We start from the raw sequence: 72,089 nt of genomic DNA, 5'->3' as shown, positions 1-72,089 counted from the left end.
AGGTTGGCCTTCTCAGTCCTAAGGGCTTCCTTGTCACCTGATCTAAATGCTGCATTGTGAGTTCTTAGCAGTGCACGGACCTCTGCAGTCAGCCATGGCTTCTGGTTGGCCTGCGTGATAATAGATTTAGAGACAGTGACATCATCTGACATCATCTATGCATTTGCTGATGTAGCTAGATGCTACATACTCCTCTAGATTGAAATAGATTTCATAGGTAGCACTATGAAAACTATATCAAATTATATCTATATCTATATCAAATTATATAACTATATCAAATTAAAAAGACCCATTGGTGTTATTGTTAAACATAATGCATGATGGACTTGTTGCTGTCAAATAGATTTCTTCAATGCACGGTTAGACCAGAGTCTGTGACCATAAAGGTCACAGTCCAAGGACGTTGGTACCATTCATTATTTTAGAGTTAATGTTGAGACTTGTTTAAATGCAGATGCCTCCATTTTTATGTTTGCAAAGTGAAACGTGTATTTGGACTCTTTTTCACGCACCCACAAATGTCTTAAATGTTTATGCACAACACTTCCATTTTCAGGATATGAATAAAACCTGGAAATGTTTGAAATGTCCCATCTCAGAGTTGTTGATCTTGAAATTCAGAGTCATTGAGATTGAAATTATATTGCTACATATGTATGCCACATACTGTATATTTACAGTATGCCAGATATACAATACATGCTTTTCAAGAAGGCATTAAATGGAGCATGTTGTGTGCTACTGATACTTTTTTAAATCTTCTGTGATGTTCCATGTTATATTATTTGAGTTTAGGGAAAAGGCTAGTTTCTTTCTTTTTTACTTATTTATTTCAGCAGGACAGGAGTGGAATTATGTAACGTATAACATTGCTTATTTTGTAATCAGTTAATCTCACACATACCATTTTTATAAACTGCTCTGTTAAAGTACATGTGACTAAACACCTGCAATGGTCAAGACAGCATGAAATAAAACTTAAAACAGCAAAACTGAACTGAGCTAATACCACTAGAGTATAATATTTCAATGCCAAATTCTCCCAATAAGAGTCATGAGCTTCTTACTGCAAATAGCATGTTTTTATTTTAAAAATGATCAAGTTTTAGAATTAATAATCCAGAAAGCTGTTAACTTTTAGAGTTACATCTATATGTAAAAATATCCTAGAATGCTCAAGTGTAGTTTTGGCTATGGTAAAGCTGCAATTGCTGAAAAAAGGAGGGGGACTTGTAATATTCTGCAAGGCTAGCAAACTTTTATTCACTAGATCCCTGATCCCTGATATGAAACAAACCAAACAGACAATATGAAACCCTATCAACAGCATAACTAAGCCACCAGGTACTACAAAAAGATGCATTGACTAAACCAACTACTTTATTTTCAAAGACGAAATAAAAACAAAACATACCCCAACTGTGTCACTGTTTACAAAGATCTTTGGAAAACTAAAAATTGAACCACAAGATTCTGTTTTCAGATTTCCTTAGGCAGAAAAGGCCTGGCTATACTGGGGACTAAAGAGGTTGAGAGATTGATGTCTGAGAACCATATAATCACTTATTTTATCAAATTATTGCTCACATGACCATAAGAAAGAAGTCCAAAGTCTATTACACATAACATTTGCATGATCATCTTGACTGATGCAATTGTAACGTAAAAAGGTGTTTCGCGCAAAAGCATGTGAAGGATAGGCTCTGGCTTCCCCCTGACCCTTTATAAGACAAAGTTGATAGAAAATTGATGGATGGATTTATTTAACCACCTAATTGCGTAAAACTCATATTGCAGAAGGTATCTATTACAAATAATTTTTACTCTAAATTCACAAATATAAAAAATATATCCCTGACAGCCACGGTAATCAGGTAGCAAAAAACTCTATAATGATGTTCTATTTCAAGAGAATGCACTGTTCCACTAGGCAATATATACATATATAAAAAGACTAATTCTTCTTTCAACAAGCAATTAGTTCTTGAGCTGGCATACATAGAAGGAAAGAGCAGGAATTAACGATACTTTGTTTGATCAAAAATCATATTGATTTTGTTTTTTTCAGTCCTGTCGCATTGCAAGGTTTTTTTCTGAGCTATAATTTTAGTGAGTTAAAGATGTCAAGCAAGTCTACAGTGCATTCTGAAAAGGAATATTCCGTCAAAATCCATATTGATTCTACTTATAGTAATAAAGCAATATGTGGGTGTTGAGCTATACAGTCAAACTGGTTTGAAAAATTACACTAAGCTATGTAGTATCAGTTACAGTGGCTCAAACAGAAACATCTGGATGGGACACTTCCCAAACAAAACAAATCCAGCTGCGAACAAAAGGCTTTATAAGATGGAGAAGAAAACTTTAAAAACAAACTGCCGTTTCTGCTAGCTTCCAATTTAAATGGCATGCTATTTACACTTTTTAATTAAAGACAACACAGCTTATTTTTAAATAATATATAGAAAAGAAACATCTGGAAAACAACTCTCTATATACAAGCTGTGTCTATGTTGTTGTATTTATTAAATAAATACTGAATGCCTAATAAACCCTAGCAGTTTAGCTGTAACTGAAGGCTCATATTTTTAAAGAATGTATTGTTCCTAATTGTATTAGGCAGCTTTAAGCTCTGTGTTCTGTATTGTTTGTGATCAAATCTTTCATACACGGTACATCACAAAGAAAAAACAAAAAGCTGCATATTAGCATTTCACAGTATAAAATCTAATTACTTCACAGCAGGAATGAGATAGAAAAGTATACTCAATTAAAATCAAAATTTATGCATTAGAAAAAATTCCAGGCACAGTACAATTGCATGTCTCTATAATCCTTTCGTATACAATGGTTGGTAAAGACAGACTTTGCCTGACATTTTATGACTCAATTTGTTGAATGGAAAACTAATGAATTCTGTGTGGAAGACTTCAGAAGTCTGCAATTTAATTTTGGGTTTTATACAGGAAAATGTATAGTGCAGCATGGAGGCCTCATTGCTCAAAGTTCCTCGGCTCCGTCTTAGTCTGGGTCATCTCACATGTTTTCCCTGCTTTCATCAGGCTTTCCCAGGTATTTTAGTTTATTCCTGCATCCGGAAGACATGTGATAGGTTAATTTGCCTCTCCTTTCAATGAGAAATAGAATTGGGCAATATGGCTCTGTTGCCTTTCTTCACATCCTTCTGATTTAGAGTATGGGTTTTAGATACTGTACAGTACAATGAATTTTCATTGAAAGCCTAATTTCTAAAATTAAAAAATAACTTTTCTTTTAGGAAAGGGAACATAACATTCATGGACTTCCTAATTTTAAATCAGAGAATTGTTTTACACTTGCTTTAAGCCAATGGATTTCCCCATAAGTTCTTGCAGTTTCATTACATGATAAAGATAACAATGTTTGCAGTATACTGTATCTATATCTAGTGTGTGTCTGAGCATTTCTATTTTTTATCCTAAAGAATTTAAAGCACATTGTTTTGCTTTTAGCTAATCTATCAACCAGGGTGGCAAATAGTATTCTATATTTATTCACTATGCATATAGAGACAGTAGTGTTCATGTAGTTCATGTAGTACTAGCAGCTGAAACTACAACCGCTTCTGTCAATCAATACAAGCTGGCAAAGAACCATATTTCTTCTCACCAAGAGGCTTAAAACAAAGGATCTTTTACTAATTATCATAAAACCTTACAGGTCAAAAGGTTTTTAAATTATTTTTGACACAATTTCTTTGCATTGTCAACAAGGCCAGGAGTTTATAGCTTGACAGACTGAATGAGATGCCCTCTGTGAGCACTTGCTACTTGTGGAGATGTTTTGAAAATACTGGATTTCCTAGAAAGCTAAGCCCATGCTACAAAAACAGAGTGCAGTTACAATAGCATAGAATATAAAACAGCAATTTTCCTTTTGTATACCCAACCTCCAAAATTACTTAACACCTGGAAACTAAAATTGTACTCCTCAATATATCCCCCCGATTGTGATCATGGAACATATGCACATATGCTATGTGTCAAATAAAATTATATATTGTAACGCTTCAGGGTTCACGTGAGCGCCCTCGCCACTGCCGCCTCAGGACGGCCCCCAACCGGACTGCCCCCCACCGTCGGGGACTCAAACCCGGGCCTCCGGCATCATTCAACAGGGACCCGGCCTCTTGAGCCAAAGGGAAATCTCCCCTCAGCCCGGCGGCTGCGGTCCCTGCTATTCACAGGGAAGGGCGGTGATGACACCGCACTGGTAAGCCGGCTCTCACAAGCAATGGAGGCCGTATGCGTTACAATATTACATAATATAGAATATAGAATAATTATATATAAGGAAATTATTTTTATCAACAGTGTTACACTGATGGAAAAAAATGCACTTTTTAAAAGTGTAAGGATTGTGAAATGATTCCTAATTTGCATTACCTCAAGTTACATTAAAACCACAACCATTTGGTTAGGAACTCCTATCAGGGTCTATTATTATTATTATTATTTTGTCTGTATTCATGTAACATTTCAGGCATCAGCGTTTTCACTTCAAGTGACATCTGAAGGCTATCCTTCTCCATTTGGGCACTAATAAAGAATAACTAGAGCCTTGATCAAAGCCCCCTTCCTCTATCCTTTCAGTATAATGAAAGTAAATCTTCAATTGAAGTCATTTAAAATTCCTTCGTTGTGAAGCACTTTTACCAGCACAATCAAAAACTGCTTTATATGTGCAATTAAATCTTTGGAAGGGAGAAAGAGCAAAAATCCATATGGGATAAAAAAACAATCCCCTAAGAAATCAGCTGTTTGCATTCCATCTGTGTGGTTATCGTTACCACACTAGAAGCCTCCTAATTAATTGCATTCTACTTTACTGTGTTTCAACAGATGTAAATAAATGCAATATACAGCTTTTTAGCTTTTATTATATCCTTTGCTGTGAGCTGGGTCAAAAGTAGAAAGAAAAATGATTGCTTCAGGGTGCGTTAGATAAGTGTTTGATCTCTGCATAAATCACCTTTTTCATGTACACAAACTGTATCACTGCATAAGTGGTATTCCTACCTGTAATAGAAAAAGATCTCACAGTTCAGCTTTTAATTGTGGTAAACCATCTGTTAAATTCTGAGACAGGTAGACCGGCAAAGCAAAAAATATCAATTTAACATGTATTGCTTATTCTAATACAAATTTGATTATTCTAATACTAATTATTATTTTTATTTTTACATCCACCCATTCTCTAATTGCTTTATCCAGTAGAGAGTAGCTGGGACGCCTATCCCAGCAAACAAAGGGCGCAAGGAAGGATACACCTTGGAAGGGATGCACACACACAAACACCCACCCACACACCAGGGTCAGTTTTACCTAAGCCTTAACTTACCAGATATCTTTGGACTGTGGGAGGAAACCAGAGCACCCAGCCAAAACCCATGCAAACACATGAGGAGAAAATACAAACTCCACGCAGATAACATTCCAGGAATTGAACCCAGGTCCCCAGTGCTGGGAGACATCAATGCTAACCACTACATGACCATGCTGTCCTGTTCTTGTTATATCTTCATAAAATATAGTATACATGACAGTCAAAATTATGAAGTTATGAAGTCAAAATAACCGTCAGTGGAAATGTAGTTAAATTCTTTCAAAAGTGATCATTACAAAGCTTTAACCTTTTCATAATTAAAAAAAATGGTAGTACTTTTGTTTAGGGTCTGCTAATGACACTTTTTACATGCTGAGCAAATTTTAATTGAATTATACATTAACAATAGTAATCACATTAAATATGTGAGAACATTCTTTCCTTTTAAAGAAGAAATTAGTCACTAGAGGCCAGTTATTAAAATACAACTCAATACGTATCCTCTGCTGGAAGTTTTTCAGGGTGAGAAATACTGTAAATTAATGTAGAAACTGCAATTGTCAGTCTCTGATAAAGTGTTAAGCAAATATTAATATCCAGTTTCACAAAGAAAATGTGAAAGTTTATTTCAATTTTACTTCATTAATGCCCTTGGTGCTTTGCCTGTTTGCAAATTCTTGTTCTATTATGAAGTGATGATTCTGTAGGTCAAGGCTTTCCTAACTCTGTCCTCATGAGATTTTGGTTTTCACTCCAGCTGGGTTTTCACTTATTTTTTATTGAACTAATAACTTGCTTAAATTCACATCTTTAATGGTTTCAAGCTCTGAAACAGATGTAACATTTCAAATTAACTCCAAGTTAGTTCAAAATCTGAATATTTTCATAAGCTGAAAAAAAACATCTAATTGGCCTAATGAAGTAAATTATTAGCCTAGTAAAAGCTTTGATTAAGTGATTCAGAGCTTAGCGGACATGAGTGTAATAAAGACCGGGGTTGGGAGCTGTGTGTTCCTATGCGTTCTTGTCGAGTGAAAGGGCAGGACAGCCTTAGAGAAACCAGCCTTGTTCCTGGAAAGCTTCACAAATACTGTCCTGCAGGCTTCACAAATAGCTTTGAATGTTCAGAGCCGAAAGCTAAGTTCAGTAAAAGTTTATTTCTTTCATTAACTAATTTCACCAATTCACTCAGTATTAAGCTTGAATGAAAACCAGAAGGTATACAGACTCAAAGAGCAGCACTGCAGACTTCTTCAAGTTGCACATAGTGACTCAACATGTTGCCCTTGCAAACCAGTCCACTGCAGGACTTCCATCCAATCAGCACTTAACTGTTTTCCAATTATCCAGGTAACTATCACCTTCTTAGATTCTAAGAAGGGGTGAACTATAAGGGCTAAAGACTGAGTAGATTAGTCTTGGGTTTTTAATGGCCTCATAAGGTCTCATGGACTTATTTTTAGATGTAGGAAGTGTGCTGGTTTGACATATTCATGTGTACTGTATGTTTCATTAATGTGTATTGCTAATGTTCAGTCTATAAAAACAATGTTTCTACCACTTTGATGTAAATGCAGCCAGGATTGTGCAGTTGCACAACGTAATTTTAGAGAATTATACCATGGTCTTCAGTTGGTCAATTTTGAAAATAATAAATTTTTACATAAAACCATCTTGCTTTGACAATTGATTCTAAAAATGTCACACCTAATATAATGACAAATATTTCAAGAATTAGTATAAATGCTTTTGTATGTGAATAAAGTCATTTGTCCAACTGTCTAATAAACAACGTAGTACAGTGTTTTGTACAATACTTTGTACTATTGCATTTCCACATTTTAGGATTTAATATAATAGTTAAGATCTATTTTACATAGTGCATGCAGGAAGCTGGACACATGTCTTTGGTTATATTTATAAGTACACTTCTCCCCTGAAAGAAAAAAAAAACAACACTTTGTAATTTAAACAAGAGAACATGTAAACTTCTAACTCCCTAATTATTATTGAATTGGCATTACCACAGGCTGACTTAAACAATAAACCTTGACTTAGAAAAAACAACATGTCATGAAGTGGAATTATCCCTAAGCCTTTTTAAACAGATTTGATTTTATGACCTATAAATCACTTTATACTATTTAAGTGGAGGGGAAAAAACACTCAGCATCCTGCACTGAACAAGTGAGGTGAGACATACCTCTGTGATCTAAAAGTGTAAAACAAAATATATAAATTAAATTATCTATAAATTGGCATTGCTTAAAGTGGGTAGTAGCTTTTAAAAGGGAATCCTCCTATGTTTTCAAGGAATTTGCAAAAATCTCACAAGCTGGGATGTTTTCAATACCAGTGCCCAGTAAGCTTCCCTCAAGTGCCTGGCCCTCAAGGTATCCTTCTTTCAAGTGGGTATGGGAGAGAGCCAATCCATGATTATTAATTTCTGCTTTGTCTTTCAGCCTACAGTCAGCAGTGTTTTAATGTGGGGTATTGTACAGTAATGAGCTTTCTATTTGAAGAAAGCACACAAATAACTGCGAAGAAGAAAAATAAAAATGGTTGTTGGCGTTTTAAATTCCGAAAAAATAATGCTGCAGTGGGCAGCAAATTCATTCGTATGAGAAGAGCATGAAGAACTTGATTCCCAAGACTGACTTCAAACAAATAAAGAAAAGCTCATGGTTTGTAAAGCATACAGGCCAGGCTGAAATTACAGAGATGTCTGATTTAAAACATGCCGCAGTTCTTTATTTTAAATGAAAAAAATGGGCTGTCATTGTGCTTTTAACATTAACTGGTTTTGAATGCTTTTGATTGCATCTCAAATACCAGTCACAGTTCATTTCCATTCTGCCATTCTCTTTGTCAAAAACTGCTATCTTTCAAGTAGTGAAATACAGTAGGCAATTTTCTGCTCTTTGATATTTTATGTGCTAGTGCTTGACCAATTTATTTTGGCAGTATTTGGTTGTGGAAAACATAATTACACGTAACACTGCACAATAAAAATGACTTCTCCAATATTTAGTTCTGGAACAAGCTCATGTGTATGATTTTCCAGTCATATATTGTATCTTTTTGCTAAACCCACACCAAATGTAAAATACTGAAGGAAAAATAATTGTTATTGCAGGGTCTTCATACAACCACTTACATTATCTTATAATGTCTTTTATCACAGGAGCACAACATTTTAATTTTCCGTAATTGTGCAAACAATAGTCAAACATCAGTTTAGATATCTTTCACTCCACATGATTGAGGTTCTTAATCAAACTTTTTTAAAGAAAGTCTTTGATAAGGTATTTCAGCAAGCAATTATTCAATAATGTTCTGTTTTTCTCTCAGGCATTCTTCACACAATCTTCCACAACTAATGTTCATAAGTTTAAAACACTAAAAATGAATGTTATTTTGCACACTAATGTATTTGGAAACGAAACTACATTATCTTTGTCAAATAGCCTTAGACACCATATTATCATTTCTGTAAGCTAACATGTACAGGTTAATTGTTAGTATTTTGTTTTCCGTGCAACAGAATTGGATTTTCATTTATGTGAAAGTAACTGTAACGTTTTCAGAACTGTATTCTCAAAAGACAGATAACTTTTCACATTTTTGTTAATTGTGACTTTTCCACTGTGCTTTCTTTGGAGACTGTGGGCCACATAAAAAATAAATAAAAAGGAGCCACTGCAAACAAATTTGACACATTAAGAAAAAATACATGACCTTTCAATTATTGAAACAGATAAAACAGTGCAGGACCTAATACAATTTGTAACTCAATGTATAATTCTTTGTTGTTTGGCAGACTTATACTAGATATCCCGTGTATGATTTACGTAAGGGGCTGAACAATGGTTAACATTACTGTATCTCAGTACTTGCAAGGCCTGAGGTTCAATTCTGAACTTGTGGTGGATTCTGCGTGGTGTTTTCCTCGTGTTCATGTGGGTTTCCTCCGGGTGCTCCAGTTCCTCCCACAGTCCAAAGACATACTGGTAAGTTAATTGGCTTCTGGGAAAGTTGGCCCTGATGTGAGTGTGTGCACGTGCCCTATGATGGACTGGTGTCCCATCAGGGTCTATCCTTTCTAGCCCCAGTTGCTTGCTGAGACTCTGGCTCCCATGTATTGAATAAAGTGGTTAAAAAATGGGTGGATGGATTTATTTAAGATGGTGAAGAGCAATGTAGCTACAAATTGTGGATGAGGACCTTTTTTGTAGTACAGGTTGTATTTTTACTTTGGTAATCTCTATCACACATTAATATATTTAGAAAAAAATTAAGGTTTGCATGTTTTGCAAAGCCTTGCTAAACTTTTTTTAATACATCCTGAATTGAAAACCTAAAGCAAAACAGTAGTTCACATGTCAGAACAATTGCAGATAACAACATGCAGATATTAAATACCAGTTATTCAAACAAAATAGATATTCTTTAATGTATGAATAGAGCTAGTGCATTTCATAGTTAAACTAGTGCATTTCTTATAAAATTTGATTTTTATAAGTTAAGTGCTTTTGCTGGCTTTTAACCAAGTTTACAAACTGCAGCAAATTGGATATTATACAGACAACATAATTACCAAACTGTAGATGGGGTGTCAAGATATTACAAATGTTAAAACTTTTGAGTGAAAAAAAAAGAAATATATTTTATATTTAGCAATAAAGTTATTTGAATGATTTTGCAAAATTCAATATTTTTGTCCTGTGTCAAATTGTTCTTTCCCTGCTACAAAGGAAAGAAGGTTTAGAATTTAATCAATCAACAAATGTTAATTGTAAGTAAATAAAGAAATTGAGCTATCAGAAACTGTAGAATGATATCTCCTTATGCATAAGTTTCTCTAAGTAATTCAGCAGCTTTAGAATGTCACGTTGACTTTCCAAACATACTGAGCACATTCTGTTTGTGAGGTTATGTGCTATCAGTGCATTAATTATGTTTTAAAAGCTGTAGCACATAAATCACTCAAAACACCCAGACATACTGTAGGTTTTGTAGTTTATAATAACTCTATTATTTTGGAGGTTTGAGTCATTGTTAATTTGAATCACTTACAACACCCTTTTGACCTTTGCTTAATTTATTAATGCAGAGTAAATACTTTGAAGAAAAGCTGCATATCTGAAAAAGTGGTTATGAATCATTGTGTCTTGTGAATCATTTTGTTTCTGTATTAGCTGAGGTAACCCAAATAGTAAGAGTTTTTTTTCCATTTTCATAAATGCTGAGAGCAGAAGTATTATTTCCTGTAGTATTATTTCCTATCACACCAATGTTTTCTCACCATTTATGTACTTTAGACATCAGACTTTGATCAATACCAAATCGTGTTCTCACTTCCTAACATTCCACTACTGTACATGAAATCTAGTGTGCACGCGTGTGTCATGCATGGTTATATTTCCACATTTTGAAACCTACCAATGGGAAAGAAAATGTGGATCTGCAATGTTCTTATGTTCATTATGTAAGAAAATGAATAACCAAAAGCATTTAACTGGAAATAATTTCTCAGTAAAAGCTCAAATACAAGTGCAAATGTCTGTAATTTAAGCAGACAACCATATGCATTATAAGCAAATAAAAAAAACACCTTAAGAATCATATAATTGATAAAATATTTGCTACCATACATGGAGACAATGTATAATTTATTAACAATTTAATTCATTTTTTAAAACAATATTTGTTTTATTAGGAGTGCGATAGAAACATTTAAATGTTTTTTTTTCTTTCTAATCTACAACATACCATAGTGAATGAACGTAGTTAATTCAAATGTATACACTGCCTAATCAATAATGGGTGAGATTCCCGAAAACTATGAATCTTAGAGATTAACAAGCAACTTTACGATGTACGTACATAACGCACGTGCTACTTTTTTGAGTGTTTCCCAAAGCCCCTGAAGTCTCTTAGCAAAAAGCATCACAAGTCGATTGACAATACTTTCATTATATGGTGTCGTTTTTGGTCCTTCAGTGCGATGAAAAAAAGTTGTGAAAAGGAATATGAAGTAAATATGACATCATAATTTAATAACCAATTAAGTGAAACCAAGATTGACTGCGTGGACGGTGTATGGGTCCTGCACAGCGTCTTTGATTTAAAGCAGGAATTTTTTGGCACACTGCAATTGTTAAGAATCACCGCCGCATGCCCTCGAACCAGGGTCTCCAGCGTCATGTCACGATCTGGTTCTTTCCGGGCCCTATGCGGACGACACGATCCAGAATTGTGAAGACACAAGGGGAAAAATAGCCATGCAGGAAAGGGTCAGGATACAGGGGGGCATGTCCAAGGTGAGCTGGTGTCCTGGGGAACTGAGTCCGGGCGAACAAACAAAGCCAAAATCCAAACGGGAGTGAAGAGTCCAAAGCCAGGAGATCCATCCAGGGATTAAAACCATGAGCCGGGTCGGGACCGGTGGGGCAGGGGATCAGGAACAGAAAGTTAAAACCATAACGGAGCCAGACGCAGCAGGACCCCGGGCTCTCACGATGCGGAAATCAATGAGGAACCAGGAGTAAGGTCCACGTCTGGATTTTAAGGGGGAGCGGGATTAGGGACCAGGTGCAGACAATGGGGCTGAACAAGGAAGGGCTGGAGCGCCCTTAAGAGGAGGGGTTAGCGATTGTGACACGTCACACAACAGGGAAAGCTAAAGGAGACCACCGTCGGCCTGGGCGGCCAAGCTCCCTGTTATGCGCAGGGGCATATTCGTTACAATATAACAAATTAACAAAAGATGGCTCAAGAGATAGCCAGTTTAAGAAGCACTTAGTGATTAACGAGTGGGTCAGGGAGCACGTAGATTACGAAGGATTTAACGTGTTACTTTAGCTACGATGGTTTTTGGGAAACACTCGTAAATTAACGATCGATCTTGAGATCGAGTTTACGATGTTCTTAGCACTACGATGCTTTCAGGAAACTCACCCAATATCTGTAGGATTTCAGCTGCAGATAGTGACAATCCAGTTCCTATTTCTCCATTAAGCATTTCTACAGTTTGATATTTTGAAACTATATTTTGAAATTATGCTTACTTATCTACCTAATTCCAGGATTACCATTACCTTTTAAGCACTCTTAAATGAAAAATTAATCCATCTACTCTCCTTTAATGTCATGTCACGAATTGTCTTGACTAATTGTCTGTCACATTACTTGGTAACGTCACAATTGTCTGGTTACATGCAACTCTCCTTTATTTCCTGTCAGTGTTGTCAGTGACATAGATTTAGCAGGATCCAGATTACTACTGTGGATTTAGTGTTATAATTAATTAAATAAACATAACCCATGTACTCTGACTTTATGTATTATAAAAATTATAAAATTGATTGCAAACAACGTGAGCAGTATTATTTTTTACAAATGCTGTAAAATGTTTTATACAGTCATGAATCTTGAGATGTTCCAGTAATCTAAGACATAACCACCTACTCAAACCATACAACTCAATCCATATGAGGAAAAATTATAGCCATGAACACAGAAATGATATATATGCCACAGTTATGTGTACTATGTGTATAATTATCTTCATGTTTGCTATGTTGGAATTGAGAGTAATGGTGGGGGGGGGGCTTTATCAGTAAACAACTTATAACTTAGAATCCACATTTAATGGCTGGCTTGGAAGCTTTTCTGGCACTGTCATTATCCATGTAATTTACATTAAATATGATATATAAGGTTTATGGCGGTTTTAACTTCAGATCAATGTGTTCTAAACCCTTTTGTCTTAAACTTAAAAAGAATACTTTTCTGGCATTGAATTGGTTAATAACAGCATGCTCTCAATTGTTTTTTTATACTCAAAATATATTTCTCTCATGCTTTTAACTTCCCTGGCTATTTTTAAAAGTGTCTGGATTGATCAAAATGCCGCAACAGACTGATCTGTTTTTTACGCCCAACCCTCAGCCAAGCCTGATTGCTACACACTGGAAAGGACTACTGGATTTGATTCAGTGTCTTGAAAGCATCCATCAGACCAATATCAATATCATAAGAATAATAAATGCAGAGCCTCACAATCACTGGCACAGGTGGTGAAAAACACATACAGCAATTCACACTTAAGTGTGTTAAAACTTTTCTCATATATTTTTTAACAATTTTTAAATTGCTACAACCCAATACAGAATAAAACCGTGTTTTGTTGGACATGCTGCCATGTCTTATTGACTTCAGATCAAATGTTTCTGAAGTCGGTAAGGGTTTTTGATCCACAACACATTCATCCAACTTACTTTATATGCACTATCAGATATGCACAAGTTTGATGTATAAATTAGAAATGGGGAAACACCGAAAATGTGCAAGAGAAATGGAAACTGAATTGGAATGCAGTAAATTGATTTCCAAATTTAACAAGGAGAAAAGCTAAAAAATAAATGCTCCAGGGGTGCCGCATAAATGACTGACCCTGCGCTCTGACCTCAAGCTTCTAGGGGCGGTGTGGTGGTTCTGTGGCTAAGAATCTGTACTTGTGGCCAGAAGATTGCCGGTTCGTATCCCACGGCCGGCAGAGGAATCCTATTTTGTTGGTCCCCTGAGCAAGGCCCTTAACCCCAACTGCTCCAGGGGTGCTGTCTAAATGGCTGACCCTGTGTTCTGACCCCAAGCTTCTCTCCCTGTCTGTGTGTCTCATGGAGATCAAGTTGGGGTATGCAAAAAGGCAAATTTCTAATACAAGAAATTGTATATGGCCAATAAAGTGATCTTAAATAAGCTTGCCACTTGACACAATTCTTTCCAAGATAAGTGGATTCCTGATATTGGTCGGATCAACCTTTTCCATTGTGATCAGACTGTGAGTATTTTGATGAATTCCTTCAATAAATAATAATAATAATGTACTACAGTACTGTAAACTTTTATCTATCAATAAATTCCATGTCTCTTTGGAGAAGGTTTTTTGCCTATGGTTCATATAAAAGCAACCTCAAGCAAAGTGCAAAACAGGAAAAACAATTATTTGAACGCCAGTAAATTCCTGTTATCCTTAAAGGGATATACTGTTTGGCCTGTTGAAAAAATGCCTTCATCACTGTCCCTCTACTAAGTATCTACTGTATAACAAAGTCATGAAACCAATCATCAGTCATCAGATCCCAGGAGATCCCAGCTACTCCTACCCTTTCTTTACCACAAGACTTGATCATGGCAGCTCCTTGGCATTTTTTGCCTCATTGATGTCCTGTCACCATGTCTCATATTTCACTTCAAGTCTTTCCAGAATCTTGCTAGACTCCCACATTCCTCTTTCAGAGATCTAGCTTATCATTTTCCCAGGTTGCTTCCCATTATTTTTATTCTTCTTTATTGATCTCTTCCTTTTTTTTCAGGTTGGGGCCACTAATGATTTTGGATTCATAAATAAGGGGTCTCCCTGGGAATTTTAGTTTCCTCCAGATCTCCATATGGCCTTGCTGCAGCCTATGTTGTGCTCTCCAGGTTCTTAGAAAGATCTTAAACATCTTGCAGATCCCCAGCCTTCTTGTCTTAACAGGTTTGGGTCTTGACAGATCTTGAACCTTAATATTATTTCATTTCCATTAGGTTTTTTAATGGTCTTGAGCCCGGTGGTTCAATTCTCACCAAGGTCTTGAACTTTGAAGCTGTCAGCTGTTCCCTGTGATCTTGATGATTCTAGGCATGTGAGAATATATCTTAAGATCTGTATGAGTCATTGAGGCTTGATTTCAATCCCTACCACCTGCAGTCTTTACGAGATCTCAGGCTTCAGTATGAGCATCCTCTCCTCAAGGTCTCAACAGAGCTTTGCGTCTTGATAGGGGACATGCCACCTTTAAAGCTGAATGAAGTTTTGAGACTTTAGGCAAATGATTTTACCCCATGATCTCAACATGTTTCGAGCCTTGCCTAAGACTTCAAATTCTCAAAGTCTTGACAAAACTGTGGGTCTCACCACAGCATCAGCGTCAAGCCTAGACACCATATCTTAACGTAGGATTGGCCCTTCAAGGTTTCAGTCAGGATTTAGGATTATTTGGGTGATACCATTGAGATCTTTCAATCTTGCCAGTAGCACATGTTTGGCAAGCTATGAAAGTTGACTGGTTTGCCGCTTTGTGTCTTGCTTTGTATCATAGAGTCTCTGGATGCTAAACATCAGAGATGTCCCCTAGAACAATTCACATGACCCTAATTTCTAGTGTCATCCATTCTGCAATCTTGGACCTTAGCATACTTGCAGTGCCACACTACCTATTGAACATGCACAGCTGTTTTGAACAACACACACACAAAAAAATTGTACTGTATGCTAGACTGTATGCCGTATGCTGGGGCGGAGCGGTGGCTCTGTTGGCGGTTCAAATCCTGCAGCTGGTAGAGGAATCCTACTCTGTTGTGCCCCTGAGCAAGGCCCTTAACCCCAACTGCTCCAGGGGTGCTGTACAATGGCTGACCCTGTGCTCTGACCCCAAGCTTCTCTCTCCCTGCCTGTGTGTCTCATGGAGAGCAAGCTGGGGTATGTGAAAAGAAATTCCTAATGCAAGAAATTGTATTGGGCTAATAAAGCAACATTATCATTATTAGAAATCAATGGCCAGGTCAAGATTTACATTGCAGAAACCTAAATCATGCTGTTCTTCATCAAGAAAGGGGAGTACAAGGGAAGTTTCTCCCTTTGTCCCCAGCCTTACTCCTGATTCCACTCCTACAAGAGATCAGTTTGCCCTCCACTATGGTTAACACTGACTACCTTGCTACAGGGGAACCAGAATTGCAAAAAGGACACTACACACTTCTCTCTATCATTGTGATGTAAGATACCCTTTTGTTGGTACCCACACAGTCTGGCTTCACCACCTAAGATTAAATTCCATAATAGTGCTTCCCCCTCAGTGAACGACTCCAGAGCAGCAGGGACACTCCTACTTTGTATGTGTATTTGTGCAACCTGTGTTCACCTGCTCCTTTTGCACAATCTGAAGATCTGATGCCCTCATCTCAAAACTGGGGAACGTGGAGAAAGCTCACCAGATATGAGGATTAATGGCTGTGCGCACATTCTGAGAGGAGATGTACCTTCAACCTAATATACTCAGTGGACCTAACAGCCTTGCTTTCTGACTATCTACCTTAATACTTCTTCAAAATCATTATGGAAAAATCCAACTTCAGCCAAGTGCAAGACTTCTGATTGTACCTTGCTTTTGTTGCAACCAAGACTGCAACTGAGGCAATCCAGATTCTTCTCCCCTTATTTCTTAGCAACAAGGTTCCTTTCAACAAGTATTGGACCTCAAGTGACTGAACTTGCCAGTCCAATCAGTCCTTTGTGAGCATTGGTTTTCTTCCATAGATTTCTTTCATGTTCCCATTGTAGAGTACCAGAAGGCACTACCTATGCTTATGAGTCCTGTGGATCCTAAACTAACTGGGCAACTGTGTGGTCTTTGACCATACCAGGAGACGGCATACTACACAGGTGGTGCAAATGCTCCAACATCATAAGACCTGGGTCAAACTTCAGCTGGAATGCTGTTACAAACAAAAGAGGTTTAGAGGCTTTTGGAGTACCCATGCCAAGACCTATCAATCTGCTTTCCTGGAGTCATGGAATTTTCCTAAGATCTTTTTCCTCTCCAGACTGGACAATGCTATGTTCATCAGTTACCTAAAATTGCCCAGTCTGTGGTAATAAAGACTCTCAATCACACCTTTCGAGAGTAATGTTGTCATATCTCAAAAGCTAGACATCTGTGTCTGCTTATCATGAGGTAAATTGATAGGAAAAAGCAGGTTGCTGTAGTAAGTGATGTTGGTGGACCAGTAGGTGGCACCCTTCCCACTGGAGGCATTTATAGCTTTCTAGCTCTTATCATCTCTAAAACCAATGCTCCATCATGGTAACATGGGACAACATACTATAGGAAATGCTGTTTTTTGGATAAAACATTAAATTGAGGTACTGAGGGCTTTGTCATTAAAGATCCCTAGGCACTGCTTGCAACAGTAATGGTGTTAACCTCATTGCCCTGATTAAATTGAATAAGAAAAAAATATTATTATTATTATTATTATTATTATTATTATTATTATAGCACCTGAGAGCATGTCCTGTAAGGACCGAGCAATATACCTACTCGCCTCCTCGGTGTGCAGAAAACAGTAAAAAATCTCTAGTCCAGGAACTAGCTAGTTGGAACTGTGATTCGTACTGAAGATGATATTTATTTTGTGACCAAAAGTATACCCTGCATTGTAAATGAGGTCTTACTAATGCATGGTATAATTTTAACATAACATGTCTTGATTTGAATTCTATGCTTTTAACTATGTACACTAACATTTTATTTTCCATTTTTTTATTTTAACTGTAAGACTCAACTTAAAATATTGCATATAGTTTTGGTCACCATGCTACAAATCAGATATTGGTGCTCTAGAATCAGTGAAAAGCAGTCAGATATATTTCCAGGCTTAAAGGCTTAAAATCCTACACTGACAGGCTAAAAGAACTGAATCTGTTTAGTTTCAAACAGAGAAAACCATGAGAGAACCTGACTTAAGAATTCAAAATCCTCAAAGGCATTGACAAAATCAACCCAATAGTCTTGTTCAGAATCTGCAGTGAAACACAAACCAGAAGACACATGTGGAAACTATGAGGAGGTGTATTTAAAATTGATAGGAGGAGGCACTTTTTACATGAAAGGTAATGGAAATGTTGAATAAGCTACCCAGCCATGTTTTTGAAACAAATAGCCTAGCTTTTTTCAAGAAATAGGCAGATGAGATTCTCGGGATAACTACTAATTACCAAATTAGGTAGACTGGCTGAATGGCCACTTCTTATTTGTAACCTTTCTTATGTCTTTAGGTTATTTAGGACAGACTTTACATTATGTGGTTAAGGTTTGTCTAAGGAAAACATAATGAATGCTGCTTGTAGGATATGCCTAAATTGCCCTAGCAATGCCAGAGCTAGGTGGCTCTGAGTCAAGGTTTTCTCAGCCTTATGCATAAGACTGACTTCTACAGCTGGCTGAGCACATGTGAACCTACAGTGCAATCAGGGAGTATATTACGCTTTGAATCAATACTAACTTCACACTGCAGTATTAAAAGTGACAGATGCTTTTAACCATACCATGCAGGAAAAGAGGACACTGTAGTGAAACAAAGTTGATGAACATTTGCTGATTCCAAATTGGTACATTATAATGTTAAAAAAAAATTGCCACTTATGCCCCACTCAATGCTTGTCACATGGTGGTTCTTCAGTGTTGACTTGTCAAGTGAAACCCACATAAAAGGACCCAGATGAGACTTGATGAGTTTATCTATCTGTCCGTCCATTTTCTAACCACTTTATCCAAAGAGGCTTGCGGAGGAGTTGGAGCCTATCATGGCATGCAGGGGCTGTAAGGACTGTATGTCCAGCCCATCACACACACACTTACACCTGGTGTGAGGCAACAATGCCAACCACTGCATTTCTGTGCCACCCAGCTATCTGACGGCTAAACCAAAATACAGTTGTACATGCTTCTCAAGTACTGTTATCTTATACATATTATGGATTATAGTAGATCTGATTAATTCTGTGGTGAAAGGAGACTCACAGCTTCATACTACCGCCCCAGATTGATTTCTCAGGTAGCCACTGACTGGCTGCATCCCTCTTAACTATAACTTGAATGGTGTTGTAAAGCAATGCAAATAGACATCACATGAAGAAATGACACAGATCTCTTATCAACTCCACTGAGATGCATTAGCTTACTTACTAAGTGGAGAGTGTGACATCCTTAGGCTGAATCTTTGTTGCAATATGGGCAACATTTGTAAACGTATACAGGAGTATTGGCAGAAAATAATCCATCCTCCAGAAACACAATTGCATTCTGCTACAGTAAGAACTTCCACTTCCAAATTAAATATTTTTGTGTTCTTTATTTTTGTTGTTGACTGTTTTTTATATTGTTTATTTGCTGAGAGAGAAAAAAAGCATTGTGAAGTAACACTTCAAGAGATGTCCAAGATGTGCCCAAGTTAATGAACCTTGATTTAACTAGCAGGTATTATTCAATATTGTAATAGAGAAGACCTACATAAGTGACCATTATAATTAAATCAAAGGTTTAATCCATCCATCGCCTACCATTTCATAAGCCAATACTTGATTATGCCTTTCCACTAGGTTTACACAAGAATCCTCTAGTGAAGATCAGTTCAAACTTTATATTTAGCCCACAATAAGTGTAATCAAAGAACTACTCACCAAAGCACATCTTGGAATAAATTTGATAACGTGTTTGCTGCAATATTTTTGCTGATAGTTACTTTGAATAGGCAACACTGTAAAACACTGTAAACACTGTAAAAATCATCCTGTTAAAGGGTGAAATATAATCAAGATGAACTGTGCAGACCTGTTTTACATGTATCTTTATCATTTTAAATGTTACACAGGATGATTGTGTTTTACTCGGCTGACACTTCCACAAGGTAGCAATATTTTTTGCAAGCAACTCTTCAGGATTTTCCTATAATATACTATATACTGTAATTAGATCTAACTAGGCAAGACAATCATCTGACATGAATAATGTGTTTCAAATACAACAAATGTCAAATGTTTCAAACTCCCTACAAAAGTTGTTTGTACAATCTCAATAAAATGCTCACTCTGATGATGTCTAGGTTTAAAATGTTTTAGATTTACACAGTTACAAGACCATCTTGAATAACAGCTGTTGCATTGTCTTCTGGGATGCCTAACATAATTTGTATATAAATTCACGTGACTTTTTTACCTTCTTAATTTCATGCAAAGAACTGTTTTTCATTGTCTGATGAAAAAAATGTGCATAGTACAGTATGTGAGCAAGGAAGGTTCAGTGTTATTTTTAAACTGAATTAGATTTTTTTTCATTTTTCATGTTCTTACTGGCATACACCTGTATATTCTATTATCTACTCTGACAGAAATTTGATACTCAGTACACTAATTGTTCATGTGAGACACTCTTTAAGTAATTATGTCTGAGAAATATATAATTTACCTGTAACGAGACTGGGTTGCGATGAAAAAGGATCCGATGCAGATGCCGGGTTCCTGGGGCGGTGAGTAGGCGGACAGAGCTATCCAGGAGCTGGGTCGTTATCCGAAGGCGAAAGGTAGGTCGAGATCCGTAAAAGGCACTGGTGGCGAACAATCCAGAACGAGAGACAGGTTCGTGGTCGGAACAAGAGCAACAGGGTCGATACCAGAAAATAGTTACGGGTAGTAAACAATCCACGGGGCGAGACGAGAAGCAAAGTCCGAAGGCAAAACGAAGAGGTCAGAAAATCCGATAAAGCAAAGGGAAAGTAACGCTAGGTAGAGCCACAGGTGGAGAACTCAATACCGAGCAGTGTTATGCGGGTAAGGGCGGCTTAAATAATGGAGCCTGCCGCACGGTAAGACGTCTGAAGAGAATTAACACGTGCGGCGGCGTTTGTAATTATCCCCCAGCTGCTGGGACTGATTAGACCTCTTCGGAGTTGGTCTGGGCCAGTTAGTGGTCGTGACATTACCACACTGAATGCTTAATTCATGATTTCAAACACCAATATCATCAAAATCTACTTTATCTAAATACAGTACATTTCATCTGACATTAAATGAAACTTACCAGTAAAAAATGTACATCTTCCTAAAGTTATTGGTATTACTTGTCTTCAAATAAATTATAATAATAATAATGTTGTTATTATTATTGAATATACAGGTTTGGAACAATTCCTTTTCACCAGTATAAAAAAAAATATTACACTCAAAAGTCACACACGTACAGTACTTGATACATTTAATACCAGTACAAAGCATGTAAAGCTTTCCCAATGCTAATTTGAAGAATGCATTTGCAGGGTCACATTTTGTCAGAGTAATTTTACACAGTACTGTGAAAGTTTCAAAATTAACCCTGGCCAGACTGTATGCCATTTATGATATGGATATAAATTACCAAGGACTTATGGCCAGATGGAATTTTAAATAAAGTCTTTTTTGGCCTCCTCACTTGAGTGATTCGAGTAAAAACATCATTGAAAACCATAAATTACATTACAGCACTTTTTGCCACAAATCACAACATATTTATGAATGCCATTTCGGTAAATCTTGGGTGGATTCGTTTTTCATTACCTGTACCTAAGCAGCCATGGAAATGGTACTAAATAATAAATGCATGCAATATTTTGATGCACAACCATCTAGTATGAGATTCTTCAGAATTTCTGTGAAAATGTATTTTTTTTTCTCATAATTTAATGTGGTAAGTTTTTTTTAATGTAATCCGTACATAATAGATGTGTTTGCACAGTTTACCAGTGAATGTGTCTAGTTTCCTGTTCTTAAGCACAAAGATAAATATTTTGAGTGCAGACTCACAAACATATACATAGCAGTTTTGCTCTTGTTTTTTGGAGTGGTGGTTTCTTTGTCACTGGCTAAGAATATTTTAATCACAAAATGTTTCTGAGGATAAAATTTGTTACGTTTTTGATAAAGTATGCATATACTGAGCCTAGGCACAAATGCAAATCTTTTAACAGCTCCAATCCCAGCTGCACAAGATTCAGACACTCTATTGCCACACTAAATAATCAATTTTTAGCACAGGCAAGGAGGTGCTTAATTTTCAGTACCTCTACTCTATGTTATATTCCTTTTTTATTTACATGAGTAAATCTGTCTGTGCTTCTCAAACAGATTTATTATACTTGGGTAGGGGAGAGAATTAGTTTGAATTATAAATAACGTATGTCATCTCTCTTTCATCACAATGTCAGAAATGTACCCTTCCTCCTATCAAAAAATCAATATATTGAGACAGGCCTTGATAGTACAAGATAGTACAGGCCTTGATATAACTACATCATGCTATAGTTTATGATAAAACCACTCAAAGCCTTAATTCTATTTGATACTCTAATGAGTTGATAGCAATGTTCTATTATACTGAAATCTTTTAATATTGGGGACAAACAATTTAAAGATTTAAGGTTTTTCAAAAGGATTTCAGCTTTAACAAATGGTAATATAAAGATGATAAAGAGTTCATAAAACTACAAGTACAATAGTATAAGTATATGTTCAACAAGTGCAGAGTAATAATTACATGAAATGGAAGTTTGTCAATGAACAATTAGAGCTGTTTTTTAAATGACTAAACTAAATATTGTTTGTTAAAGGATTTATGCCAAATTACTTGTTACAGTGTTAAAAATAAAAAAGAAAAAGTGTAAAAGAAAAAGGAGAAGTCTGCATTAATATCTGGTGATGATACACGCTACAGCATCATACAAAAGGGTTCAACAGATTTGTAGAACAGGGCATCTTGGTTTAGCAGATCCTATTTACGGCCTACTGAAGTGCAGCATTGCATTTCCTAAACACAAACGGTCAAAAGAGCGGGCAAGAATCCAGTCCAGAGAATGCACATGTCTGGATGAATGGCATTGGAAGCAATCCAGAGTGACTGCTGTAAGAAATCAAAGATTTAGGCTGCTGAAGACTAAAACCAACATTGTGATGTTCTGTAAAATATTTACCAGCACCAGGGAAAGGAACAGCACATGCAAAGGCTCAAGACAGGGTGGCAGTGGGAAAGCCAGGTGGGCTCCAGCCCTGAAATATGTTTGGCTCCCCTAAAGTTTTCACTGGTACCTAAAAAAAACAATGAGTGGAAATCCCTAAAAAGATTCAAGGGGGAGCTTAGAAGGCAAGATATCTGCAAGAGAGACACCTCATCACGACTAAACCAACATGATATCACCCTACCTCAAGCCTTCAGATTATTAGACATAGTGTTAATGTTAAAGATAGCTGTATTGGCTTGTGCCTATGATGCTGTTAGAGTCTCAGAAACATGTTTAACTCCTCTAGATAGTCTATTTATGGGTACACATTGTTGGGTGGTGACTGGCAAGTTAGATTTGGTGAGGGGCTTGTCCATTGTTAAAGCACAGAAGGAAATCAATTGAAAACTGAATGAACAAGCCAACTAGAATCCAATCTTTTGGGAATTCACATCTCTAAAGATCTAACCTGGACTGTGAACACTGACTCTAACATGAAGAAGGCTCAGCAGCGCCTTTATTTCTTGAGGTGCCTCAAGCGATGGGGGATGCCAATACATGTGTTGGTGAACTTCTACCGCTGTACCATCGAGAGCATCCTCACCAACGGGATGACCGTGTGGTATGGCAACACCTCTTCGCGAGAAAGAAAGGCACTGCATAGAATGGTCAATATGGCCCAGAAGATCATCGGCTGCGGTCTCACCGAGATTAAACAGCTCTATGAGGACCGCTGCCGTGGTAGAATTCTGGCCATCACAGAGGACAGTCACTACCCCGGGCATGAGCTCTTCACCCCACTGCCCTCAGGCAAGAGATATAAGAGCATATGGACACTTACCACTAGATTCTTCAATAGCTTCTATCCACAAGCAGTGAGATTAGCGAACACATTTAGCCATCCCCCTCGGACCACACCTACACCATCACCATCTACTGTACCTCTTTATGATTTCTTATCTATTGCACATCTCCAGTCATTGTTTACACGTCTGTATTGTTTACATTCAAACTGTCTACATGTTTACTTGCACATTGTCTACTGTTTGTTTGTATATTGTCTTGATGCACTGTTTGCACTTTGATTTGTTTTTTACACTTGTTTTACAATCGAGAGACTTTCTGTAAGTAAGAATTCCATTGTACCAGTACCGGTTACATATGGCAATAAAGTTCAACTTCAAGTTCTAAAAGGGATACAAATAGAGCTTGTATAACAGAGCTATTCTAAAGAATATATGTTATGCAATGATTAGAAACGTGTAAAAGAACAAGATCATATCTGAGTATTTTCGTTTTCCTCATAATGACTGTGAAACCCACAAAGGGTACTGTGCAGCCAAAAATGAAATGGCAGATCTTACAAATTATAGCTTTTTGATTGACTTTGTAAAGAATAATACAAGGCACGTACACAGATGTTAATTTAAAAAATAAACAAACACAGGACACTTTTGTTGACCGCAGGACATGATACATTTTACAAAAGCAAAAAGGTTGTATCTTAAGCATTGGTCTTCAACAAGTTAACTCTAATGGAAAGAAAGAGAGTCAATGAGATTTTAACTCAGGAAATATACTGGAGAAGCCAGTATAAAGTGGGAGAATACAATTTTACACATATACTAATGTACTCTGCACTTTATGCTTATAATGTGTTGTTACTAGATATCCACAAAACTGGGCCATGGAACCAAATGAAAGTTTAAATCCTCAGCTCACCATCAGACAGTACATGACTGTGATCTGAGGATCATTTAAGTTGTTTTAAGAGAAGGAACATCATCTTGTAATGAGGTTCTAAGCAGAGTTCCATAAATATGTAAATCTTAAAAAATCAGAAGGAGAATCTAAAACTATATCACATATAGAAAACTATCAAAAGTATTCAGACTGGATAAAAAAGACAAATGTGACAGTGAAATTTTACATTATAAAAAGCAAAGAGTAAAACTAGAACAGTGTGATTAGCTTCCTATAATAGTATTTCACTTCATTACTTGGCTATTGGATGAGTCTTGGATTACAGAAATGCACTTTCCATGGCTCATCGTAATAAGATGACTAAAATACCTCAGCTTTTTTGATCGCTAATATTACCCACGATTCTTGGACCACAAATGACAGTGATTGATTGAGGGGTGATTGATGTGTGCAGCTGATCCACAGTCTGTTTTCAATTGTTGTGAAATGGATAATTCTCACCTTGTAAATCGCTTCAAGGCAATTTTGTTAGACCCTGCACAGGCAAAGCTGCAATTCTGACAGGTGCCAAGTACAGTTTCTGAGGAGTAGCTTCACAGAGCCGTGGAGCCACAAAAATACTGAGCTGCACACTGGGTTAGCAGGGAAAATTTGGCTCTGTGGTATTTGGCAATGTATGTACTTCATGCTGGCATAACAAAAGAGCACATTCATGACCTTCAGGGAATCACTGTATTATTGTCCAAAGGGGATGCTCTCCACAGCTAAAAACATTATATTATATAAATAACACATAAAAACATATATACTGTATATAAACATTATTTTTTCACTGACAAACTAAAAGTTTTATATACACAATCAGAATAGCTATTTTATCGCAATTATTTTCAGGGTTTTTTTTCTCTAATAAGCACACTAAAAGATTAAATGGAATCACAGATGAAAAAAAATAGCTTCGGACACAGCTAGCTCTGCACGTCACATAATTTACAAGAAAATATACAACGTGTAATGTGAGAACTCTGTATTGCATAATGACTTAACTGAAAGTCATACTTACAAACTTTTTTTTTTTACTTTTTTCACTTTAAAAAAACAACTTGAAAAATTTCACTTGACAAAAACCATTCCCTTACTATTAAAGGAGACAATAGAAAATACTTAAAGCATGTTTAGTTGAATTATATTATTGTAAGAATTTGTATTAAATGTATACCTACCAATGTGTAATACTACTGTATTTAAACATGTCCAGTTTCAAAGCTAAATATGTGTTTAAAAGGGAGATTATAAAGTTCTAATATATATATTCACAAATTAAGTTTGAGCTTGCTCAGTTTACATCTATTTTTCAATTTTTTCTATACCTACACAATTTGTCAATTGCCCTCTTAAAAACCAAATGATGCACACAGTAAAGAATGAAAAAGTGTATACCCACTTCACTAACCCTCCCATCTTGAAGCCATTTCCCTTTTAACACATCACAGGCACTATAGCCAGTCAGGCAGTTTCAGCACTCATTGGAGAAGAGGCAACTCCCTCACCAACAGCACTGTATGTCTTAAAGCCCCTGTGAGGTCAGAAGAGTTGCCAAGTCACCAGGAATTGAAAAAGGCTGAATAGTCCTACCCTACACTCTGACAATCATAGAATTTAAACTGTGCTCAGACGAGAGCCTTTACTGTGTGTGGCCTCATGGCTACTGTTTTTGTAGGAAAATTTGATATCTTGGGCAAATCATTTAAACAGACAAAAAAACCCCAATAAATGAAGAATATTAAATATGTAAAATAATAAATAATTGAAAAATTGACAATATCTACTAAAAGCTTACTTTTCTAATGTAAAAGGCGAGGCTTTTGAAAAGATATTTTGCTTTATCTGAAAATGTAAATGATTGCTGCTCAGATCACTTATGGTAAGAGTATTTTGTTTGTACTTAGCAAACTTTTGCTAAGCTAGCAAGCATTTTCTGCCTCCGAGGCCAGAGGTTTAACCATATTTTTCTGGCTAGCAAGCTTCCTCTTCGAAATATATTATTAATGTGTGTTGGCAATGACCTGTCGGGAGTGAAAGAGGTCAATTGATTTGTTTTCCTTTAAAAAGGATTATGTCTTGCAGCAAAGTCTTCTGCAGCAGCTTTAATAGCTCATATTCACCCCCCTAACCTGTTGGTGTTTGAACTGCTCCGGTTCGGGAGTTAGTAATAGAGCCATGATCTTGACATGAAGGCAGGGGTCCATTTGAAGCCTTAAACATGTTGAAGGATTTTATCCTCACACAGGTGATGCCTCCCCAGGACCTTATGTAACACGTCTGTGTGTATGAACCCGAGCACTATCGATTCCTCAGTTTTCATTGCTTTCTATGCTTTTCTCCAATGTGTAAAAGACAATAAAACCTCTAATAGTAGAAATATCTAGGGGTGAGAATGAGCCACTTCATGGCACAATGAGCCATGAATCCCTTTGTGTACAAGAAAATGGTTTCAAGAAAATATTTCGGATTTCTATGTACAGAAAACTATACATGTCAGAAGCAATGTATTTATCCTAAGATTTGTTTTAACATTCATGCACAAACATGTAGAAATAAACTATTGATCCGCCTGTACAGGGAAACTGTATGTGATATTTGAGATCTACAAATTTTCTAATACTTACCATTATGTTAATGTGCATAAAACTTTATTTGTAACTTCAGTTCACCTACTGCTTTGCTATTTCAAAGAAGGTAGCACAAGTAGAAAATCTACATGTCTGCTAACCACCGGTGCCAAGGAACTATTCTTCCGTTTGTTGACAAGTTGACAAGAGTCATTTTCATTATAAATTACTAAATGGAGCAATGCTAATGTCTCAAGGTTAGTCTTTGAAATAAATAACTTGACAAAGTATATGATTTGTTTTCTATATAATAGAAAAACTTAGACTAAATGGTCACCCTAACATTTCAATCCCTGATTTATTCAGGAAAGATAAAAGCTTTATACTTGGTGGTGGGGTGGGGGAGGCAATGGCACAAGGCAGGATATACCCTGGACTATCCATCACAGTGCACACACAGACACGCACTCACACTAGGGACCATTGTCCCCGAAGCCAGTTAACCTACAACTATGTTTTTGGACTGTGGGAGAAAACTGGAGCCCCCAAAGGACACCCATGCAAACAGAGGGATAACATACAAACTCCATGCACATAGCACCCCAGGTCCAGAAATGAAAACAGGGCCCCACAGCTGTGAGGCAGCAATGCAGCACTCCTGCGCTCCTTTTTACTATCCCTAAATATCCAACATAAATTTAAAAGTGATAGGTAAAGAAATTTGACCTTTTCTTTTTACTTTGGTATTTGTTAATAGACACAAATGTTATCAACTGATATGATATGCTTTTTTACCTTTTTGTATTCCAAATTGAAGGCCTGGACTACAGGTGTGCACTCTGCAGGTCAAGAAATGCAATGTTGTAGGGAAAACGTGACCATCCAGCCTATTCTGGTCTAAAAAAGAACTTCCTTATCAATTAAGCTTTATTTCCACAGAACATCCCTTATGCTGTCCTGTAGGCTCATTGTCATACTACTTGCTCAGCCTAAGTGTCTCTGTGTTCCACATACAGTACACTGGCATGGGTGCATGCCTCTTACAATATTTATAAATGACCATATCTGTTTTCTACAAAATATTAAGGATTTAGTTTTTAAAAGTTAAAGTACTATATGCATTATTTCCACTGGCAGATATCATTTCTCCCTTGGGCTGTTTATGTCGGTGAACAGAATTTTCTGCACAACTCAGACAACTCTGTTTTCCACAGGGTCAGAGAAGCAGGTGAAATAGAGTCTTTGCTGTGATATGCTATATGTCATGTTTTCCTACCATGCTTAAAATCTGCAACTCATAGCATGGAACAAGTTAATGAAAGTACAGGTTATTAAAAGGGTTATTAAAATTTTCAGGTTATTAAAATTCTCAGTGTCTAATATATATTTATGCAAAAGTTTTTGTATGTCTGACAATATACAGTAGATGTTTGTCTTTAGGGGGTAGCTATGGCTATTAAAATGACTCCATGGCTAATTTGACTTGTTCAAACCATATAATTAATTGTACATGTATTAAAAATGAGACAATATTTAAACCTGACAAAATTAATTGAAAAATAGTGTGCTAGATGCTTGTGCATTACATTTGTAATGTATTTCATCTGTGCAAATAGTTTTATTTATACAGTATTTTCATACTTGTACTAAATCTTGTGTGCATATATTCTGCATTTCCTCAGCAGGGGTAAGCTCCCACAGTTACAGTAAGCATTTTTACAGAAATGCACAAAAACCATACCTTTTTTTTTACTAGAAATTCTTAGCTGCCTGGCTACGGTACCTGACAAGACAGGCAGTTGCTAAATTTACAAAAAGTCTGGGCTTTTTGCCAACACACTGGATCTTTCAACAACTTATTGGCTCAGACAAATAAATAAAATATACCTCAAAAAACTTTACTAAAATAATTCTTTCCGGATAATTATTGTTTCTTTTAACTTGAATGTGATTTACAACCTATTGTTCTACAATACACCATAGTCTAGTCCACTAACCTAACTTCTCTTTTGTGGTCATGTCACATTTTAAGCAATATTTTTTTGGGTTGTAATTGGGTACATAAAAGTTCAAAAAGTTCCACAAAATAACACATTTACCATTTATTTTACTTCTACATATCTTTTAATTCAATGGTATTTTCTAACAAAATATAACGTAAAAAGGCCAAAAGTCTTTGTTTATCATCTGTAAGTAAACATAGAATATTTTATTTTTGATTTCCACACACAAGATCCACCAAACCTTTGCTAGATTTATGTCTTCAAAGATCTGCAGTTACTTTACGAGCATTTTTAAAATTGTTCTGTAAGGATTAAGTAATTGTTATACAGTACATTCTCGGAACAGGAGACATAAACATTTTGGATGTTTTCTTTGAAATTATTTTGAAATTTGTGCTTTATATATAATCATTACAAAACTGAGAAATGTCATGTAAAAGAAACAGTTGAAATTAATAAAATCAAATCAAGAAGGAGTTTGAATTGCAAGGGTCCACACTTTATTTCCCTTTGGAGAAATATTCTGACTAAACTTTTCACCCATAGAACCACCCGACATACATATGTCCCTTATTCATTAGTAGAAAATTCACAAGAACAGTGGTAGCTCTTGCAACCCATGTGGTTTACAGAATTCTTTAGAACAGCACTTGGAAAAGAAAGTTCTAAACTTTTCTTTAGGCGACTATACATTTTTGACTTCTGTAAATGTTCCTTATTACACAAAATCATTCATTTCTTTCAGTTTTCTTTATTTGTCTCATGGAAAGAAAACACACTTCAGTATTAACTTTCTAAAGTTGTTGTTTGTAACCTCACCTACAATAAATGGCAGGGTTTATTAAAAGCTTCAAAATATATTGGTCCAATTCATAGTATCCACCAATTTTCTAACTGCAAATAAAACTTAGCCACTTTTCCACAGCTGACATAATGTTGTCGCTTATAGCCCTCAAATACAGTACATATTGACTCCTAATGTTACAAATAATTTAGTTGACATGTTCCTAATTGTTTGAAATATATTTCATACATTACGTTTTAAAAATATAAGTCTGAATATATTTTAGAGCGGCAGAGTGACACAGTTGTTAGTATCAATGTCTCTGGGGTCCTGGGTTCAATTCCAGACCTGGGGTGCTAACTGTGAGGAGTTTGTATGTTCTCCCCACATTCATATGGGTTTCCTCTGGGGTGCTCCAGTTTTTTTTTCTTTTAAACTAGCTGAAGAATTAGTTTTGTCCAATAAAACCAATTATATTTTAATAATGTAAGCCTTGTGTAGAATATAATTACCATTTATATCAGTTTTATACGTGAAGATATACTGTAGATTTCCGCTGTTAAAAGTTAGGTGCCTAATGCAATATCTATTTCAATAGAAGGATGCTAACCATCCTACTGTACATTGACATGTTTATATATCACTACACATAGTGTGAGTGTCTCCTGGTATATGACTTTAACTATCAAGTTCTTCTATTTAACTATCAACTATGATGCTGAAGACATCAAAAAAGAAGTGCATGTTTATAAAGCAATTTTAAATTCAGTATAATAACTCTGCCAATAAGCAAACTAGAAAATGAGGACCTGTTTGATAATTAGGCACATAAATAATTTATTTTTCAGAGTAAGATTTCTTGTTTTTCCATATAATTAAGATGGATATTTGTTATAATATTTCTTATAAAGAATCACAAATTATTATTTGTTTGGAAACAAAATATGTCAATATATTAAAATAAATATTTGCGTGCACACACAATATTTAAATGTTGTATTTCTCATAGATATTTGGTGTTTATAATTTAAACACTATATATTAATGTATTTTCCCAGATCTTTCTATTTTTTCTAGAGTAGTGTATTAATTATTAATACTGCCTTAGGTGCCTGTTGTGCATATAAATATTATTTTCATTTTCTCTGCTGCCAAAAGGAAAAAAAATTAAGACACAAAAATTGCCAAATGTTGCCGATGGGGCTATTGTTGTCAAGTTTCACTAAAATGTTAATAGAACTATATGTTATGTAAGCTTATGTCAGTTGTATGAGGTGGTTGTCAACTTGGAATATAGTATACTGTATGTTTGGCTTAAAATGCAACTCCCCTATAACCTCAGTCGTAGATCTATTGAACAAACGATCGATAGGTATCTTCTAAAACATGAGCACATTCAATTTTTATAATTTGTACATTTTTGTCAATTCAGGCTGCTTATTTATAAAATAACATTAACCTGTCAAGATCTGATATTTATATCATTGCTTGGAAATGTATGAAACTTCAGACTTATCTTTGCAGACCTGTATTGGAGTGAAAATGGTTTTATGATGTCACATATTATGGCCACCATATTGGATTTTTGCATACTTAGCCTTTCAAAGTCTCTACTGATTTGTTTGGACAGGCCACAGTCAATAACATCTCACGTGTGGTGACCAAATTGGATTCTGTGTGAAGGGTTTAAAATAACTTTTTGTGAATCCCTCAGCCAATTATAATAATAATAATTGCTTACACTTATATAGCGCCTTTATGGACACTCCGCTCAAAGCGCTTTAAGGGTAATGGGGACTCCCCTCCACCACCGATGTGCAGCATCCACCTGGATGAGGCGACGGCAGCCATAGTATGCCAGAACACTCACCATACATCAGCTTTTTTAGTGAGGAGGAGAGCAGAGTAATGAAGCCAATTCATAGATGGGGATTATTAGGAGGGAATGGGAAATTTGGCCAGGATGCCAGACTTACACCCCTACTCTTTTTGAGAAATGCCCTGGGATTTTTAATGACCACAGAGAGTCAGGACCTCGGTTTTACATCTCATCCGAAGGACGGCACCTGTTTACAGTATAGTGTCCCCATTACTATACTGGGACATTAGGACCCACATGGACCGCAGGGTGAGCAACCCCTGCTGGCCCCACTAACACCTCTTCCAGCAGCAACCTTAGTTTTTCCCATGAGGGCTTTCATCCAGGTACTGACCAGGATCATACCTGCTTAGCTTCAGTGGGTTGCTAGTTGTGAGTTGCAGAGTGATATGGCTGCTGGCACTAATTGATTTCACAATTGGTGTGAATCTAGGCATACATAAATACACAAGAAATGTCACAAATAAAAGGAGGCCATTCAGTGCATATAAGCCATTTGGAAGTTAGTAGCTAATTGATCCAGGGGTATCCAGCTGTTTCTTGAAAGAAGCCTCTGTATCATTTTTATTGCCATGGATGTGTTCTTCTCCCACAATCCTTTTAATAAAGAAGTACCTCCAGTTGTTTTGAATGCACTTTAAGTTGATTACCTTTTTAAAACCCATGCTGACTGTTTCCTTGAAAATTATGTTTACGTACATAGGTGAACTAGATTTGTTTTAATAATTGTTTCCATTACCTTACATGTAATAAAAATCAAACATATTAGTCTATAATTACTGGGTTCGGTTTTATAATCATTTATGTGGATGGTTACTACAGTACATTAGGAATTCTCCAGTCCATGGGTACAACCATGTCTTGAGGAGCTGCTGGAAGAGTTGGGTCAATGGCCTCTGAATTACATCTCTTTTTTACATGAAAACAATTGGAAAATAACATCAGATTTTGGAGACTTCTTAATCTTGAGTAATTATATTGACTTGATATTAACTTTAACATTATTGTCTCTTCTAGTTATAGTATATTATTGTGCAATAATTGCTATATGAAAAAAAGTGTGTTGTTCTATCCATATATTTCAAGATATTTGTGGCTTTTGGAATTTTGTACCTATGAAAACGATGGTCACATGATTTCATAGTCATACTGTATGTACCCATGTCTCATTATATTTGATACTTTCTTATCCTTAACATGTATAGTTATCTACTCTTATCACACAGTAACAAGCAGGCAATCAGTCAGTAAATCGACATTTATAAAATAACAATTATATCTTTTAGAGTGTGTTCTGACTTAGAAGTGTTCAGTCATAATCCCACAGACAGTAACTTTTCACCATTGGCTCATCAGCCAAACACACACAACAAATGTCTGAATTTCTGACTCCTCTTGTACTGAGCAGGATTACTGTTGTAATAACACATCAGTGGGGTAAAACTACCCAGTCTTACAATTGTGTAATCCCATCTTTTTTTGCCTTTCTGTGGGTGTACAGTCCAACAGTGTAAATTCTATTTCACAATGATAAGAAGAGACAACATCAAAGGCTCTTCCATTAATCTAAAAGGGTGCATGCTAATTAACAAAATGTTCATATGATTTCCATATTCATTCAAGGTATTCAATCATGCCTTGTTGTACTGTTAAACCTTTAAAGCTCCAAAGCACCAATATATCTCTAACTGTACAGTATATGTCTTCAGAAATTTAAAATTGTTAAAATCATTTATAATCATTTCAGGTGTTCTATTTCCTAGGAAAAATCGGCATAAAATGGGACAGCTTTTTCAAATTCTTTAAATATGCAGAAATAGTACCCTAAACAACAGCAGCTTTGAACAAAGAAGAAAGATAACTATTTACTGAACTTTAGTATGACATTTTTGTGTGATTAGACAAATTATTTTTGTAGCATTGAAACACTGGTGATGTAGCATGATTGTAATTAAATGAGTAAAAGATTTAACAGTATTCAAAGGAGGTGTAATGACTTGCTGCTGTCAAGAAAGGGTTATTTATTTGGCTGTTCTGCATTCAGAGTTCTACCATTGATGACATCATGACAGGAAGGTGTCAGCCAAGTGAGGATTTGTGCCTTGGTCTGCACATTGGATGGTGATCCAAGGAGGGAAAAAATGCTAAAGAACTTGAAAAGTACCTAGAAAATTGGAAATGTTTAGTGCTGGGCAACCAACATCATGTTTTTTTTTAAAGTTTGCAACTAGAAATAAGGAATGGCTCAAGCAGACACTAGAAGAAAGGCTAAAAAAATCACTTGATTGCTTAGTAATTGAAATACATTCAATTACTAAAAAATAACCCAAAAAATTAACATTTTAAATTTCTTACCGTTTAAATGTCATGTCAGAAATTCTCATTTCTATTTATAAAAACGTATACTGTACTCTTTTACACATTTCTTCCTACATAGAAAAAAAAAGATATATAAAAATAAAATCAAAGAAAGATGCATTGATTTGCAGTGAGCTTTCGAAATGGCTGGCATATTGCAATATGAGTCAACAGCATTTGCAATGGCTTGAGCAAACAGGATTATAAATCAGCAGTTATAATTAGACAAAAACATGCTTAAAACAAGTGGCATCACAATGACAAGCTATGTCTTTTGTAGTGTATTGGCAGTGATGTGCCAAGAAAAACTTTGCTCTTTTTGGTATTTATAGAAGCTTTGAGGCAGACGCTTTTTGGGCCTGGATTACCTTATCTTTCTCACAGATGAGCTCCCAGAGAATTCATTGTATCATTAAAGCCCTAAAGCAACTTTCACAAAACAAAAAAAATACTTTTAAGGCAAGCAACTACCAATCCCAAAATGTATTACTGTATAAACTGAGCTGTTTTTCTTTAATATCGGGCTAGCATAAAAAAATATAAAAGAACCCAGATGGTTCTTCTTTTTAATACTTGACTTTATGACATTTTTCTGTTCTATTCTCTGTGTAGATCTTCGCCTACTCGAAATATTCATGACTACAAACATATACTATGACCCCCGATGAGCATTGTTTCATAAACTGCATAGTATGTCGTTTTCTAGGAAAGGTGAGCAACTCTTGAGGGTAAGTGTGTAGTCTGGCCAAGCAATGAAATTTTAATGTATTAAATATAGTTTAATGCAAAGTAAATGGACTAATGACTTTGATGAGACACACTTTTCTCTTTTAAATTGCTGTGAAAGTTTGCAACACTAAAGGATATGCTACATATGTGATACAGGCAAAATCAAAGGGCAAATGATTGTAACAGAATATGCTCGATTGGCTATTAGCCAGAAAAGAAAAAATGTATAGTTTCCCTGTTTCCTTCTTCACTTGTGTGCCTGTTTTGCTATATTGATATATGAAATACTGAATGTCAAGTAGCAAAAATTGTTGCAATTTGGCACAGTGGTTAGCATTTCTGTCTTGCAGCACTGGAAGCCTGGGTTCAATTCCTGTTTTTGTTGTACTATTTGTGTGGTGTTTGTATGTTTGACCTGTGTTTGTGTGGGTTTCCTCCAGGTGCTCGTGTGTCCTCCCACAAACCAAACGCATACTGCTAGTTTCATTGGCTTCTGCGAAAACTGGCCCTTATATAACTGTGTGTTTGTGTCTGTGTGTGCCCGGCAATAGATTGATTTTCTGAGGTCTATCCTGTCTTGCACCCATTGCCTGCCAGGATAGGCTTAGGCCTATAGGTTTTGACCTTGTATTGGATAAAGATGTTAGAAAATGGATGAATGGATGTCATTTGCAATCACATATCCCTCTATCACCTCTCTATATTCCCACCCCATACTCTAGCAGCCAACATGCATACAGCAAAGCTGGAACCTTAAAACTTTTCTGTAACAGATCACTTTATTAAATGTATGCATCTGTGTGAGTAGAGCCTGTCAGTATATTTAAAAATTGTCCTTCTCATAAAATCTTCATACTACAAGGAGGTTTAGTCATTTCAAAACTAACAAGAAATCATATTGACTCAATGAAATCATGGCTTATCCATCCAATGATCTTAATTTCAAATGAAATGCAGACTGCTACACAAGTATTTTAAAATGACAATAGATGTCATCTGAAGCTTCTTATTTGCTAACATGTAATATGTAGATTCAATTTAAATAGAACCCACATTCAAAAAATAATGGAGAATTATCACCTGAAATATAAGATACATATAATGTGCAAATGCATATCATATTTAAAATACATAGAAAATAAATGTATCTGAACAAAGCTAATAATGTATTCTGAAAAATAATAAATTTCCCAAATACATTAGTGTGCATTGCAAGAAAGATCAAATCTGCATTCTTATAATAAAATAAAATAACATTAAGCAATATAATCCCTAATATTTCTCTAATACAATACCTTGAATTAAAAATGATAACATAAATATTAAAAATACAAATATGGGAAAAATATAAAATGTAAAATATTTTAGGGGAATTTAGTGATCATCAATATCAAAAAGCATGCTCAAATGGTATGGTACCATTACCATTACAATACATGGTACTGTATGTATAACTGATAAAATCTGCCAGGATTCTACCTACAACTGGGAGAAAAATACATATAAAAGCATAAAATTTGTAAATTTAAAATTAATTTATTCACAATTAATCAAGCTACATAATGAAACAGCAGGCTGCACCAAAAATGTCCTGTACTGCATCGGAAAAGGTTGGAAAGTGCAGGTTTGTGTTGCTGTCTGTGAGGAACATTCCTCTACTCCCTCTATTTGGACTTCAGTATGGAGCTGTGGTGCCTATGACTTATTAATACATAAATGGCTCTAAGGGTAGTAGGTCAGAGAAGTTTACCTGTGATTCTTTATTCTCCCTTTTGTGAGGTTGTGTGTTTAGTAGCCTTGAGACATGAAAGAACACACATACTAATTCCAAAATCCAGTGGGTATATGAAAAACATATTTTAAAAAGGATTTTAAAAGGATTTTTTTAAAAGCCCATTTTTTATTACCTTAGATATAAACAGATGGCAAGGTACATAACTACAGAATGATTTAATATATTAACAAGCTGAATATGAATGTCCTGAGACATATCCTGAGGTTCAAGTCTCTTCTTATAAATATATAAGCACAATAAGTTCTTTGATGATATCCTAAGTTTGGGTGAAACATTGAATTCATTGTAAAGCAGAGACCAGAGATATTATTGAAATAAAACAGAGGCCTGCAATGAAAAGTTATCCTTACCCACTATCAAGGATGGTTGTGGTTCCATCATGGTGTGATGAATGCTTTATGTAAAAACTTGTCTTAGACATCATGTGAGCTCAACTTTCACAATTGGCTTAAACTCAAATACGTGGAGCTCTATCATGCTGGCGGCACTGTGTAAGTGATGTTAGCTACTGACTGTTGGCAAACTGCAAGTTGACATGTCAGATTTTATAGATGAAGGGAGATAACAGACAGACCCTGTTTTCAAGTAGTCACAACTCAGAATTTCTATCCTAAATTCTCTAAGTCACCAGAGTAATATAACCAGCCAATTCACATGCACCTCAATCTGTTTGAAACACTAGGTAACTACAGTGCCTTGCAAAAGTATTCAGACCTTTTCAGATTTGGGGAAATTACAATACAATGTATATACATTTTTAACTTAATATTTTAATCACAACCTTAATGCTCAAACTGCAGACTCCTACAGGTAAAATAAATTACAGTAAATGTCAGCAAATCCCATAAAGAAAATAAATAATGTTTATACATAAGTATTTAGATGCATGTATCCATACATTTCTACTTGTTTTATCTAATTCAGGGTTGTGGCAGAGTATGAACCTATGCCAGCAAGCAACAGGCAAAAAGCAGGTTATACAATGGATGGAACGCCAGTCCATCACAAAATAGACAAATGCACACACTCACACCTAGGGCCAATTTTCCTAGGAGCTAAGTAACTACATGTAGGATTTTGGAATGTGGGAGTAGACTGGGGCAGCCAAAGGAAACCCACATGAACACAGGGAGAACATACAAACTCCCCACATGTTGCGCCCCAATCCAGAATTGAACGCAGAGGCCCAGGACTGTGAGGAAGCAAGGCTAACCACTACACCACCATGGTATTCAGTCCCATGAGCTCAATATTCAGTAGAAGCACCATTGACCCATTGACAGCCGTTATAGCACAAGTCTCTGTTGTTTGAGACTCTACCGACTTTGGACACTGGCGTGATGCAATGTTTTCCCATTCCTCTTGGTAGATTTGTTCAGACTCTCTCGGGACACTTCGGTATTGCTTATGGATAGCAATGTTCAAGTCATTCCACAGATTCTTTCACTGGGCCATTCTGGGACATTCTCATTGTTATTCTTAAGCCACTCCATAGTATCTTTGAGTCAATGACCTGTTGAAAGTTTTGGCAAGATTGTAGCAAGATTTGCGAGTACTTTGCTCCATCTGTGTTCCCATCAGTATCTGCAAACTTACCAGTCCATGCTGATAAGAAACAGAACTATAACATAATGCTACCACTATCAAGCTTTAGGCTAGGAATGGTGGTGATTGAGTGATGCACTATACTGGGTTTGCTTAAGATCTAATAAAACCTTTTGTCACATGTTAGCAGTATTACTTATGTGCTTTTTTGTAAACCCTATGTAGCATCTGAGGTGTTTGTTTTATTTCTGTACAAGCCACCTGGATATTTGTAACACATGGACATCTTTAATTACATTTAATTATTTAATTATTTTACTGTTAGCTTCACCGTGGCTTTCTTAACCAGTTACTTTATTGTCCAGTTGCTCTCTTTGGAGGGTCAGTCTGATCTTGTATTGTCTGGGTAGCTACCACTTCTTAACAATCAACTTCACCATTCTTAAAGAGATATTAAGGGTCTCTGAATTTTTATACCCTTTCCCGATTTGTTCCTTCATACAACTTTATACCTGAGCTGTTTTGAAAGCTCCATGGTCTTGAAGGTTGAATATTTGCTTGGAATTTATTACCTGACCAAGAAATCACACAGAGAAAATTGTTTTTATTCAAAGCCACGAGAACCACTATTAGTCTCAATACAGTCTCAATACTTATGCAATCATGACATTTCCACTTTTCTTCCATGTTAATTATCTATTTATTAACTTTTTTTTATTTTTTTGCTTTGAATGTTTAGAGCAGGCTGTGTATATACCAAGTATAAATTGCTACCTAAAAGTGTCATGACTGCAAACATTAAAGCAACAAAATGTAAAAAAAAAACTGTTCAATAGCCTGAATATTTTTGCATGTTACTGTATCTATTGGTTGTAATATTCACTATCTAAACCCTTTGCCTTGTCTCACAGTGACACATGCGTGACAAAAGATTAAGGTAATAGACCTTTTCCCTCTGTGAACCTAAAAGTAAAAAAAACACTGATACTGAAGATAATATAGGGAAAACACAAGAAACAACTTTTGTATCAAAGATTATTTACAAGAAACAAAGTTTCATTAGGGGAAAAATTGTAAAACACTGTCTAATTAACCAGTGCTAACTCAATGTGTTTACTTTTGTCCAAACTTGATATAGATTTTTGCAGTTTAGTTTTGTTAAATAAATAATGTATGTTTGTGCAGTTTTATTGGCATATATTTTCAGAATTTTTACACAGAATTGTGCAAAAACAATAGGTTTCCCTTTTCACCATATCTCAGAATTACACCTTCCTTTTTTGCTAGTTTGCATTTGGGTGAATGTATCTTGCTTCTTTAAAGAAAAGAAGCTTGGGTGAAGCACACGAGATCTTATAACAGGAGTATGGTTAAATCTTTAGATGGCCGTTCCTCAGGGAAAAGGTTTAAGAAAAGATCAAAGCTTGTTCTTTTTTTCTTGAATTATTCCATTACAGCTGAATGTGACATAATTACAAAAGATGTTAGATGTGGAATCTCATCAGGATTATCTGACTCTCATCTTTGTTAGCAAAAAAAAAAGAAACTCTCCCCAGCTGTTGCATTGCTTAGCCCAAACGTGACAGGAGAGACACAAAAACACTTGTAAGTGACTACTGCACAGGGAACCATCTTGAAGCTTCAGGCCACTTTGCAACTTGTGTAGATGAGAATGCACAAGGAAAAGCAAATTAAATAAAATCATACCGCCCTGGTGTTCTTGCTGCCTATGAATTCTGCTTTGAGAAAGAATGTGGAAGTTTAATTTTGTTGTACTGTACATGAAAACAAAGAAGGTAAAAAAAGAAAATGTGAATCATTAAATGGAATATATAATCTGCTTACGTTCAGAATATTTGAACATTCACTTAACACCTAGCTATTGGATCCATCAGTTTACTATGCTCATAATAATCTACATTAACGTAAACTATTTAAACTGAACTATTCACTATTTTAGAGCTATGAGTAAACAGAATCAATGGATCACAACATAAAATGAACCTATGGATCCTCCATTTTATATTTCGTAAAGAAAATATACAAAAGTGCAATTCTTGAATTCAGCATTAATTAATTCCTAATGAAGTATTTACAGGGTCTGGATGCACAAAAGCTGAAATTGAAAAAGCTAGCAAATAGAAACTATAATTATTATCTGTGCTGAGGCGTTTATTTTAGAAAAGTGTTGTTTTCTCTCTTGCTCATGGATTACATTTTCTTCATACATTATTAATGAAGTTAAACTACTAGTAGCATGCCAAATGTGCTGCATAGGAGATTTGTGCCTAATCCAGCACAAAACAGGCGCAGTCACATCATGATGAAAAAAAAAGAACAAATGTCAACAGTTTCACACTGGGACTGGATTAGGTAGACCATACTACTGATTTCTTACACAGGGATTAGCTCCCTTTTAGTGCAACGAAGACGGGCCACATGTCTTTGGAGTCCCTTTTATTTCTTATAAATTACCAATACTGTACCTGACAATTTGTAATTGACCCTCACATCAGTGTCTTTTTTGCAAAACCAAAAGTAACAGGTTCCTTCAGACATGGAAATTCTCCTTAACTAACCAAGACCGCAAATTAGACATGGTTTTAAAATAATGTTCATTCACTCGCTCGTTGTATAAATGAGAAAAATGGGCCAATGCAGTAATCAATAGTAATTCATTTTCACAGTACAAGTAATGTTCCTCAAGATAATATGTAATGCTTTGATAATCAAATAATACGTTTAACGATACAATCTTTGCTTTTTTAAACAAGCATTTGCACATACAGTAAGTGTTAAGCTAAATTATTATTCTCCCTAAGAAGTCAAATTAAAGTTAAAGCTACATTTAAATAATTATTTTAAAGCATTTTTAAGTTACACTTTGCCTACTACAGATTTCTACCATTTTTACATAAAATGTTAGCATTATATATTTATTGCACAAAATGTAAGAAACAGAACTAAACGGACAAATTGTACGTAACAGAACATATGTTTTCAGTGACAGGATTTTTTATGAATGTTCTTTAAGCTATAAATAATACAAGTTATTTGCATATTATAGTTTTTACAGGAACCTTCAGGCTTTAGTTACTTTGCTATGTGCAAAATATAAAATAAAAACATTTTTAGAAGTGCCATACAAACATAATAGAGTAATATGACATTACATAAACAGAATTATTCAGCTTCAATTATGTATCTCTAAATGATATTTGTAGCACCAAGGCCCAAACATTCATTAATGTGTCACATGGAGTTTTTCAAAGATCTGTCTGATGTTTTATGGATTTTTAGGAAAAAGAATGTATATTTTATCTTGAAGTAAAAAACATAAGCCCAGAGCCTTACCATATTGAATACTAATTATGTTACAATAGTTAGCAGAACCTATTACACTATTCAATGTTGCATGATTTCAAAGGAATCAGACCTCTTGCTGGCACTTATTCAAGGTCTTTCCCTTTATGACTTACACTGCTGTGTAACAATTAAATGGAAGCAGATTTAAATTTAACGCAATAGAGCATCTGACTACTGCAGTCTGGGAGTTGAAATGTAGCTTATCTGTTTTACATGATATTGATGAAGGATACATCATGGTCATTTTATTACACCAATTTCATTCTTGGATGATTTCCCCTTCGGCATGTTAGTGGCAGTGTTTTATTGATTGTTCATGCCATTGATTAACAACTGCTGGAGCAATTTATTAGTCCCTTTGCATCTGTGATTAAGATCAAGGTGTTGTGTTCACACACAATCAGACACACAGTTATACAGGTTTCCCAGTTATCATGTACCAATGGAAATTCAGATAAATTACACAATTTTGAATAACTCCATTCAGTAAAATATCTGCTTATGCAGATATAGTTTCAAGAGGCACTTATATTTTGATTTTGTCTGTAAAGATATTATCACTTTTAGGTTATAAAATATGCCATTAATAATACTGACTACAAAGAAGCTAGTTCACTGTTTTTGTACTTCTGTTGTACAGTAATTGTACTTCAGCTGAATGGATAACCCTTTTCCTTCTATATGTAGCAAGAATTACATGAACAGCTCCTTGTATATTTTTCTTAATTGCAATTCAGTCAGTTTGGCTATTTTTCATCAACACACTCAAGCAGTTCTCAAAAGTAGCACAATGCAAAATGTTGATATCTTCTGTTTTTGGTTGGAATTGATATAGATTGGGAGCTTGCACATTGGTAGGATTCATTAGTTTTGTGATATTTTATAAATAACTAGACTTGCAGCGGTTCAGGAAAGGGAATTTTCCCTTGATTAAACAGCTTGTAGACTCTTGTTTTGCTTTAATTAGTGTTTGTGAGGTTACTAAAACTGCTTGCTAAACGTCTTAGTATATGAATATGCCACAGGAGAGCTGTGTATTGTATGTTTAACTTTGAAACTGTTCTTGGGTTTTCTTTCTTGGGGCAGTATAAATTTATTTTAGAATTCTTCATTGTCCATATCTGGATTACAACTACAGTTTTTGTTGGGGGGTGGGTATGTTTTTAGTCTAAAGCTTCACAATCTCTGTAGCTTAAAGACCAGATATAGTGAAGCTTTTTTGAGAGAACACCTGTATTTCATCATCTTAATAGGTATGTGAAATAAACAATGTAGTCTTAAATACAGGAACAAGTAAAGGTTTATTTCAATTCCATAGCACTCAAAGAAGGCTCCACAGCCGAAGCTTGGAATAATAAAACTACTAGCAGAACCAATAAAACTACTAGCAAGACTTCAGTAATAAGATTAATTGACTTAAAAACTAAATGTTTCTATTAGAAAAGTGCACATAACATCTAGTTATTTACCCTAAGAATAAAGGCTTTATAGTAAGTGTTTTTTTCTCTTTCTGCATGCAGTGCCATAGTATCATTTGCACGTCATTACATACAAGCCACTGAGTGTGTGAACTAAGACAGTAATGTCTTTCTTATGTCATGTTACAGAAAACAAATATTATAATGCAGCTGAGAAATGCCCCATCAGCTTAATGGCTGTCGTTATGTCATATTTACATCAGAACATTTATTCACTTGCAGGGATTTTCTCATTAACACTGTTTATGATTATGCTTGGCAAACAGAAAGACACTGTAAGTCCCGTAGGCAAAGTAATTACAGGCAGGTTTGTGTGGCAGCCAATACAGAGATAATGGGCAGTCTCTCAATGCATTAAACTGTAGTGCCAAGGGTTAGACAGCTACACCCACAATAAAGTCCAATTTCCAAGTCATTACTTTCTGTCAAACATATTAACAGTACATAAACTGATTTGCTTAAAGATTTGTGGTTCTTAAACATATTGTAAAATCCAAATTTCATTTTTACAGTCATGCAGTAGAGGTCAATCTTTCTAGGTGAAAATTGCAGACGGTTTGGATTTGTTCAGCCAGCAAGTGTGGTGATCTGATGACAGGCTCTTTGGTAAACATTAAATTGTGAACACTATACAAGACTTGGACTCCCGAAGATAAATTCTGTAAAAGTGGCTATGATCCAGAGAGAGAAAGAGAATAAATGTATGGAGTCACAATGTATATATGCATTTAAGTCTTTGATACTTGGGTGTGGCAATAGCAATGAAAGAATGCACAAATTCATGTCTAACTGGAAAAAATCCAGTTTTTTATTTAAAACAGAGCCTTGAAGAACAAGAACTTATGAAAATGTTACACAGTTTCTATTTTCACCCATTAGTTTTTTTTTTCGTCAGATCTAACTATCATTTAATTGATTCCTTATGCTCAAAGCTGGATTCAACTTTAATCACTTGAAACTGGAGCATGAAAAATAATTTGTTATGCCAAGCTATTTATCCCACATGTCAGTGAAAATAAACTATTCTGAAAATAGATCTATGCTGCCTTTTGCGATGGCACAGCATTAATAACGTTACCGTTAGATGGAAGTTAAAAATGCTGTACATAGCCAAGAAACGATTTTGTAATGACCCCCACTTTACTCTCATGCTTAATATAGTTATTAAATCATTTACTACCATTTTAATTGATTTTAGATGAAAGATCCTTTTATTGAGGAACAATATATTTCCCACAGACCATTGTATTTAAAACAACTAATGTAAACACCTATTAGACAAGTAATTCAAACGAAAATAAGTCACCCGCAAAATAAACAACGTCTACAATAAAGCACCTCATTGTATAATACAGAAAGCCATCGAGAAGGTTAGATGCACCTGGGAGATTACTTGAAGTTAGATGTAATACAATTTCATTAAAAATAACATAGACTCGAATAAATTATGTCACTAAATTAAAGCTTACATATCGTGGTAGTCTTCCAGCTTGCTACTATTATGCTGCTCATTACACTAAAAGTTTGCGTTTAAACTGGCCCAATTTTATATAAAATCGTAATAAATAATTGCATAACTTAATTTCAAAACACAAAAACACATTACCCATTCCCCCAGGCTTTATTTCCTTTTTTGTCGAGTAAAAAAAAAACTTCAGGGCAAAATACGCTAGACCTGAAGTTTCTGAAAGTGAAGAATTTAGTTGACCTAATGCCCAAGAAAAAAGAACAGCAGCTCGAAAAGTAAGCCTGATTTTTTTATCTTTTAAACCTGCTGTTTTCAGCCGTCTCACTAATACTCTCAAACGCACGATTACCTTATTCTCTATAATGCAATTTAATGTTTCAAACCGTTGATATTTCGCCTAATAACTTAAAATGCTGTAAAATGTCGTTAGGATTCTGAAAACGGTTTTGAGCTATCAGATTAGCATATTATCATACTTATCATACTATTATATGATAGTAGATTAGCAGCAGCAATAGTAGCAGAACCAGATGATGATGATGATGATGATGATGAAGAAGAAAAATAAGGTTTTTGTCTAGAAAAGGAATGACACCAGCGCTAGCAACGGAATGGAAAGAGGGGGCGGTAGAAACGTGGAATCTAACCTGGAGAAACGTAAAGGCAGTGCTTGTCATGGACTATTGCTCTGTCTTTCGAGGCATAATGAAGACTAATTCATGAAGTGCCTCTTACAGTTAATTTCATTCACAAAAACAACAATAAGCAACAGATGCGAAGTGCAAACACAAAAGAAAAAAAGACGAATATTAACGATACTGAACAGTCTATCCATGTTGTCTTTACCTCTTGTGCAGGCAGGTAAATGGTTAAGCGTCTATGAAATACGAGAAATACTCCTAGATTACATGAACAATAATTAGAGATGGAAGGGCTTAAGATCTGGCAAAATGCTTCCATAAAGTGCATCATTTGGCCCTGAGGAAAAGAAAAATCAAGAAAAACGAGCATAAAAATAAAGCATGCGTACTTCACTTGAACACAGAAATGATAGCAATGTTTTTAAAAGAACCTGATTTTAACGAGGGAACGTGAATTGACCTTTATTTTATATTGTACACAAGCATGTTATCAAACACACAGAACTGTATATATAGAAACAATTTTTTATTATTAATACCAAAGTTATATTTTAATAAAGTCATCGCGTAGCGCAGAAAGTGAAAATATAGGCCCAAGATGTGTTATGATTGCGTCAACTTCCTAATCATTCTGAAACTCAACACTGAGGTCATTGACGGCCTTTTTTCATAAGTAGGAAATGACAATATTAATATATAGACTTGTTAAAATATATATATTAAGAAATAAAGAAAAATCTGGAAGAGATTTCATGAATAACACAATGGAGATGAAGTTTAAAACCTGGCAAACTTTGCTACTGTCAGCAGTTGAATTTGTGCAAAGTGGTTGATGTGGTAATTAAGAATTTGGTGAGAGCTTGGTCAGGTCACCTCCTTTCTCAGATCAGAGCACCATCAGAAATTCTTTCAAGTGTCCTTCTGCGTCGCCAAAGATGACAACAGCAAATCGATAAGTGCCTGAAATGAAAGAAGCTGCTGGCTAGCCCCCGAGGCAAAAGATTTCATAGCTCCAGCCTTTTCTGAACTTCTAACATTCCTTTGCACCTTCTTTGTGAGAAAAGAAGCCTTTCATTCTATTCTCCTGATGAAGGTAAGTGTGCAGTTAGTGTAACAACATGCTTCCAAGATGCTCTCGTTTCTTTTAGATATGACTGGACAAGTCTTTGAGGCTAAGCACAGTGTGCAGTGATTCACAATACGCTTATGTGCAGAGAAGCGGTGCTCTTTTTAATATTTTTATATATTTTAGCAAATGTACAAGGGTTGTTTTAGGTATGATGTAAGTGACCTAGAGTGTGTATATATAAAACTCTGTTAAACATAAAATAGACAACGGTAGCGTGAGCAGTGCTTGTTTATGCCGCTTCAGTTCGTCTGTGTAAACAGAGGGCGTTGTAGAACAAAAATTTAACCTGTTTATCAATCATCCGCTTTTCAGATTTGCTAATGAGTTCAGCTGTGATTGAGCATATATGGCTGTTGCGCGGATGAAAATAGGAAACCTTCCGAAATTATTATTCATACACGTAGAGGCAATCTTATTAAGATAAAAAGTTAATCACCTAGAAGCTGAGATTAACATTAACTAGGGTGTTTGTAGGGGTAGGCTAGTTATAATACCAGAAGATAAAATACCGTCGGTAGAACAAATTCACATCTTTACGCTTATAAAGGTATGCTGTAAACAATCAAATCTATTTCTAACCTGCTTCTGTATGCGCAGATTCTGATAATATAAAAATAAATCAATTATCCACGAAATGCCGATAGATATTATTACATTTATTAAAAATATTTTCAAGATTAGAAGTTAATTGTTTGGAAACGCGAATGCCACCCTGTTCTATATTGTTGAACATCAAATTTTAAATATATATGTCTAAAATGGAAATATAAATATCTACAATGAAGACATTATTCCTATATGTAATTATGTCTAGAAAAAATATATGTGTGTGTATGTGCGAGCGTTCAATGATTCCCATCTCCCTGTCTGGTGTAAAAAGTCCCCTGTGATTGTGTGCATTAATTAGTTGTTTAATGGGAGTATGACTGAAAATGTAAAAGAAGGATTAAGAGCGTGAAACGTACGTCCAGCTCATTTGGCTCACTCGAGATGCGAATGAAAATCACTCTGTATCTTATGTTTCTTTACAGCACATTTGCATTTCCTACCAGCTGCTCACTTCAGCTGCACAAACTATCTAATTTAATACATTTTCCAGAGAAGACAAAGAGTTCCCTTATAATTTAATATGTTATATCTTGAAATAAATTAAGATATTATTTTAGTCATAGTAGAACAAATGCCAAATTGCAATAAATATAAAGTAATAAAATATAATTTAACTAGTGAGGCAGCTTTTCATTTTTGTTCGTTTTTTAAAACATATTTTAACACATAAACTAAAATGACTTTAAAACACTATCTAGTGTTTTATGAAGTAAGTTGATTAAAATCTGTTCTAAGATAGATATAATTATAATATGTACACCAGTCCTGTACGAAATGTACATTTGAGGCCAGTAAAGGTTGGGCAGCATTTCTAAATGTAATTATTTACACACTTGTGCCGAAATTTACAAAAATGTGTTGTTTTTATTTCGAATAACGCTCAAAGTGTCTATTTTGTAAAGGAAAACTTGTTATAACGTAATGGAGAGAAACACGCTCCTAACAATCCCCCGATTAATTTTTAAAACAACATATTAAAACACTGCTATGGATCAAATCTAAGACAAATGATCAGTGCAATAATCTAAAAACCTCTATTGTGGTTTCTGCTGTTAAAAAAGTACGGTAGACTAATCTTGAATGAAAATTCTTGTTGAAATTCACACTTCAGAGATTATGGAAAGTGTTAACAGCACGTTACTCTCATTAATTTAAACATGGAAACTGGTGCTACATCTATATTCAGCCTATGAATTTAATTTGTAAATGGGCAGACAAAAATGAATGAAATATCAAAAATGCTATATATTATTTATATTGCTATATTGTATAATGTCCTATATAGATGAACATTTTTATGATCCAGTGTAGCCAGGCTATAATAATACTATAACTCACATCCCCCACACACCCATATGCACATACTTTGAGGGGGAAGAAAAAAACGTGCGTCGCTAGAGTGTGCTCTGGTGAAAAAAAAGTTGTAGCTGAAGACATTCTAAAAAGGATGAGAATGACCTGATGATGTGACTTCGGCTCTGCCAGGTTCACTTTAATTCCGTTGTAACTAGAGGGCTGTTAGAATCTCACTTGACGTCACGACTTTTCTCAGAGTCGAGTAAGACTGAGAGCTACGAGGAGCGCACCACAACATTTAATCTGGGACCCGAACGAAAAGTTTATTCCGGTAATTGCGGATGTATGACTTTGATTCAGTTTTATCTCCGGGGCAATTAAAGGGTGTCGTTTTGGATTTTTAAGCAGTCAACCCGAATAAAACACGCCAAAAAAGAAGCTGCATAGCTATTCCTGGTAAGTGAAGAGGCCATCCTTCCTGCTATGTGAGACAATGCAAGTCAAGGAATTCGTTCCACTTCTAAAAAGCTTCTCCATGTATGATTTGTAACTGTGATCTCCGTTTTCGTCACTGTTTAAGTTTCAAAAAGAAAATGATACGTGATTTATTGAAATGTTTCACCTTACAAGTTTTTGATGATAATGATGTATTTTATGTATTACAATAAAAAGAGGATGCGACTTTATGATGCCATTCCCGAGTAATTCCCAGTTCTCCTGCAAACTGCAAACCTTCAATGTTAATAATAATAATAATAATAATAATAATAATAATAATAATAATATGCATTTCGAAACTGTTACTAACATTATCCTTGCACACCTGCGCAGCTAAACAGCGAAAAGACAAATTCCTAATACAAGGAATTGTACATGGCCAATAAAGTGATCTTAAATTAGTTTTTATTATTACTATTTCATGAAAATCTAATAATGCGACTTAAAGGCCTTTGTAATATAAATGTTACGCATCGTTGTTTTTTAAGGAACGATATGACAAGTAAACAAAGTTTTTTATCTGCATTTTATATTAAAATGATTTTTGTTTCAATTAAACCTATATTTACTGCAATATTCTGTATACAATTATTCATTGATATCACCCTTTGTATTGTGAATGTGAACCTCTTAATTGACTTTAGGAATTCCTCCACGATTGGTCCAAATTGTTATACATACAGTAACTAAAAAATGGTAAACCAGCTATCATTTGTTTAGTTCTACCACGGAATTCCCTGTTTTCTTAAAGAAAATCATGAAATTGATTAAATCTATTTGAGCATTTCCTAATTCTTATTTTTCTTATTAAAATCATACATATGTACATACGAATGTTTTGTCAGGTTATTATTATAAGTTGCTAATATAACTAATTTCCATCGCTATAAAACATACTCCATGACTTGGTGCCTATTATTTACTTGGACGTCCTAAATCACACAGGGGAAGAGCATGGAATAGAATTTCTGTATTTAAGATATGCAGTGGTCTGCTGCAAGCTTAAAGTTGCGATACATAAAAATAGAAGATAAATATCCATTAGGTATTATACACGAACAGATTAAATATTAATTTAAATATTAAATTTATTTTTAAAGTTGAACAACGTATACAGTATGTGGTCATAACTTTAAACAATATTAAAAGGAACAAAAATATCAGACTTGCAGCAAATGTAAACTGCCTGTTCTTTAATGTTACACTGTGTTCTGAAGGCCTACCAGGCTGTTAAATATAATCATAAGACTTATCTGAATATCATTATTAAGTGCGTTTATTTAAATCTGTTACTACTGTTTTTGTTAGGTTTTATAGTTATATGGTAAATGTGTTGTATGGTGTACGTAAGAAGAAAAAAAACGAAAATTAAAAGTTCTTCCAAAGGGAGTGTCAAGTAATATGAATGCACAAAATCGTTTGAAATGATTTGGAATGATCCTTCTTTTTCCATTACAGTACTTGGAGCAATGGACCTTTAGGTTAATCTTCTGGAGATATGATACACAATATTGGTGATGGGATAACATGACGCTCTAAAAATCGTATGCAACCTAATAGTAAACACAGAAGGATCTACCGGAATAAAGAAGATAGCAGATTCGTACAATGCAGGCACATTTAAAAGAAAAGGAGAGAAAAAAAAACGATTAACAGCATGATAACATGCAAATTTCTATTTTAAATTATCATAAGTAAACAGTGGAAGCCTGGACTAATAAAATCCCATCTGTGTTACTTCATATCGAGTTAGTATAGAGCTGTGATAATGAATTTTGTAATATCCCACCGACAGACATCTCAATCAGACACTAATCCCGTGATTTTACTGCAGAATCACTAAACTCGTATCAGCCAAAATGCTGATCTTTGGCATAAACACTGGTCCAAGCCACTGCGCCGTTTTAAGCTACCATACTGCACAGCACATATATCACTGACATGAAATGTTGACAATGGTAAACTGACTACCATTTAAGGGATTTAAGAAGAATCACAAAAATAAAAAAGGACATCCACAGAACACGGTTATTTTAGTTGGACTACTACTAGATGCAATGTAAAACGTTTTATATCTCTTTTTATATTTATTTAATTTAATTTATTCACAATTTTGTGCAAGAACTAAATGACTGCTTAGAGAAATGTAAATTAATGTCATTCACTAAAAGAGCTGAGTAAAGTGTTTCTGATACACAGTCTTACTGTGCATAACAGAAGTAATGTATTTTATCAGCAAATATCTGCTTTCTGAGTTTAAAATCTGTGGGAGATTTTTTTTCTAGTATGCACAAACTGTTTCGAAATACATATGCAGAGATCATCATTATACATTCATTAAAATGTTTTGTTTGCATTTAAACAAAATAACTTTCTTGACCAAAAAATGATCGTTCTGGTTTTCAATAAACAATAAATGTTTTTATAAGTCTTCTTTAATAATATTACAAATGCAAAACATTAATAAATACAGTTCAGTTATGCCACACTCAACGCTTTTAATACACTGTTTTTCAGAAGCCATAACGAAAAAATGGATTCGCATTGCAGGAAGCTCGTCCCCACTTGTGCCCAGCTAGGTAAGTATAGGCCCAGTTAAAAGCATTCTTGATTTCGTATTAGAATTGTTTTGTGGTATTGAGATTACGTATATAAAAGGTATTATTTGTACAAATAAGTGTATTATTTTTGTTAAAAGGTGCACTGCTCTTCTTCTTGTTTACTGTCATTTATATTTCTGTCCTCCAACTCCACAGGAGTGCAGTCTGCAGTGCAAAATTTGTTTGCAAAAGACACTGATATGAAGAAACCAGAAATACTATCCAGTGAAGCATCAAACAGCAAAAAAGACAGCAAATTGTTTGCTAGACAGCACCAAGTTTTAAACGGTAGGAAAACTGAATCTTAGCAGTTGCTGCTCAGTCTAAGAGAAATGTCTATGTATGTCTAAATAAAATGTTCGTATTATGAAGCTACTACAAACTGCAAACTTTTCATCTGAAGTTAGGGGGTATACTTAATGCGTTTAAAATTGTATTACAATGACCCCTACTGGTAGGAAACAGAGATGCATGCCTACCCCCTGATTGTATCTTTGTAGCAGAACTTGTCCTGTATACTGATTATTCTTCATTTTCTAAGTGCATTTAAATACATTCAAAAAGAGGGGTGCTTTTGTAATCCTTTTCTAGATGCAGAGATATATCTATATTTGATTATATAAGTTAATTGTTACTTTGGAATACTTTTGATTCAATCTTTATCGAGATTTTGGATCCTTCAAACAAATTCAGTTTGCTTGCAATTTATTTGATGGATTTTATTACTTAATTAGACAATTTAGGAATGTAGCCTTATGTCGAATGCAAAGCGCCTAAACATACAAAGATGTAAATAGACGAATAAGTAATTCTTATTTTCAGAGCGCGGCAATTCATTAAAAACAATAAAATTATATGCAACGTTTGAAACTATATATGTAATCATATTTCAGATTACGTTTTAGCCTAAACTACGCCTGGAAACAAAATGAGCAAGAAATAAAATGTATAAAAGGGGCAATTTAAATTTAATTTTGAAGAATACTACTGGCAATTCATAGACACGAAAATCAGATGACAACGCTTCTGAATATATTCATCTCACCTTTAGGAGTCACGGAGCGTAGATGCGTACTTTCTGCAAAGGAAATCAAATCTGTAATAATAATAATACGGAAAAGAAGAAGTCTAATGTTTTTTTTAGGTCTTTGGTGTAATCGGACTTCCTGTCCCCCTTAACATGTTTTGTTTTCTTATACTTTACATTACGTTTCTGTAAAACTTTTCAAAAGACCTATCTGGTGTCTTCTTTCCGAAAACTAAACTGTTTCAGAATACTAGAAGAAACACTCTCTAGAGTCATGACGTTCGTTCAGCAGGCACTTGCAACACATGGATATGTTTTATTATGTCAAATTGAATTTGATACATACAATTTTGCAAATGTACATTTCTTAAAGTTTATTGATGCTTTCGCGCAACTATTCATCAGCCTTTAATCTTTGGTTTGTTGAAGATCATGGAGCTGTGTGAACACCAGAAGATGGAAACTTTCGGGGTTTTTTTTTCTGTTTCTGCAGAATTCTCCTGTAATCTTAACAGAACGAAATGTTTACCTTCAAGATTGTTTCGAAATGTTCGAAAATCTTTAATGGAAGATAGGCAGATTAAATAATGTCCTCCTATGAACCAGGAACAAAACAAACATCCGAGTATAGAAAAACCTAAGTGAGTTGCTTGCTTATTGTCGATCTATTTTCCACCGCGTGTATAATATATGCAGCAGTTGTTAGATTGACTCCAGGGAAAACTAAATGTATAATGAAAGCTTATTCGTGAGGAGGCATATACTAATGGAACAATTTGATGTCTTCTTAATCCTATGTAAAAAGCTTTGTCGTCTTCCTAATATTGACTGAATGGGTAATTAATGGCTCTTCATCGTGGAGAATACCCAGTAATCCAGAATAGAGAAAGAAATCAAGCTAAAGGCAAAATAAAAAGGGTAAGGTCCAGGATTGCTCGGATGTATTGCGATTTCCCGAATCAGAACGTTTCCTCTTATTCGTCATTCAGTCGCTTGTCACCTTTACATACCTGTCTTTTTATTGTTTGGCTATATATATAACACTGTGTCATTTTCATAGTTAAAAAAATATGTTTTTATCCTTTCGCAACATACATTTCTCTTACACATTCAGAAGTTGAAGCAAATTCAGTATTGATGTTGTCAGCTGACTGTCTTTTAAAGAATAATTCACAAGGGAAATAAAAGCTCCATCTTAGATTATAGGTGGGTATTTTTGGATTTATGCGATTTACACGATTTACAGTAACCATGACAACTAATGCTGTGTTAGCTGTCCCAGTGCTAGAGAAACAACTGGTAGAGTTTTAATCCAACTAAACGGGTGGCTGTTTCCCTTAGATGATACACTCAGTAAATAGTTTTTGAAAAAGAGATTTATAATTTCTTATAGAACTTGACAGATGTACAGCTGCGACAAGATCTAACCAAGTAACTAAAATTAAGGTCTCGAGATGTCAGAAATGCGTCTTCAAAAATGTGAATATTTAATGATTTGTCATTTTCAAGTTGTTTTGTGTGTAAAATGTATACCTACAAATTTACAGTTTCAGTTCTAAGGAATTTTAATTTAGCTGTTTTTACATGAGTACTAATATATTCTATAATTTATTCTATCAATTTACACCCACCCTCTAAAAATGGAAGATTAAGCAAAACGAGTTTCCTTTCTTTTCCTTTAATGTGTAAAATTAGATGAAAGAAAAAATAGTTTCCTTCCAATATTCCTCTATAATATAGTACACCTGTACAGTAAATATAGCTCACATACAGTAGCACAATTTGTGATATAACTATTGCATTAAAATCGACGACATATAACAAAACAAAAAATATTATTTTACTTATATTTATATTATTAAAATATTTATTTAAATACATAAAATACAAAAAAATGCTGTTTTTTTGGTTCACATAGATTTCATTCATTTAGGTCATCAGTTCTTTGAGCTATAACAATTAAAAATGACAAATTATGAAGAGTTAGCATAGTGTGAGTTTCTGATTGACTTGAACAGAAGAAAAAAATTATTGGAGTAGTAATGGAAAAACATAGATAAATAAATTAGATAAATGTGTAGTGATACCTGGCAGGATTTTATGATCTCTCTCTCTCCCCCGTATCTCTATCCCAGAAGACTGCAAATGAGGTGTATATCAAGGGTTTCTGCGGGATTAGCTCAATGGCGTATTAGTTACCATATGTTTGAAGACATGCGTATAAAACTGCGCAGCAGTTTACAACGCTAAAATAAAGGCAGCGGAGGTATGGAGACTGGTTCTAGACCTAAAGGGAGAAATTGGGAAAATCTTAATGAAGTGATGCAGATGTCAGATTTAGCATTTCAAAAAAGTATTAGATCACCTATATAGTATGTGCAAAGGCTATGCAGCCTGAGTTAAAAAAATAAACTTAACATTGAAGGTATATGTAAAATCCAAATAAAAAATAAAAAATTCGAAATTCAAAGCTATGCGGGGTTTGCTGCATGATTCTGAATTCCTGTGTGGTCCTTAACACATAGGTGAAAAGCTCAGTAGGAATATACTATTTTCACTTTTTAATTGTTTGATTTTTTTATTTATCCATACTTTTCTACAAACCCGAAGCTAAAACAATAAATATAGCCTATTTATTTAAACATTTTAATTGACTGTTCAACATCCTATGCTGTATAGTAATATCATAACAATTGCTGAGGGTATATTCTAAACAAATTATTCTTTGCTATTAATAAGAATAAGAATAATAACATACAGGGTAATTTGACACATGCCCTATAAGATTTTTTTTTGTTTTTTTTTGTTGTTGTTTCGTTGTAAAGCTTATCTTAATATACATTGTTACATTCTTGTGCTATTTTTGAATTTCGGGATTCAGTTGTGTAGTAGACCTATATGAATCTACAGCAAATAGTGATTTTTAAAGGCCGTAAATTATGGTCATGAGGAGAAAAAAGGTGCCACTCTTTCCCAGTCTATAAAAAGTACACCAGTCTATAAAAAAGTAGGCAGTAGCAATTCAAGTAGTGGTGATAGTATTGTAAAATATAATCACTTAAAGCCAGCTCAGTGCGCTGGATTCTCTTGACTTATAGGTCAACTCCTAAAATGTTAGAAAGGAAATATTTACTTTGCGTTTATGCTTTATGATCTTGAGGGAATTACATCAAATTCAATGAGAAAAAATGCTAAAACTCCTTTAAACCCCCTGTTTAAAAGACTTAAGCAAATGAGAGTCTTATCAGATTAGAAAGCACTACAAATATAAGAGCATTGTCTCCATCGAAACGCTGTGGGGTCTGAGGGGGAGATTCTCTGCCAAATCTCAGGGATAAAATACGTAATTTAAACACCAGATAATGAGTAGGATCTGAATTAATTAAAGTTGTTAAGTTTTGAATTTCTAAATTTTGGACAATCACAGTTCAAAACCAAGGTAAGTCATGTTAGATATATTATCTGTCAAATCACAGAACAGAGAACAGATACGTTGACGGACTTTTTACGTTTAAAATAAACTTTTATTATTCATTTCTGTTAATCCATCAAATAAAGCTTTGTATTTGTACTGTTTTCAAATACCATTTTCAAAGACGAAAGTACACCTTAGCGGTCAATTCAATGTAACAGATACGTTAGATGAAAGATTACTGCAAAGCAATCAAGCAGGAAAATAAGAATTCTCAAGTATAAAAACGTCTAACCAGGAAAAAGTGAAAAAGACCACAGAAAGACACACGAACTGTGCATTTGTATTCTTGTAAATATTTACAACTCAAGATGCGACGCCATTAGAATGAAGAGCACCAAAAAAGGACAGTGATAAATACAGCACATTGGAAATGAAGAACATTTTGTTCTCTACAAATTACCTTGAAAAAGCTTCTATCACAAAGATCTATTAAGGGTATTAGCATCTTTATCATTACAATATTATGAGTTTTAGTATTATTGAATGGCTAAGTATTTTAAAATAAGTAGATTATTTTATATTCTGATATCTGTGTTGTTGTTAAATGTAATTAGATGTACGCCTATATCGCCCTGTTGTTTAAAAAATATCACAATGACGTATAATATGTATAAAATCCAAAGGCTGCAGGTATCTCAGTTAATATGTCCTTCTGTCCCAGACTGTACTGGTTCTGTCTTCTTAATATGCCTTAAGATTTACTTTTTCAGACCCTAAGAAATAGTTATTTTAGGCAAGTCTGCATCAACCACTGTAACATCTTGACTGAAATAAACCCTCAATCTAATAGACACGATTTCAATTTTACATTCAGATACAAACTGCTGTGCTTTGTATATAGATTAGTTTGAAGAACATCCTTTTTCAGTTTTTTTGAAAAACAAATAGCAATCATATGTGATTGCTGTGAATATTTGCATTGAATATTGACAGCGGTTTAATAGCATATATTTTCTATGCTAAATGACAGTATAGAATAAAGTTACATTTCTCCGTTTTATATAGGTCTGTTTTTCGTTTTGTTACCATGTGATAACACATAATACGCTACAATTCCAACAGTTATGTGATTGATGCTTACTACTTCTATAATTTCTGAAGTTTTACAACATGAAACAAAAATTGAAGATTCTCCAAAGGGGCTTTCAGTTGCATTGTGGGAAAAGTGTATATTCTCTGCCTACACATGTCAATTAGGCTTGTATTAGAGACAAAATAAGCTCAGCCCTATTGAAAGTCATTGGCAACTGGCTGTCGTTTTACCCCGAGTTCCCGCTCACCGGTTGGCTGGAAGACGAGTCTTTTCTGAATTTGACAGTCTGTCAAAGAGTGGGAGGCCTTTAGTGACGTCAAGCCTAGAAAAGTGGCTCCGATCAACTGAAGGGGAACTGGGAACAGCTGAAATGAACAGCGCATTAGTGTGTGCCTGTGGATTTTATATCATCTACCTGTCCCTGTCACTCTGACACTACTGCCACTAACAGTGTCAGCCAGGATATTTTTATTTGCCTCAGCTCCCTCCAAAAATCTTTATTTCCTTCTGATACTGATAATACTGGTAGGGCTTTATTTTAAGACATCTTAAGCCGTTTAAGTAGAGCTGTTCAAGTTATTTATTGGAGGGGCTGCACCGCGTAAATCTTGATACCACAGATTTTCTCCTTTTCTTCCCGTCGGATGCTTTGGTGGCGCTAAGGAACTTAATCTGTTTGAAACACCGAATCTTTCTCTCGCCTATCGATGAACTCTATGAAGGATCCATTGAATTTGGACCATCTATCCGGGAATAAACTCATTTCTCCACACCAAACAACATTAACTATGGCTTCTAGTCTGCAACCTTTGCAGCGCTCTGTAGAATCCAAACACCGACTGGAGGTACACACTGTGTCAGACACCTCCAGTCCGGAATCTGTAGGTAAGATTTTGCGTTAGACTGTTTTCTGTTGTTGTTTTCCTAATGGAAGTTGAGTGCTGCATCTTTCTGCTGGTTTAAAATAGACGCCTCCTAGCGCCTTAACCTTTTCTGATTGAAGACTGAGGAAGTAGTTTGTCTTTTGTGCTTGAGTTCAGAAGTAGATCAGGCGCTTTAAATGTTTGTTAGTCTCGGTTGTATCCATTTTAATAAAATAAGTACATGTATTTTATAAAGATCACTTTTCATTTGATGGTAATGGTTGTGTAAAAAACATTGATTCTATTAGAAAACGATTTGTTTTTCATCACTATTTTGTTAAATACTATTGAACAGTTTACTTTAAACATTTCAAATCTTAAGATATTTTGTCGCACACAAACGCGTAATGCATTTGCGTTCTTTTCTATGTCCGTGATGCAGTGAGTAATTTTTTAACTTTAAGACATTTGTTTCAATGACAGTGACCGTTCTGAACATTATTATTTTAAACAAGCCCAAGAAAAATGGTAATTATTGACAGGAACAATAATGTCACATAAAGTGTGTATATAATGAATACGCGTATCGCTTTCGTTTTCGTGTACAAATTAAGAAAATTATATTTTTATTCTATTAAAATAATTAGGTTAAATTAAAAAAAACATTGTGATCCTATTTCATCTAATTTTGTCTTGATAACTTTTCTTCTTACGATTAAAGACTGTGCCTTCTGCTTTCTTTTTCTCTTACAGTCAATTTATATTTTGTTAGTTTGTAGTAAGGTTTTATTAATGAATGAAAAATGGTAGTTTATTCATTACAAACCCGATTTCAGTCGTGGTTATTATTATTATTGTTACAGATAAAGAAAAAAGCCAGAGTAAAAACGATGACGCTTCGGATGATCCTTCAAAAAAGAAAAGACAGCGACGGCAGAGGACTCATTTTACTAGTCAGCAGCTACAAGAACTGGAGGCCACGTTTCAGCGAAATCGGTATCCAGATATGTCAACCAGAGAGGAAATCGCTGTCTGGACCAATCTCACAGAAGCACGAGTCAGGGTACGTGAAACAAAAGGATATTAAACATTCTAATATGGTTTCATTTAAAAGCATCTCATTTGCTGTGAGGTTCTGGTTCTTGGAAACAGCTAATTGAATTTTTCAGTGTATGACTTAACTAGTAAATGTATGTTAATTTATATTGTTTGCATCTTGAATTAAAACGTAAGGAATCATCTTATTTGTGCATTTATTTACAAAAGTTGTATAATCTATAGTTAGGAAACAGTTACAATGTTCTGTTACGCTTAATTTTTTTCAATTATACGTATCAAATATATTGTATGTTTAAAATACTAATTCTATATTTATCGATATGACATCGATTAATTAAATTCATACGTTTTATTTACGACTTGTATTGTTCAGCTGTGTACTATACATTTTAGGGCATACTTCTGTATGGTTTTGTCACGAAGCTTATACAATTTATTGTAAGAATGTACAGTTGATTTTTAGAGTAATTGCTTGACATGAACAGACATATGTAAATACTTGTTACACACACGGAATTGCGGAATATGTGTAATTAAAAACAAACCGTCTAATAAAAAAATGAAAATGAAATGTCAAAATTTTACACAGCAACGCATAGTCGTGGTTTTACCGAAATGTATAATAGATTAAATGTACTAAATTACTTTGAGGAGTAATGATGCAATTCATTCAGAATTATATACTATTTATAATATGTTATATATATACAAATGATCAAGGGCCAGACTTAATTTGAAATACCATTTATGACTCGGTCACTGATTTGAATTTTGTTATCAGTTACCAGTGACACAGGTACAATGGTTTTATTTTGTGACTATCGGCGTTTAAAGTAGCCTATCTTTCAAGCTAACATGAATGTCTCGGGCAACAAAGGAATACACATCCTGAGACCCCGCAGGACGATATCCAAGTGACAGTTCAGACAGAAGGATGTGTATTCGCATTCCTGTAGAACGAAATGAGATTGTTTCTTGGACGGGATAAGACGAGTAATTAGAACCCCATTAACGCCTTGGAAACTAACAAAACTAGGTGCGAAGAACACCATAGGGTTTGTTTTAGAATGGCACTAATAAATAACATGAAAACAAGGTGAAAATAACTGTCCTGGCTTTTTGTTATGGGGATAAACCTTATAATGGACGTCTTCAATATATAATATCACAATAAACGTTTTCTCTCTGTATATAATATATGCATGTCTAAATTGAAATTTGTTTTGAGGTTTATTTAGGAGGTACAATTTCATTAATACAAAGCATGTACATATAATGGTGCACTGCTTTTCACTAAACATGTTTGCATGCTCTAATTGATTAAGTAAGCTCTCAATGAAAAGGATTATTCGTTAAACCTTGTTTAGAAAAAAACATATTTCATGTGATTGAGGCCAACTGAAAAGCGAATACGTTTTAAGCTCATATTTATTAATGCGTTTGGATTTAACAATCATTTAATTAAATCAACGAAGTTGTAAGATTTGTTATTAATTGATTACTTAATTTAATTTATTCAGGTATGGTTCAAGAACCGACGGGCAAAGTGGAGAAAAAGGGAAAGAAACCAACAAGCGGAACTTTGCAAGAACGGCTTTGGTCCTCAGTTCAACGGACTGATGCAGCCCTATGATGATATGTACCCCAGCTACACATATAATAACTGGGCCGCCAAGGGTCTCACGTCGGCTTCCCTCTCTACCAAAAGTTTTCCTTTCTTCAATTCCATGAATGTCAATCCGCTTTCTTCTCAGACTATGTTCTCTCCACCGAACTCCATCTCTTCCATGAGCATGTCCTCCAGCATGGTGCCCTCCGCTGTTACTGGCGTGCCTGGCTCCGGTCTCAACAGTCTCAATAACTTGAACAACCTCAGCAACCCCTCTCTGAATTCTGGAGTTCCAACCCCGGCTTGCCCTTACGCCCCTCCAACCCCTCCTTATGTGTACAGGGACACTTGTAACTCCAGTTTGGCCAGCCTGAGACTTAAAGCTAAGCAGCATTCAAGTTTCGGATACGCCAGTGTTCAGAATCCAGCTTCTAATCTGAGTGCTTGCCAATACGCTGTGGATAGACCAGTGTAAAACTAGAAGAATTCCCAGACCGAATGATGAGAACGAAAGACTCTACAAAATGACTTTTTTTTTCTTTTAAAATGGCACTACAGACTAAACCACTCAGATGGGCTAAAGCCGCAATGGAGTTTCTAATTTAATTGGAACTAATTAGGCATTCTCCATTAAGTATGTTTGTTCCTCGAGTGTGAGTACAGAATTCGACTGGATACTTTATTTTATAAACTTGTTATTTTAAAGATTAGAGTTTTGGACAGTAAGTGATTGAAAGGATGTACATATATCGAAATGTCAAAATAATTTTATAAAAGCTAATGCTATCTTAACAATGTTTTCAAAGTTCAGTTAAACAGAGCATGTGGACAACGTAAAGGAATAATGTTTTGCTTGCAAATAAGGGAATGTATATACTAAATGCACCAGTTGTATGTTTCTAACATATTATAATAATATTAAATGTCTGTGTGACTATCGGTTTTAGAGTAGCAACCCTGGTTATAAAACGCAACCCAATGTTCCTGCGAAATAGAAGTTTGCCTTGTGTATAATATTTGGTACCGATTTTTGTTTCGTTTTTGAACACCAAAAATAATAAAATATTGTGTTTTATTTAATGGGAGTAAATCTATTGTAAAGTTATTATTCTTTACGCTGTTGTTTGAATTATTTTAACATTTACAGCAGTACGCTAATGCTCTGTAACTGGAATCTCAGCCGTAACAGGTAACAAGTGAAACTACGCCGAAACTTGCTTTAATTCCGAACTCCAGCTCCGAACTAAAAAAGCTGGGCTTTTTAAAAATAGGCTGTGAAGGCGAAGAATGTCATTGCTTTTAATTATAAGAGTAATACTATATATTACTTCAAGTTATACTGCTTATAGTCTTAGCTTGAATTATTACAGAAAAATACTAAAGGAAACGTCTTTATTATTATTCTTATTATTCCGATGTGCGTTTGCAAAAAAAAGGTAATGCAAATAAACTTCAATAATATATTTTGCTGCGCAGAAGGGTTCAAAGGTTAGGCTTGGGAATTCTGCACCAACGTGTTCATTTGAGCGAGGTCAAGCACTCATGTTAACATATTAATTATTCTGATCTATAGTTATCCAAGGTAAAACTTGTTTGCACACGAAAACATTGGAGATGGCAAATTCTAAACGAGACACAGTGCTGTCGCTGCCCTCCTTAACTTCTTCATCATTATCATGAAACAGATAATTCTGCACATAAATGTAGTGAGCAATTTCACTAAACCGTATTATATTTCCTATTAAATACTTTAAAGTTAAGACACTTTGCAAAGAATGCTGAAATGCATTAGGTTAAATGTATTATTAAAGGGAAATGCTTAGATAAAGCAGAAAATAACTACTTCAAATTGTTCTAAGGCAGCTAAGATATCTGTGACATCATGTTATCACCGAGTGATTCGGAAAAACTTAAAAGCGTTCAATTGGCTTGTCAGTTTGTTCCGCAACTAATTTTTAGACAGTTTTTTAAAGATAAAACGTCATCTTTATAGTGCCAGTTAACATTTCATAGATCATTTTTACAATCTTAATAACGCATGGAAATTACCCATAGCTATGGTTATTAGCACTAAGAATAGTTTCGCTTTTGGCATTGGCTTTCGACTGACATGTTTGTGTCTGTCCAGTGTGTGATTTTTTGTCATTAGATACAGACAGGGAGATTATATGAAAACGAAAACAACGCAAAGGAAAAGAAAATATCATTCAAAAGTTTGTCCAAACAAACATTCAGAGGTATTTGGTAGAGGAACCGCGGAGGCGGGTTCATTCATCTCATCTCGTGACTTAGAAAAGTTGAATTCGGGGTTAGGACACAGATGAAAAGGGAAGTCAGGAACCTTGTTGTCTAGCATTGACTCACAATGCCAATAATTAGAATTATTTAATAGTCTATTTGTGATGGTGTATTTCGCGTATGAAACGATGAAATCCACTTATTTGACTATCAAAAGGAATTAGGACCTGCGCTTTATGTTATTTTAATTGCTAATGTTACAGGTGACCTTTGGTTTTTTGATATCATGTTTGTAGTTCTGACTGGTTTCCTACGTTTCACTTTTTCGTTGTTGTAAGTTGGAACTTCTTAACAATTTACATAGAAATTGCAAGTTCTTTTTTTATCAGTATCAAAATATACCTTGAATTTCGGGGGGAGGGGGGATAGTTTATTTTAGATCTTTGACACCCATAAATTTATTGGGCTCTCTTAGGACATCATTGTTAAACTATGTTTAACTTGAAAATATACCATTAAATATTAATTTTGTAAATCGTCGATTACCGAATGTGCATCCTATTTTAGTCCCAAACCAATAGAGCTCGAAGATCTCGATGCGAATTGCATAGACCGTGAAAGCGACACAAAAATAACAATTCGGCAAAAATAAAAGATCTTTAGTTTGACGTATTTACATTCATAAACAAAAAAAAACTTTTGCAGTCTTCTGCAAACTTTCAGTGGTTCAAAATGTTTTGCTGTAAATCGCTCCTGTGCGATATGTAGCCTACTGCGCTGATCGTAGTTTAAACATTAGCGTTAAAAGTGAAGCATTTATGTGTTCTAAAATTTCTTCTTGAAAATCGCCCATCTTCAAAGCTTAGACCATAAATTACGATATTTTACCAGTGTCTGCTCTTATTGGTGCCTGTTGAAATGCGGAGAAATAATGGCTGACAAAGGAAACTCCTCTTAATGCGAACAAACAACGCCGTCTGGGTCTCAATACACATCCCAATAAACATTTTTGCGGAGAAGCCCCCAAGGAAACGAATTTGGAACGAAGGGGACATTAATCGTAAAACACACTGACCAGAAGTTACGTTCACGTATTCCTGGCACAGATCCAAAATGTAAACCAAAGGTAAGAACTACCATTTTAATGCAACTATTTTAATAAAACTTACAGCTAATATGGCGTTTTTGCTTTACTTATACAGGCCCTACAGATATAAATGAAATACATTTATTTTGTGTGTATAACATCGTATGTATATACATGTGTAGTCGTACGGAATTCACAAAGGATTATTTTAAGGCCTATATATGTTCTTACATCAATGTTAAAATGTGTGACGTTTGAGATGCAACATGAATTATTGTTAGCAGTTAATTTGGACCATTTGGAATCAGCAATGCATTTTGCCTTCTCGCGATTAAGCAAAATAAATAATCATATTTCCATATTTGCCAACAGTGGGACTAATATCGGATGAAGATTTTTTTTTCTTTGTATACTAGTTAAAGATATGCGTCGAGATAGCATTTCTGATTTTGGTATTTACGCAATATCTGTGGCCCTGAAATTTATGTCTAGGGCTCATAAATTGAAAACGGTTTGGTTTCTTCCTAAGCTCCAGAGGAACGTCTAATAAACTTGCATGAGGCCAGACGACACTTCTGTTGTCGATATTTTTGTGAAAGCCTATTTTATTATTTATCTATGACAGATTAAATCGCCATTCCTCCTGCTGCTACACGGCATCTCATGTGTGACGATATCAGACAGAAACAAGAGTTGAGGTGTATTTTTGTAGTTTTCCTAGGGGATTTAACAAATCCCCGATTTGTTTCTGGGGGGTTGCTGTTCTGTGAGATGAAGAGTCATACAGAAAGTTTATCATAAATACTGTGCATATTCCATAACTACCATAAATGTTTGTCCAGTATGCATTCTCAATTTAGAATTTATTAAAGATTTGGAACTATTGCAATATGTTTTCAGATGATTACTTATTTGCATTCTGTATTCCTCTGTATTTATGTAGTCCTTACTGAGACAGGCCCCGGCACTCCAGAGATATAATGGTACAGTTTAATGAAAAAGAACATTAAAAGAACATTTCTGATTATCTACATTTTTTTTGTAGATTCCGTTGTATTTGTTAATTCATTTTGCGTTATTTCTAGTTTAAAAGACGGTGCCAGTGGGAATATGAAGAAGGGAATAATTGTACCAGTGGCGAGATGAGTTTTAAAATAGGGGTAATACAATTACATGTAACCCAGTACCTGCTTGCTGGAAGTGGACCTGCTGGACATTTCAGCGTTAAATACATTTAATTAATGGACTACGATTTAAGGACTTGTAATATCGAATCACAGTTGAAATCCGATGGGCTCTCTGATTTAGCATGGTCGACATCATTTGTTTCAATATTTGCATGAAAACACAAACAAGAACACGAATTAGTACATTACATTTTCCCAGTGTTACCGTTATATTTCAGATAAAACAGTTTATGGCGAGAGAAGCCAAGAGGCCTCCGTTTAATATTGCAGTACTATGTCGATTTTGAGTCTTGAAGTATCCGTGATCCGGAAATTACAAATGTGTGGGTGAAAATGTTTCGTAAATATAATTTCACATGTTTTCAGTTTACAATCCTCCAAAGGATTGGAATTCCGAGGCCAATAAGATAAGTAAAATAGCTTATTGGACTTTAAAACACCATTAAGTGATTATACCGGTACGTATGTATAGAAACTGCCCAAAAATAATAACCTAAATAATAACCCGTCGAAAATTGTTTGACTGTATTTTATGTCTCCAAAAGCTGCCCTTTTCTTGCCTTAATTGACATTAAGGCAATTTACATTTCTTTGCAGAAATATCGATGTTAATAGTAACAGAACTGTATGATCAGTTAGTTACCATGTAGGCTTGACAATGAAAGACGCACTATAAAGCAACGGTACAGTACTAAAGAAATAGAAACTTTGTTAACAAGCTGTGTTGCCTACAGAAAGATTATATGCAAATATGAATATAAAAGAGCTCTACATTTATACTATCTGTTTTCACCGTTAGTACGTTTTGCTCATTTGAAAAAGTGTAGTCCAAACTCTTTATGATGATGTGCAATACCAATTTAAGTTTACGGTTTGTTTTGCACCTTTATTGTTTCTATATTATATAATAAGGTTAATTAATTGGGTTTGAGTTTTTTTTTAGTTTAAGCGCGTTTTTTTCTGCAAATAAAAAAAACGTTATGTATTATTTCATCACCTGGGGTGTTTATAATGAAAAGGAATACAACTTTCAGTATATCTTAAACGGGAAAAAAACATAATTACGTAGGTGGTCTTTAGAAGACTTGAAACAGGTCAGCAGCCTTTCGCCATTGTGAAGGCAGTGTGCATCTATTTGGAATACGTATTTCAGTCACCTGCGCACACTTTATGTAACATGACTTTAATGACTTTAACTTGAATGCTTTAAAGGATAACAATTGATAAATTACAAAATAAGGAAATTTGACTTTACTAAATGACTTTACTAAATTACTAAATTATTTTATTGACGGCTGTAATTGAATACAGATGCAGTTCATTTAAGATAAGATGAGAAATCTTATCCTTCTTTCAAAAGGAAACAAGTCATATCATAAGCAATTTATTGAGATCGACCTACGTGTCACTGTAGGATTTTTTTTAGACAATGACCCCCCAAAACGTTTCCAAGGCATGGCTTACTGTATTTCCTGTAGTTTTGAATTATTGCCAGGTAAGACTGATCTACTATATACGTAACTAATTTCTGGCATGAATTAAAATTCAATAAATAAAAAAATGAAGTGCTCTAATAAATGTACACTACTGTAAGTGTACACATAACGTATATCACTGCTTCCATTCAAACGAGCATCGAAGCTCAACATAAATCAGCACGTATCATGGTATTCTAGACTGAGCACAATTCGTAATTTATTTGTATCAAATTGCTGCCAAACTTTAAGCCAGTTGACACCAATAGCTTGTGATCTGCCATCTGTTTGTAACTTTCCAGGAAAAACTTCACATGTGCAATGCAATGATTTGTTTTAATGGTAACAAATGTCTGAGAAGTTATGACCCTAGATAATAACATTGTGCATGTAGTTCATCCTTTTTAAATACAAAAGTTCCAATTGTTTTTAGATTGTTTATTAGTTTAATATTTAGCCTTAATTTATAAAATAGTGTTATGTGATTCAATCCCTTTCATTTCCTCAAGGAAATCTTAAATGAAGTATATATTTTCTTAAGAACTATAAGGTTATACATTGAAGGCTACAAGCCAATAAGAGTGTAATTTCTAACAAAACTGAAATTAATACAGTGTATCTCTGTTACCTCATGGAATTTCCCAGTTTGCCAAGCCTTTTCATGTGCATGCACACTTCAGAGACTTTGGTCCTTTAATGGCAACCTGCCCAGTCCATAGTAAAATGACTGCTGCAATTGTAGGCTACTTTGGCCAAGATTGAATTGAAATCTTCAACCCATCCGTCGGTCAGATTCCAAACCTAGTACTTGGTGGCTGCTTTCTGTTGGGTAGATGAAAGCATTCTCTGGCTAAAAGAAAGCCACAATTAAGTGACATATTCAAAGTTTGTGTTTGCTTGGTTGTTGGAGACTTGATTTAATCTGGACATTATTCTAGATATGGAATTTTAGAAGTATTGTTTAAGAAAATAGAAACAAATGCATCCCTTAAAAAAATTATGACCACAGGCCTATTTTATTCTACCCAAACCTAATGTCCTTTGTTTAAGGGGTGAATTTTTTTCCCAAAGCAAAGGAAAAAAAATGTCTCTTCGATGACATTTAAATTTGAAAATGACAACAACAAAAAAACTACTATTGGGACATAATGTAATTTCACAAAAAAAAGTATCTCAAGCAGTTTGAGAGAATGACTCACTCCTGAATCAGATATACACAAACAATGGCTACAGTTGTCTAAAAAGAAATACAGTATTTCCATACATCTGTAGCTACACAGAAATTTGACACCAATAAATAGACACCATGGCTTGAAAAAAAAACACCCATTTATTTTAGCAGCTTACACAGCAATGTCAAAATATTAGTAGTGCTAGCACATTTGAGGTGTGTCTGTTTGCCTTACTAAAGGCAGCAAGCCCATATCCTGGTGCAGGTTCTATACTCTCATATCTTAATAAGTGAATTTAATGTAATGCCCACAAGGAATAAAAAGTCTAGAATAGTCCACAAATGCTCATCGTAAATATATTGTGATGTTCTGACTCTCCATCTTTTGTGCAATGGTAGACAGCACCATCTTCCATAGAACCACATTGTCCATTAACCACTTACATTCTAAATATTTATAGGCTGAATATTTATATTCTTGCAAAAGCTACAAGAGACCTCAGTTGGCCCAAAACACATTACATATCATGATAAACAGTTGTGAAACAAACTGGTTCATTGGTTAAACTTTGCAAAGCTTTTGGTGGGAGTTTTGTCACCCTTTGCATTCCCCAGTTGACAATCAATGGGCTGAGGAACAGAAAATATTTCCGTGCCCTTCTATAGTACCTCACAGGAAATTGGTCTTGAGGACACCTGTAAACCCTAGAACAGTGTAACTTATGGCCAGGCTCATTTTCTCTTTACACTTTTCTTTACAACCTGAAGTGTCACTTTTTGATTTAATTAATTAAGATGTCCATGAATGTGATTGACTGGCAGTTCCTTCTGACTTTGGTTTTTCTTGTAACTGGCTGTCAGGTTATCATGTAACTGGAATGGTTTATTTACATCTCACTGAATGATTATTTACCTTAATCACATATCTGTATAAATAAAAAGTGAAATAAAAATAAGATGAACATTAAAAACAAGGTGAAGGCTACTTTTTTGTCTTTTTATTAACTTAAGTAAATTACAGTTAATGTTGCATATGACTGTTACATATGACAAACAATTGTATTTAACCTGATCTTAAATTATTCAATATACTTGAATACTTGTGCTGTTGTCAATTGAAGGCAGAGTACTTGTGTTCTGTTATTATAATCATTTTTATTGTTTAATATTGTTTTATTTGATCAATTTCATTTACCAGTTAAATAAACAGCAAAAGAGACTAATACAGCCAATAGACCATTGCTGCTTTCTGACCCACAAGAAGTATTGGAAAACAACTTAATACAGTATCTATTCACCTTAAGCTATAGCACAAACTTTGCTATGAGACATGCTCTCCATCTGTTGGCAAGTTTTTACTTTCTGTTTCTTCTCTTAGGGCAGTGACCAGCTGCAGAGTAGTCCCATGTGGGTATTGTAGGTTTGCAACTCTTCTTCAAGGTGCCTTCCAAATGTTCCATTTGATTGAGATCAGATAAGCTCACAAGTAAGTCCCTTCTGGCAATTGTTTCTTGTGATTGAGGAAGACTTTGATCAGTCTTGTGTAGTGAAAGTCCACATTATATCCCATTTAAGAAAGAAAAGCTGCAAATGACAAAATAGTTACTTTCTTCCATGTGTATTTGGTCTACCATACCTTTTACTATACCTTTGCTGGAAATGAAGACATAAATGTATCAGTTTAGCATAACACATTCCCAGATTGTTACCAGATTGTAACAGTATTCTGAAAAAAAAATCTGATTGTTACCTACATCAGCCTCAATTTGTAGTATAGTGGAAGGGTTATATAGTATAGTCTGGGTAAAACTGGAGCCATATCATTAACCAGCTATGTTTAGGGACACTGGACACTAGTCGGAAGGGTTTGAAGCAAGCCAGGGTATCATCGATAACAACAGAGATTCCTAGTGGCTACTTCAGCATCTGCAAGCCTACCCTCATTATCAGGGCTTGCTGTGTTATTCTTAAATCCATGATCAACTCCGTTGGTAATGCTGAGGCAGTATATTAGAAAAATGGTCTAGTCAGTTATTGCACATTTTGGTGGAATGTGTATGATATCTGTGCCTGGTATTTCATGTTGCCACAAGACTTAAAGAAATGGGTCAAGATGATAAACACAACTCAAATTTCCAAATTTCTTCAAACTTCAGATTTCACATATAAAGCATTTGCTGTTAGTCCCTAGCCAGGATCCAATTATTTTTCTCTCAGACACGTCTGGGGATCTCTGAAAGTACACACAGACAGGATTCCATGTTCAAGAGGTCTGTGACTCCTTTCAGTTTCCTGAATGTTTCATCGCAACAATGACTCCATGTTACTTCAGACATGCTTGCAGGTACTTTTGTCCATGATGGTATTCCACCAATCCATTGTTTTAAGTAAAAATAATATTTAGACTACTTATTAATGTCTATTATTTTACCCACAACTTCAGGCGCAAAAATTCATTTGACTGCTTACCTGTAGGACAGTAGTGCTCTTTCTATCAGTAGGAAAGCCATGCTTTCAAAAGCCTTTGGATTCTAGACAGGGAAACTGTCTGTGTAAATATTTATATTACGAATGGTATGCACAGGTACATAGAGTCATGGACTGCAATACTGCAGACTGTGTAGACAATAAATGATGAGATCTTCAGCCAGCTGCTAAATAGGTCAACATGGAAGCTATGGTCTTAATTGCAATGGATAACTAGATGACTAGTACATTTTGTGGAAAATGTGCCAGTCATGTGTTACACAATGATTAATGAAGGATAATACCAAAAAATGATTAAAAAACTTGTTTATATTCCTTCTTGCATCCTGTGGTAGCAATACCACTCAACTGAATTTTCTAATGACATTTTCCAACTTGTTTTTTACTTCAAGCCAAAGGGTTACAGTTCTATATAGAGCACATCACTACATTATCAGAACATATATAAAACGTCTACCGAAATTCTGCAGACTTTATAATTTTCCCCATCATTTAGGATACTCTTCTCTTAAAGAGTGGGGGCTGTCTTGTTTTTTTTTGTTTGTTTTTCATTGATGTGATCATTTACCCCTTGTCTGTGTATTCTCAGTGTTCAGCCCATGCACTTTTTTCTGTTTATGGTGGCAGTTTGTTTTGGTTGGTATGTCAATATCAATACCATGTTTTTCTTAATTGTTAAAGTCTTTCTTCTGCTGAAACTGTCCACAGCAGATGGCCTACATGTACCTGCAAATGTTTTTATAATAATACATGTTCTTATATAGTTCTATAAGCTATAATAATAATAATAGTAATAATTATTTTGCAAAGACTCTTAATGTATAAAGTGAAAAAAGAAATGAACAATGTATTAACAATAGAGCTGTGAAGTAAGGTTGTCCAACAGGATCATTAATTTACATCTTATTTGACAGATACAGCAAACAAATGCTGGATTAGGGTTTACTGCATATCAAGAACATCTCAATAGCACACCTCTTTTTATAACTGCCAGAATATATTGTCTCCTTCATAATAATAGCAAGTTTAATTTTTGCTCCTATGCAAACATATCTTCTTAATGTGATGATATAATTGTTTGTTGCCTGTACTTACACTCATGACCTGAAAAAGTAAATTTTGTTATAGATGTGAGTAAGTTGCGTGAATGTGAATTCTCTATGTCTTTTTAATAGCTTTTAAATAAAGTGAACAACTTCCCAATGCAAAATGTTTTTTCCCAACACAAAAATTATATTTCAGCTCAATATCATCTAAAAGGTCCAATATGTACAAGCAATGTATTTAACAAAAATACTTTTGCCCTACTAATAGTAATAAATTAATAATAAAGCCCTTTGTTAACACTTTAAGTCTGTTATGTCTTGACTGAGGTACAGTGTTCAATTTAAATTTGCAGACTGGTACAACATACTAGCTCATGCAAGGGAATAGTGTCAGAGTATAAGCATGCATAATCTTTGCTTGCCAACCAAAATTGATCACCCTAACGTGTACCAGCATCTGCAAGTACTTGAAGTGGATGAAAGAAATTACTGCTGTTGAACTTCTTAGCACTGTATAAGGGGTTTACTAATTCCTTGTCATACTATGTGACAAACAAACCAGTTATTTTTTTAAGAGAAGTAAATGGTGTTCTCTTGCAACTAGACCATAAAAATCTTGTGTGTGAGATCTTGTGTGGGATTACTTCCATCTAGCTCTTCATGTTTGCTGTTAAACTTCTAGGTTTTGACAACTGCACAATTATTTATTTCTCGTCATAATACAGGGAATGAGATGATTAATCATTTAAGGGTGACTTCATTTCTTTTTATTTACAACAATAACTTAGTCTGAAACACCATTATTAGTATTGAACAGAAAAAAAATGTTTGTGTGAT

The 72,089-nt window shown here is 34.9% G+C and overlaps 1 protein-coding gene across 3 annotated transcripts; it reads left to right on the top strand.

Annotated features, from left to right (window-relative positions):
• The first annotated feature begins 48,665 nt into the window (after positions 1-48,665).
• On the top strand, positions 48,666-61,646 carry pitx2 (paired-like homeodomain 2). Of its 3 annotated transcripts, XM_088923629.1 has the most exons (5): positions 48,666-48,853; positions 51,413-51,474; positions 51,652-51,783; positions 58,757-58,956; positions 60,473-61,646. In XM_088923629.1, the coding sequence occupies exons 2-5, from the start codon at positions 51,429-51,431 to the stop codon at positions 61,034-61,036; spliced, it is 942 nt and encodes a 313-aa protein (XP_088779755.1). In that variant the 5' UTR covers positions 48,666-48,853; positions 51,413-51,428; the 3' UTR covers positions 61,037-61,646. The 3 variants fall into 3 exon arrangements, with proteins under 3 accessions (XP_088779755.1, XP_088779765.1, XP_088779775.1); XM_088923639.1 differs by lacking the exons at positions 48,666-48,853; positions 51,413-51,474; positions 51,652-51,783 and adding an exon at positions 57,379-57,915; XM_088923649.1 differs by lacking the exons at positions 48,666-48,853; positions 51,413-51,474; positions 51,652-51,783 and adding an exon at positions 58,355-58,421.
• Positions 61,647-72,089: the final 10,443 nt, after the last annotated feature.

Source organism: Atractosteus spatula, chromosome 1 (genome assembly GCF_055471065.1).
Source record: "Atractosteus spatula isolate fAtrSpa1 chromosome 1, fAtrSpa1.hap1, whole genome shotgun sequence".
Taxonomy (NCBI): domain Eukaryota; kingdom Metazoa; phylum Chordata; class Actinopteri; order Semionotiformes; family Lepisosteidae; genus Atractosteus; species Atractosteus spatula.
The sequence above is the reverse complement of the archived record's forward strand: the minus strand, read 5'-3'. Positions and strand labels throughout refer to the sequence as shown.

Coding starts and splice junctions, on each gene's coding strand:
- pitx2 (XM_088923629.1), top strand. CDS start 51,429: ATGGATTCGCATTGCAGGAAGCTCGTCCCCACTTGTGCCCAGCTAG. Junction 51,475..51,651: donor CCCCACTTGTGCCCAGCTAG/GTAAGTATAGGC, acceptor CCAACTCCACAG/GAGTGCAGTCTGCAGTGCAA. Junction 58,957..60,472: donor TCACAGAAGCACGAGTCAGG/GTACGTGAAACA, acceptor TAATTTATTCAG/GTATGGTTCAAGAACCGACG.